Source organism: Mchenga conophoros, linkage group LG2, assembly GCF_057382185.1.
Source record: "Mchenga conophoros isolate Kocher_MC1m ecotype Shallow Benthic linkage group LG2, M_conophoros_male_GT1.1, whole genome shotgun sequence".
Taxonomy (NCBI): domain Eukaryota; kingdom Metazoa; phylum Chordata; class Actinopteri; order Cichliformes; family Cichlidae; genus Mchenga; species Mchenga conophoros.
In genome coordinates, this window is record NC_140527.1 from 12924649 (window position 1) to 12996737 (window position 72089).

General features: G+C 41.0%; 2 protein-coding genes across 4 annotated transcripts; both read right to left on the reverse strand.

Moving 5' to 3' along the window:
* Window positions 1-22020: 22020 nt before the first annotated feature.
* On the reverse strand, window positions 22021-40144 carry pcdh12 (protocadherin 12). 3 transcript variants are annotated; one of them, XM_085286518.1, is made up of 6 exons: window positions 40087-40144; window positions 36858-39808; window positions 32660-32748; window positions 29363-29514; window positions 23862-24026; window positions 22021-23673 (listed from the first exon to the last, which is right to left on the reverse strand). In XM_085286518.1, exons 2-6 carry the CDS (start codon window positions 39708-39710, stop codon window positions 23435-23437), a joined length of 3498 nt encoding a protein of 1165 aa, XP_085142644.1. In that variant the 5' UTR covers window positions 39711-39808; window positions 40087-40144; the 3' UTR covers window positions 22021-23434. The 3 variants fall into 3 exon arrangements, with proteins under 3 accessions (XP_085142644.1, XP_085142626.1, XP_085142635.1); XM_085286500.1 differs by having other exon boundaries at window positions 22023-23673; window positions 32660-32751; XM_085286509.1 differs by having other exon boundaries at window positions 22023-23673; window positions 32660-32751; window positions 40093-40140.
* A 7905-nt stretch (window positions 40145-48049) lies between these two features.
* Window positions 48050-57519, reverse strand: gm2a (ganglioside GM2 activator). Its single transcript, XM_085286528.1, has 4 exons — window positions 57321-57519; window positions 56662-56814; window positions 49639-49821; window positions 48050-49494 (listed from the first exon to the last, which is right to left on the reverse strand). The coding sequence occupies exons 1-4, from the start codon at window positions 57414-57416 to the stop codon at window positions 49339-49341; spliced, it is 588 nt and encodes a 195-aa protein (XP_085142654.1). The 5' UTR covers window positions 57417-57519; the 3' UTR covers window positions 48050-49338.
* Between the last annotated feature and the right edge of the window lie 14570 nt (window positions 57520-72089).

The window sequence follows — 72089 nt, forward strand, 5'->3', positions numbered from 1 at the left end:
CAACATGACAATGATCCAAAACACACCGCCCGGGCAACAAAGGAGTGGCTCCGTAAGAAGCATTTGAAAGTCCTGGAGTGGCCTAGCCAGTCTCCAGACCTCAACCCCATAGAAAATCTGTGGCGGGAGTTGAAAGTCCGTGTTCTTCGGCGACAGCCCCAAAACATCACTGCTCTCGAGAAGATCTGCATGGAGGAATGGGCCAAAATACCAGCTACTGTGTGTGCAAACCTGGTAAAGACCTATAGTAAACGTTTGACCTCTGTCATTGCCAACAAAGGTTATGTTACAAAGTATTGAGTTGTATTTTTGTTATTGACCAAATACTTATTTTCCACCCTGATTTACGAATAAATTCTTTACAAATCCTACCATGTGGATTCATGGATTTTTTTTTCACATTCTGTCTCTCACAGTTGAAGTGTACCTCTGGTGCAAATTACTGACCTCTGTCATCATTTGAGGTGGGGGAACTTGCACAATCGGTGGCTGACTAAATACTTTTTTGCCCCACTGTATGTATCTGGCTCCTGGCTTCTGGTTGGTGTACAAGAGTACTATTGAAAGTTCATTATATCAGTTGCATCAGTTAACTAAAACAATAAATCAAATGTGAAAAGCAAAGATGTTTTGGGTTGGTGAGGCAGTTAGCCTGCTAACCAGATAGCAGCACATTTGACCTCTACATTGCAGCGATCCAACATGAAACAGTGGAGAAGCAGAGCACTCCAGATGTTGCATTTTTCAGTTCTACCATCTTGTAAGTCGTGTTGAATACAAGCAGTTAGTCAATGGAATGGCAACTAGCAATTAGCAATCGTGCTACGAACTGGAGGTCTCTACTCCACAGAAATCTGAGCCAAGTCATGCACAGAAGATATGCTGTACATAACTTTAACTTAGTTTTACCTCGACTTGAGAAAAATAAATAAAATACTTCCATCCTATCCTCCTGTCCTCTCAAAAAATATAAAATTTTTCAAAATAAAACCTAAAGCGAAGATCAAATTTACCATTTTCTAAGTGAATAAAACTGCAGCAATAAGGCTCTTCAAAGTTTGCTGGCTGCCAAAATCAGTGGTTCTTACCTTGTTAACACGTGAATCTGCAGATGTTGCTTTAAGTACATTTTGGATTCAGTGAGCATAGACTGCAATTCAGCATGTGCAGAGAGTTTCAAGGGTAGTCTGTTCGAGAGATGGCGAAAGCATCTGCCGGGTAAAGTTGAGCATGAGGGTCTGTGGCACCGAAGTGAGTGCATACAGCTGCAGTGAGCCCCAAGGGGGGAAAAGATTCAGTGAAAACACAAGCTGCTTAAAGCTAAATGTTGTCACATAAAGCTCAGGTGGGTTAGCAACACTATTTAAGGCTTTCATTTATGTAGCTGGCAGCTCGGTGATATAAAAGCAAAGCAGGTAGAAGAAGGAGGAAGCTTTTCCATGACTGACTTTGTGTGAGTATGCACACCTGGACACCTGGTGTACCTGGACACAAATCAGTACATGAGACCGGACAGATGAGGAATCATGTTAAGAAATGCTGAAAAACTGGAAGTGGATCCGTGTCTATAAATATGAATCAGAAGATTCAGGTTTTCTGAGCTGTCACAGTAACATAATGGAGCATGTCGAGTGTCAGGTGGTGGGGTGGAGAGTGTTGTCTTTGACACCAGAGAATTTTTCTGACAACACCTCAGATAAAGATGTTACTCATCAGCAGTTTGTTTTTTGTAACATTTCTATATCAGATCAGTTGAAAGCATTTCCAGATCATAAAGATATTCACAGCACCGATTAGTCAGGATTGGCATCTCGAGAGACGGTAGTACTGACGTGTGAATCTTATGTCATTCCCTCAGCTGCCTCAACCCAGCTACTGTAAACACACAAGTAATTTGCCAGGACGAACGTACCAAGGCTGGAAAAAGACTGGCCACAACATCCAAAAGCCGAAGGATGATCTGAAGGTCTTTTTTCAGAATTAGAACCACTACAGCTGACAGCACCCACAGCCAGTGTGTATCTGCCATAAATAATCAGGTATTAAATGTGTGTGAGGTATTAAAGTGTCAGCCTTTATAGTTTTTCTACAGAGAATAATACAGAAAAAAGTCTCTATTTAATTCATAAAGAATACTGTCCCATTGTCCAGCAGCTCTTCCTCTATTGTTTGCATGCAGCACAACATGTATCAGTACACACACACACTAACAGCATAAAAATATCAGTCAGTGCATGAACGCTGGAACATTTTACTCCCTAGAAATCGTCATTAGCTGAAAAAGTCTAACAACACTCTAAGCTCAGTGTACGTCCAGCATGAAAGTGAAGATTTAAGAGCGAAAAAGTTCTGTTTCAAATAAACACGGACGAATGAAAATAGACAATTCAAGGAGGGGAAGTGAGCAGAGGATCAGAGAGAGAGAGAGAAGTGAACCTGGAAGATAAACCTCCATCAGCAGCAGCAGCTTAGAGTCTAATAAATGTTTGGTGTGGAGTAAATTGCCTGCTGGCTGCTGGTGTTTGACCACAGTCTGCTCTGTCACAGAGCTTTACAGCCTCTGAACTCGCATCTGAAAAAACCCATATGGGGCTCTTACATACTCTCTCCACTGCTGAGGCCTGGAGAGCAAATAAACATTTATCTGCTCTGTGGACACGGGAATATAGGGAGGAAAAAAGAGCATGTTAATTCAACAAGCTAGACAAGGTGGCCAGGATTTCATCATCTCCTCGTCCTCTCGCTCCTTCTGTGTTTAACTTGAGTTTTATTGTGTGTAATGCTTACATTCTTCTCATTTCTCTGACTCCATCTGGTTTATCTGCAGCTTTAGTTCTCTATTTGCAACCAGCAAAAAGACCACAACGGAGTCCCGAAGCAAGCGCTAAGCCAGCTTTTATGTCGGGAATACAACATATTTCAGATGAAGCTGGATTGGTTCCTCCTCTGATGCCGCATGTGTTTATCACTGAAATCATCTGGTGGAGGATTTGGCAGCAGTAAAAAACCTGTGTGTATGTTTTTGGCTCCATATGGCACATAAAAGCGCAGGAGGGTCTCTGCGATTTTGGTAATAAACGACACATTTTTAGCTCAGGGTTGTGTTCAGTGCCGAAGCTGTTTTTAGCTTATTATTATTTATTTATTTATTTATTTTGTGCTTGAACAAAACAAGTTGCTCTTATAAACAGCAACTGTTACACCGAGTTGGTAAACGATGGCAGCACTAGCAAAAAAACATCTCTATGAACATAAAGACACAATACTGGCACTGACAGCATGCATAAAACATTTTTTCAGGTCAGATGACTATTTAAAAGCTTTTGTTGCAAAAGAAACTGAAACATAAACACTAAAACAAACAGCAACAATAACAGAACACTGTTATGGAAATCAGTAATAAAGATAAAAATGACAGCATGCTTCTGATAAATTTTTCCGATAAATACGCTCGTGCAAATTATTTAAACGTTTTACTCTCAAACTCTGTTGTTAGAGTTGGAGAAATGAGGCTCCACCCCCTCCCTACAATCAACAAGATTTACAACCAAAGACGGAGAAAACCTTCCGTGCAAGAAATATCGGGAAACCAGAAATATCTCCACGATTAACTACTCTAATTACTCTGATTCAGCTCTAAAAACGATGTTCAAAATCCTGAAATGGCGTAAACGGGCATGTAAGAAAGACCAGAATGGATGGTTAAGAAGATGGATGGAAGGCATGGAAGGCACCATGACTGCCTCCAGCTGAAGGGACACTTACGTGCTCATCTCTGAGCAGCTGTTCAGATAAACAGAGAAGCTAACAGCAGATCTGTGGAGCGTAGCAGCCGTTAGCATTAGCGCTGTTCCAGGAACTGAATCATTTGCATCTGTCCCTGCAGTTGGACATTCTCCTCAGCTCCATGTGCGTCTGGCTGTTTGTTTGTTTGCTGTGCGCTGTCCCTCAGCCACCTGTCAAACACGCTGATTTTACCTGGCAGTGAGCGTAACCGCTGGCCGAGCCAACTGACTCCGAGCCTTGTCCTTTTTCTCGCTGCGGAAGGTCATTTACTTTTTTCACTAATAACAACTCAGTGAAGTTTTGTCGTAAAATAATAGAACTACTTGTTTCACTTGTATTTTATAGTTTGTAATGACGTTCCAGAATAAAAATCCAATGTAGACCAGGAGCCGCGTCACCATCTGGGATTCTGGCCCAGTGCCTGATGGTGTTCAAACAGGTGAGTCTCTCCCAGCTGATCACATTAGGATGCTTGTAAAGAACCCCTGGAATCACATTTAATGCAATGTTTAAGTGTCATTTTTGAACATCCAGCATTTTTCTACCACCATTTGACCAAAACCACAAACTTTTGCTCTTCTTCTTCTTCTTTCAACTTGTTACTGTAGTGGATTGTCTGCCTCCATCTCCCTATCCTTACATCCTCTCTGTCACACCAACCGTGTGCGTGTCCTCCTTTACTTCACTTCCTTATTCTTGTTTTTAAACATAACCAGACAGTTTCTAACACAAACACCTTTCCAACTTCCAAATGCAGATAATTCAGCTCCTTTATCAAATGATTTCCAATACTGTGGTGACCGGAGGGTCAAAGCTTCACATCCAAAGGACACCTGGTGTAGACATCTGATACATTAGCACCGTCCAACAGAAGGGAAGCGTGTTAGTCGCTGGGATGAGAACACGCTGGAGGACACTGGAGTACTTTTGCTGCTTTAGCTGAGTCTGCTGTTCTGTAGCTGCTGAACTGATCCAGAGTTTTGAGGTAATTTCATGTTAATCTTTCCAAAAAGATCTTCAGACTCTAACCTCACGCAGCAACAGAATTTCTTCCATTTCACAGTAATTCTGTCATATTGAATTTTTTATGTAACCTCTCCAGTGTTGTTGAGTCCTACACCTTTTGGACCGTGCAGTTTTAGGATATCGTCTTGCTCTGTGCGTTTTTTATCGCTCAGGTCCTGGAGCCGGTTAGTTTCTCCACCAGCTGGATACAAATATACAAACTTAAAATTTGGAGTTGTAGGTTGATGATGATGAAAACTTTGAAGGATTTCTTTTAATCCAATGTGTGCAGTGATATTGCAGTGAAATGTTGAATCTCATAAGTGTGATTGTATTTTGTTTTAGGGATTACTGAGGCCTAAAGTTAGAGGATTGTTGTTGAGAAGCCACATGCATAGTGAGAACGTTCAGACAGTGAGAAACTCTCCTAAAAATGCAGCAGACATGTAAACTGTGACCAATTAATGTTAGAAAATACATTTTTTATCGATACTGGAAAATCCAAGCCAAACCGTGTGTTCGTGTCCAGGCTGGTTCCCATGGTAACAGCTGTAAACAGCCCTGCCCTGTTCAGGCCTCAGCAGGGAGCTGACAGTAACATCTGAGAGGATTGTGTTATTAAAATGCCACCTTTTTTAAAGACTTTGCTGACGGAGTGTGTAGCTGCTGCGTGTAGTTGGTGGTTTATGGTGACAGCTTTGCAGCTGCTGCGTTAACAGAAATACTCCACCCTGTTGTGTCTCTCCAATATGTTATGATATTTTTGGATGCATCTTTATTTTCTGGGTGATTGATTATTGAGCTGTCATGTGTAACTGGGGCCGTTCCCTCTGAAATCCTTCAGTCATTCTGGGAGAATCTGTACATTTTTCACCCGTCTCCTCCAGGTTTGTTCACTCCTGCTCATTCGCAGGCTGCTGCTGCCCTCCAGTGTTTCCTGTAGCCACTGCATCACACTGACCAGCATCTTCCTCCTCTCGCAACGTAGACAGTGTTTTTTTCACTGAACACACACACTCATAGGCTCTTACTGATGATAGCAGCTTGTCATAGGTGAGATGTGTTTCAGAGGGACAGGAAATATAAAACCCTGGTATTTTAAGACTAAACTGATAGATGACTTATTTACTAATACTCTTTGTTTTCAAATCACTTTTTTTTTTTTTTTTATTGTCACATCACATGTGCAGGCACACTGGCACAGCACATGCGAGTGAAATTCTTGTGTGCGAGCCCCACAAGCAACAGAGATGTGCAAACACAACAACACAAACGAGCAAAATACAAGAATGGCCAACCTGAAACTAATAAATATATGTACAATATATAATAGTATATGCATTTCTGGATATGTATACTAAATATTTTCCTACGTGTGTGTGTGTGTGTGTGTGTGTGTGTGTGTGTGTGTGTGTATATACACATTTTTACAAATTAAATAGTAAAAAAATAAAATAAAATAATAATAATAATAATAATAATAAAATATATAAAATATACAGAGTTGAATATGTGCAAAACAAGTGGCATTTATATACAGTGTGGAGTGCATAATGTTGAAGTTCCAGTAGTGAAGCTGAGGTGTCTATGACGTGTTCAGCAGTCTGATGGCCTGATGGAAAAAGCTGTCTCTCAGTCTGCTGGTACGGGACCGGATGCTGCAGAACCTCCTTCCTGATGGAAGCAGTCTGAACAGTTTATGGCTGGGGTGACTGGAGTCCTTGATGATCCTCCCCGCTTTCCTCAGGCACCGCTTCCTGTAGATGTCTTGGAGGGAGGGAAGCTCACCTCCAATTATCCGTTCAGAGCACCGCACTACTCGCTGGAGAGCTTTGCAGTTGTAGGCGGTGCTGTTGCCATACCAGGTGGTGATGCATCCAGTGAGGATGCTCTCAATGGCACAGCGATAGAAGGTCCTGAGGATGCGGGGGCTCATGCCGAATCTTTTCAGTCTCCTGAGAAAGAAGAGGCGCTGCTGCGCCTTCTTCACTGTTTTGTTTGTGTGTACTGACCACGTAAGATCCTCAGCCAGATGTACACCAAGGAACCGGAAGCTGCTCACTCTCTCCACAGCAGCGCCGTTGATGGTGATGGGGGTGTGTACTTCTCTGCACCTCCGGAAGTCCACTATCAACTCCTTTGTCTTTGCGACGTTGAGGGTGAGATGGTTGTCTTGACACCAGTGGGTCAGGGCGCTGACCTCCTCCCTGTAAGCCGTCTCATCACCGTTGGTGATTAGACCCACCACTGTAGTGTCGTCCGCAAACTTCACAATGATGTTGGAGCTGTTAGTGGCTGTGCAGTCGTAGGTGTAGAGTGAGTACAGGAGAGGGCTCAGTACACACCCCTGTGGAGCACCAGTGTTCAGTGTGATGGGGGATGAGGTGATGCTGCCCAGTCTGACTACTTGGCGTCTGTCAGACAGGAAGCTAAGGATCCAGCTGCAGAGGGAGCTGCTCAGTCCTAGATCCTGCAGTTTCCTGTCCAGCTTCGAGGGAACGATGGTATTGAATGCTGAGCTGTAATCTACAAACAGCATCCTCACATACGTGTCTCTCTTCTCCAGGTGTGACAGGGCAGTGTGTAGTGTCAGGGCTATGGCATCATCAGTGGACCTGTTGTGGCGGTATGCAAACTGTAGAGGGTCCAGTGAGTCGGGTAGTGCAGAGCAGATGAAGTCCCTGACCAGCTTCTCGAAGCATTTGCTTACGATGGGGGTCAGGGCTACAGGTCGCCAGTCGTTCAATGAGGAGATGGTGGAGGATTTGGGTACAGGGACGATGGTGGCCATTTTGAAGCAGGCTGGGACTACAGACAGAGAGAGGGAAAGGTTGAAGATGTGCGTGAACACTCCAGCCAGCTGAGCCGCGCATGACCTGAGGACGCGGCCGGGAATCCCGTCCGGACCAGTAGCTTTGCGTGCGTTCACCTTCCTGAAGCACTTCCGCACATCCTCCTCAGACACAGTGTGCGCACTGACGTCATCCGCGGTGCGCACACTGTCCGGTCTCATGGTGTTCGCTGTGTCGAATCTAGCGTAGAATACGTTTAGATCCTCACACAGAGAGGCCGTGGTCTGCGGTGTGCTGGTTTTCCCTCTAAAGTCTGTGATCGTGTTTAGTCCCTGCCACATACTCCGAGGGTTGTCAAACTGTTGTTCCACCCTGTCCCTGTACTCACGTTTGGCTGCTTTGATCGTCTTCCGGAGTTGGTAATGTGCGTGTTTGTAGTCCGATGTGTTCGCGGAGGCAAAGGCGGTGTTCCGTGCCGCGCGAACATCTCCGTTAATCCAGGGTTTTTGATTTGGGAAGGATTTGACTGTTCTGGATGGGACGACATCTTCCACGCATTTCCTGATAAATCCACAGACTGAGTCTGTGTATTCATCAATGTCTCTGGCGGCCACGTGAAACATTTCCCAGTCCGCGTGATCAAAACAGTCCCGCAGCGCAGACTCCGATTGGTCCGTCCAACAGTGCACCGCCCTCCGGGTTGGAGCTTCCTGTTTCAGCTTCTGCCTGTAGGCGGGCAGGAGCAGGATGGAGCGGTGATCTGATTGGCCGAATGGGGCGCGGGGGAGGGCTTTGTACGCATCCCGGAAAGAGGTGTAACAGTGGTCGAGTTGCCGGTTTCCACGTGTGTTGAAAAGGATGTGTTGATGGAGTTTTGGTGAGACTTTCTTCAGGTTTCCCTTATTAAAGTCTCCGGCTGTGATAAACGCTGCCTCTGGGTGTGCGGTTTCCTCGCTGCTGATCGCGCTGTACAGTTCCCTGAGTGCACGGTCAGTGTCGGCTTGTGGGGGAATGTAAACAGCCGTAATAATCACTGCTGTAAATTCCCTCGGTAGCCAGAATGGCCGGCACTTAATCATCAGGTACTCCAGGTCCGGTGAGCAGAAGGATTTGACCGGGTGCACGTTCGCATAATCACACCAGCTGTTGTTGATCATGAAACACACACCACCGCCTCTGCTTTTCCCAGTAAGATCCTGTGACCTGTCCGCGCAGTGCACAGAGAACCCCGGCAGTTGTATTGCGGAGTCCGGTACTTTGTCCGATAGCCAGGTTTCTGTGAGGCAGATCACGCAGCAGTCCCGCATCTCTCGCTGGAATGAGATCCGTGCCCGAAGCTCGCACAGCTTGTTCTCCAGAGACTGCATATTAGCCAGTAATAAACTGGGTAACGGTGGTCTGTAAGTGCGCCATCTCAGTCGAACCAGAACGCCAGATCTTCTCCCTCTGCGTCGGCGTTTGCGGCCTCCAGGGCCAGAGAACAAAGGCGTCTCAGGTGAGATGAATGGGGGGTCTGCAAACGGAGCGTTCGTGTTGCAAAACTTGAACTCCGGAAAGTTATAAGAAAGACCGTCTTTTATGTCCAGTAAGGTTTGTCGGTCGTACACAAGGAGACAAGTGCTGCTCGTGAAAAAATAAAGGAAAAGTAAAATTAAACACAGAAGAAAGCTGTTGCTTGGGGGAGCTCGCGACGAGGCTGCCATACTCGGCGCCATCTTGATCACACTTTTTAGCCTGTTAGAGTGTCCTTGTAATTCTGCCATCATTGTCACTCGAAGAAAAGGCCGCTAACCTCACAAGAATGAAATCATGTTTTGATCCATTTACATTTGTTTGCAGAATTCCCGTTGGGTTCTATGATGCTTTAAAAATATATATGTTTTTTTGTCTTTAATGAAAATAAACAGCTATTATTGTAAACTTGGATAATATACTGTCAAACATTTCAAATGTGGCTGCCATTGGACCACATTACATTTTAGCAGCGTTGTGAGGATGTAAAGCTAAACTGCTTTTTGGGTAGAGTTTTGCGCATTTGCACATAAAGTGTATATTTTTAAAAAAAGATTCCTGATTCAAGCAAAGCTTTACCAGCATCTGTTTGGTTCGTCCTTAGATACAAGATCAAAAATGAGGCTGAGAAATTCTTTGGTCTGTACATAAAAATGAATTAACCTTACTGAACTGTAAACAACCGTTCACCAAACTTAAGATATAAAGTAAAAGGACTCATTAGTCATCCTGCCCTGTCTGAATAAAGAAATGAGAATCTGTAAAAGAAAGCACCATAAATACCCTTTCCTGCAGCTCAAGGTTGTAAACTTAAGGTGAATTACAGCAAGTGAAGAGAACAGCCCAACAAAGGCTTTTTATCTTTTCTTTTTTATTCCACTTTTAGTCCGCTTGGCAGGAGTTTTTGCCAAAATAATCAATAACTCATGCCCAAGCTGCACACAAGTAACCGAGTTTTTTGGAAGACGTGAGCGTGAAGACAAAACAGCAAAAGACAGCTCAAAGCAGCTGCCTACGGCAAGCCTGGAGGCCAAAAGCCCCCGGCAGTTTTAACAGCGTGGAAGAGTTAGATAATACAAAATAGTTTCACTGTGTTATGTAGTATGTTTACAAAAAACGTGTCAGAGCAGCAGATGTTAACGTGTAGCAGAAATATTCATACTCGTAATCATATGCACATTTATAGAAGTATGCTACGCTAACAGCGCCACAGAGCAAAGCACTGCTTGGTTTTAGCGGTTAGAGGGTTGGGTGTGGTTGCTGATGACAAGTTGGTGATAGTTGAAGAGATGAACTTTTTTTTGCCTGTTTTTACTTGTTATTATCAGTTCTGAATCAATGAGTCATAATAATAATATGACTCATTGGTAATAATTAATAAATCTATCACAGCATAAGATCAGGCAGTCACACTCAGCTCAGCTCAAACCCTTCAGCACATCCAACAGGCTGTAGGGCGTGTTGTTAATCCTTCATCCCGCCCACAGTTACCTGCTCTAGCCCAGCCCATGCTGTATCATCATCATGTCAGCTCTGTTCCTCGCCGCTTCCAATGGTCTGTGTGTGAACATGGCCAGGCACCAAGTTTGCAGGTTCTCCTGCAGGTTCTACAGCTGTTCAAAGACATCCATGTTGGGTTAATTGGTGTTTCCAAAATGACTGTAGGTGTAAATGTCTGCCCTTGTCACTGTTTTAATAAATAATAATTAAATTGGCAGCCCACCCTCAATAAGTGGGCAGCCAGTCCAAAGTGTAGCACACCTTTGGCAGCTGGGATAGGCCCCAGCCACACCACGACCCTGAAATGATGGTAAAACAAATGAATCGAATGAAGTCACGATTATGTCACTACCCCGTCTTGTGCATTGTCTTTGCCTGTCTTTATATTTACTTCTTACATCCACACAGCCCCTGTTGGACATTTTGTCCGAATTATATTAATATAAAATTCAATTCAGTTTTATTTATACATAAGAACCAAATCACAACAACAGTCATCTCAAGGTGCTTTATGTTGTAAGGTAGACCCCACTACAATACATGCAGAGAAAAACCCAACAATCATATGACACCCTATGAGCAAGCACTGTGGTGACATTGGGAAGGAAAAACTCCTTTTTAACAGAAAGAACCGGGCTCAGGGAGGGACGGGCTGGGGTGAGAGAACGAAGACGGGAAGTCTATTAGCACATAGTGAGTGAGAAAGGTGACTGAAGAATAAAAGAGATTGCATGTTTTTTTTTGTTATTGTATTAGAAATGGATCTGATACTCATCGTGTTCACATGAGCCTCTCTGGCAGCAATAATTTGAAGTTGGTGTGAAGGTTTTTTTGAACAACAGCTTTTCAAAATTGGCTCAGATACTGACCCTGACCTGGACTGAGACATATCAAGAGCCAGCTCAGACACAAATGAATAAAAGGGCTGCTTTCATACAGATATTTCCTGTTATTGATGAGTATGGTCACAGACAAAGGTTGAAGTGTTCTAATGGTTTCATTGTGAGCAATTTCAATGGAGAAATGAACCATCAGAGGCATGAACAGTAATTGTGTCTTTTCTTCTGTCGATACTGAAACGTGCTGTTTTCATGGAAACATGAGCGGGAGAAGCAAAATGAACATTCAGAGTTTAGATTTAAAGCTCAGATGCTTCGTATTAGCACTTCATTGTTTGAAACCCAAGCTAAAAACAAAACCCGTCACACCTGTGAAACGCTGTAGTCTCACATACTTAATAACAGACTTTTACCTTCCTCTGTAGCTACTCCCACAGTGGATCATCTTTCTCCATCTCCTCCTATCCCACCATCCTCCACTGTCACTCCAACCCTGTGCATGTCTCACTTTACTACATCCGTATACTTTCTCTGAGATCTTCCTCTTTTCCTCCTTAATCGTTTATCCAGTACAGTATATCCCCCCTCCCTCCTCTGCACAGATCCAAACCATCTCTGACTCTGAGCTGTCCCTCTGATGGACTCCCTATGAACATCTGAGCATCTTCAGCTTTGTGTCACAGCCACTGTCTCCAAATCAAACACCATTACCTCAGTGACACAAATCAAGACTGTGAAAAGATTTCTACTAACTGCATTCATCTGGAACTACATGAGACTGAATCATCTCAAAATCAGATCTCTGACTGTTGAGTTTTCTTCTTGCAGTAAAACAAATGTAGCCTTTACCATAAAATCGTCACATCAAAGCGAGGTTAGCTTTTCATTTTTGCTTATCTGCTCCCTCTGACACAGGGTATACAGTATAAGTTGTTTAGTGTTGGAACTGAAGCATGTAGAAAGTGCTCGTTATCTTACCCTTGAAGTGACGGCTGCCGCAACTCCTTCCTCGCCCTGACCGCACTCTTTACATCTTCCATTTACATGTATTCATTTGGCTTTTGTTCACAGTAAATTACAAATGAGATCCAATCAAAGCGACAGTAGCTGACAGAGAAGCCTTTGAAAATAAATGCCTCTACACCCAGCCTCCAAGATCAACATGATACAAGTACCTCAAGGTTGCAAGCAACACGGGAAATTCCTTTTTTTTCCTTTGAAAACACGACTTACCGGTAAAGACACCGTCGCATTCATACATTCAGTACAGCACCTGTTCAGCCACTCGGTGCTGTATGATGATCAGACACCATGCTGACTTCATAAATAAGACTCTAAACACCTAAAGCACCCACAACTTTTGTACAGTCATTCGTGTATGGGAGTAAATAGCATATAAGGGGAGTAACTACTTTGTAGGCGATTCTGCTGACTGTGGAGAATCGGATTGAAACTTCATGCCTCGCACTGACCTCAGGTCATTGTTCTTCAGCAGACTGTAGTGAAAGCTCATAAATCTGAATGAGGTAATTCAGGTAGATGGGTGCTGCGCTAGTGGCCACTTTGTAGGCAAACATTAGTGCCTTGAACTTGATGTGGACAGCTGCAGGGAGCCGGCGAGAGCAATAACAAGTGGAGTGACGAGAGCTGTTGCTGGCTAGTATTAAATTCCAGTTCTTTTGGATTCTTTAGGGCCAAGAAAGACACGGCTCAAAAGTGGTCTTTTTACTTTAAAAAATTATCTTTATTTTGATGCACATGCTGTTTTCTTCGCAAATTTGCATCATAGGATTGTTTTTCGTTTTTCCTGCAGTATATAAAAATTGGTGTATTTCAAAACTATGAACTACTATGAAAACTATGAAGACACTCAAAATAAATTTCCTGTTGTTGTAAACTATTTTTTGCAACTTTTTTGTATTTAAAGTTTTGAGGGATAAACCTCTTAAATTTCTCCAAGTAGAAATATATGTAAAAAAAAAAAAAAAAGATTTTCAATTTTTTTGTAGTTTATTGCACTTTTTTGCAATTTATGTAGTTACTATGGACTTAATGCATACATATTATTAAAATATGGGCTATAACAGTTGTATTGATGTATAGCAACTTGAAATGCTCCCAAAAATGGCACTACAGCATGTAAAAATATAAAGTAAGCTCTGGCGGCCTTGGTAGGTCTTAAAGGGTTAAAAAAAAAACTCTTGCAAGTGCAAAAGTTTCATGTTATCTATATCTAGAAACATTTTGTTTTTACATTGACCCCCCACATTCTACTAAAAAATCAAAGGGAAAACAAACGAGCATTTTCAATCAATTAAGTTTAAGCGTAGAAGCAATTACTTATGAGTAAGTTTTATCATAGCTAAATTATCAAGCTCCCTTGATAAAGCCCCTTATTTCAAATTAAACCCAAAATCACCCCTTCTTGGCACATCTCATGTGTCAAATGCGCTAAAGCCAGCTACTAAAACTGAAAATACTGATACTTATAAAAATGACAGGAAAAGCTTAGTCACATCATTTCTCTAAAACTCTCAGCAATTCTCCTCTAGGGTATATTTGCCCCAGACCTCCAAACCTGTAGGAATAAGATCAGTCTAATCATCATGTTAAACCTTTTACACCACTGGCTCCATTCAAACCTGCCTAGAAACAACACCTGTGTGTTAACACTAACTTCATTTTAAAACTCACATTTCATGTGTTATAACATGTTCTTGATACATCATATTTTGATTTCATTTTGCTCCTCTTAATGTAACGGTACATTCTAATTATACTTTACCAGACTTAACCTAAATATATGTCCTTTCCTTACTTTGCTCCTGTTTTAAAGGAAAAAACCTTGGTCACTTCGTCAAGTGTTTGTTATTCTATAACTGCATTTTATATGAAAAGTCTAGCAATCTCCTATGTGACTCATAAATATTACTTTTGTTTTAGTTATTTTCCTCTATAAACTTTAATTGACTTCTACAGTGGCCTATTTTGTTAATGGCATGAGTTATATCAAAAAGTTTCTCCCCTTTAGCATTTGGCATTTTCCCAACAATATAATCTAGTACCATAATCTAAACCCAGTCAATAAAACAGAATTTTCTTAAGCAAACCTCAGCAACCCAAAATCAGCAGCCAAAACATTAAGTCTGCAAAGCATCCCCTTTCTCTCCCCAACCTAGTCAATTGTTTGTCCCCCTTTATTCATGCTCACCCTCATTCACTCATTCACACACAGTCACTCAAAATAAAAATACTTATCTATCATTTTTGGTCTGGATTGACACGCTGCAATCCTTTTAGACAGGAACTCCCAGGTTCCCACAGGTGGCCTTCTCCTCAGCCAGTTGTAATCTGGAAAAGGTCGCCTTATATTTGCTCTCCCGAAAAAAAGTTTTCAGCGCTGTTAATTCAATCTTGCAGGCCTGCTTACAAAAAATGAGAAAAAAGAGAGCTGATTATTAGCTCATCAAAACACGACACATAATCACCTGACAGGTTTTCTCTAAGTGCACTGTTACAAAAATAATGGGCCCAATTCTAGACATGTCCATGTTTACTAAAACTCCCTCTGTTAAAATAAGAAAACAACCCAAACCTAACTGACACAATCCACCCATCACTCAAACAACAACCCCAAAGATGTTAAACACAAAATTCTTTCTTATTTATCTATCAATATGTTATGGAGGTTAGAACTTCAGGGCCACAAAAGTTTTGCCCTACTCTTGGTTTAACTAATACTTACATAGTCTGAAATCAGACTTAAACTCACTCCCTCTGTTCATTTTCTGACATAATTTCACCTGCTAAATACACAATCCCCTTTAAGCACTTTAACATACTTAGATTTAGCATAACATATAAACCCGTTATAACAATGTGTCATCACTAAATTATAACTTTCTTGTCCAACTCTGCACCTCTGAACAGACCTGACCACCTTATTTAATTATCCTGGTACTTTACCATTATATTATATTTCACCAACTAATTCTTCTCAGTCTCTGCTATGTTTCCTCCATTCAAAGCCTCAGTCACACAGCCACACAGGAAGCTTCTTTCTCACCACTCATTTAAGCTAATTTGCATACTGAGTCATATCACAAGACGTTACCGTGACAAGAGGAAGACATATTTAAATCTTACAACATTATTAAATTATTTTATTTTCTTCCTAGAGTAATCACTTGTTTTGCTCAATCGACACAAGAACACTTCCAATTCACTATTTTAAAACTACTTTAAGCTTTTAATCACTTTTTCATTTTCACCAACGTCACTCTCTTGTCATGAAACTTTCCCGCGTTATTCCTCAACTTCAGGGTTTAAGTGTGTTCACACTATTTTAACACTAATAAACAGACTCCCATGCTCAACATGCTGTCTAATCTTCATGAGCTCTCTTGTATTTGTAAGGTTAATGCATTTTCTGTTTGTGTGTGTGATTTTGTATATGTTTCTTTTTGCGGTGTTTCAGACTCCTTCACAATTTTCCCACTTAAGCAGTCAGTTTTTTCTTTCCCAAGTTTGCTAACCCAAATTTTGATTTCCCACCTTAAATAACAGCATTCCTTATCTTCAGCCAGGAGTTAGAGCTCTCTTGTCAGGTTTAGTGATGCATGGCGCTGTAAACAACCAGGCCTGAATGTTTCCAGTGATGTTAACCAATAACCCACCATCGCATGTAGAAAATTGATCCAAATGGACCTAAAAATGACAAACTTAGACACTTTCATTATTATAATCAGTGCTTAAACAACCCACTTCTCTCTCTCTCTCCGGCCAAAAATACCAATTTATTTCATGTATTCACCTTGATAAATGTAAGCGTGTTCTTCCTTGCGTTCATGTTATGTGATCATGTTAATGGAGTGTAAGCTGCTTCTTCATTGCATATGTATTTTATAATCAGGTTTAACTCATGCCTCTTTGCACTGAGCTGTGGATTCAAACTATCTCAATTCTGCTTCTCCCCAAAACTAATTTCACATGTAACCATTTCTATATGTGTGTTGTCTAGCTTTTTAACCTCATTGTTGTGATGTGGTGAAAATTTCTAAACCTGCATAAGTTCAGCCTTCAATCCAATTTTCCCATATGCATTCACTATATAATGTCCAGGTTCACCGCTCACTGTTCTCACAGTTTCCTGTGGGGCCTTGCCTGCTGTTAATTCTTCAAGTACACTGTGTTCTGTCTGTCTTCTGTCTTCATCAGGAGATTGACTGTCCTTTAAGCTTCTTCTCAGGATAAGGAGACAATGAGAGGTGAAGCTGTCAAATTTTAAGCCAAAGCCTGGCCTGTTTTCATCCCAATTCTGTTAATCTATCATTTTGCCGCTGTACTCACATTTTCAGGTTGAGAAGAGTCCACCTGTATTAACACTAAAACATTCAATTAATATAATTTGATCACTTGTTCTTAATACATCCATTAGCTTCATCTGCCTAGATTTTAACTCGTCTCTCTCTCTCTGGACAGTTCACACACCAGCCAGTTTCTTTTTATGGGCATGCAATGTTCCTATCTCACACACTGCTTCCTGTCACACACACACAGCAACACAGACTCATATTTTTCTGTTTCTCTCTTTCCTGTTTCTACAGGCTAATCGAACTCTTGTTTTTTTTTTTCTTTTTGTATTTACAGTCTATAAACCCTCTGTAATTCTGCTGAGTCTTGATCTAAAAACAATGCACCCTTATTTCACGCACACACACACACTTTTAAATATACTAAGCTCTTTGGTTTTGCAAGCATTCACGTCACAATCTTCAACGTGCTCAGCAAAGCTCTTTCAGACATCAGGACAATTAACAATTTTCCACACATATCACCATTCTTTCAGCTCAGTTTTGAAGCATCATCCACGCAATACTTTCATCAACATTTTACACACTTCCCTGAACTTCGTCATCTCACACACACTTTTCTCTCAAAACAATGTTCACCTTTAATCATTCATTCCAAATGACAATTTTACCCTTCATTTATACATTCACACATTTATATATAACAAAAGACTGCCAGTAACCGCCAAGATAAATTATTTCCATTACCATATTCACATCTTCACTTCATCTTCCTCTAGTACTAGTCATCCTACCGTTTTGACTAATTTAAAAGCATCTAAGCCCAGGTTCGCCCACCTTGCTGGTCAATTGTAGCCGTTATCTGTCCGGGACAGTGGCCTGATTACTAAGTCCTATCTTAATCTATAAGCGCTTCCCGCAGCTTGACAAGAAGCTCCACCTCATGAACACCCAGCGTCCTGCTGGCGCCTGAAGCTTTCCGTAAAGCTTACATGTGAGCCACGTTTAAAATGGTCACACCCAGGGGCCCCGCCCCTGTCGGTCAAACAGTGCAAGAAAAGTGGTGTTTGACCACTAGCTATTAACGAGCGTCCCCAGTGCTCGCAGTTGTCAACTGAATTAACCCTCTCGCCCAAGGACAATGTTCCACGTCCGGAACAGAGTGGAGGCATAGCCCTCAGAACATTTTGCACCCCTAGGAAGTCCAACTTCCCGTCCTAAGTACTTTAAATAATTCTGGAAGCATCACTGTGGACTCTAACCGCCAGTTGACCAAATTTCTTAATCTAATTTCTTTTCTTGGCTGACGTAACACACACATAACACACCAACTTCAAACATACGTCACAACAACTTTCAACTTCACCCTAAAATTAATCACAATAAATTTGATCAAATATCCCCAAACTTTACCTGTATTTATTTCTAATTACTCAAAATTATCATGGACATGTCACCTGAAATCTACTTAACAGATTTTATAATTTAGTTTACTTCACCCGTTGCCTACTGGTGGTGGTCAGAGGGCCCGGTTTCGCCAGTGTCCGGCAGCCTCGCCTCTGTCAGTGCGCCCAAGGGTGGCTGTGGCTACGATGTAGCTTGCCATCACCAGTGTGTGAATGTGTGTGTGAATGTGTGTGTGAATGTGTGCGGATGACTGAACGTATAAAGCGCTTTGGGGTCCTTAGGGACTAGTAAAGCGCTATACAAATACAGGCCATTTACCATTTTTACCATATCGGACCAGCAAGCAGTGATGCTGAAACACTAGTTCATGCATGTGTTGGTTCTGCTGGACTTTGCAATGCATTATTATCAGCTTGTCCTAAAAACTCCTTCGTCAACTCTTCACTGGGTTAAAATCTTAGAGACCTCACAGCATCATTTTGTTCTAACAGAGCACGTCACTCTCATAGTTTCCAAAAGTCAAACTAGATTGAGAGTCTTCAGCTTTCAGGCTCTTCTTCTGTAGAATCAGCTGCCAGTTTAGATTCAGGAGACTGCATTTTTTCTACTTTTATGACTTTAAATGTTACTTTTTGATCAATCTTAATCAATCAATTGATCTTGCTGTGGGCCAAAGAGGCAGAGAAATAAATGAACATGATTGGCAGATATCTGTGAACGATTACGTCCATCAGCTTGAAAATGAATCTCCTTTGTCATTTCCCTTCAGCACAAACAACAGTTCGTTTCTGTAGCTTTAAATGATATTCCGGCTCTTTCATCATCCAAGATGACTGCAGCAAAATTAAACACCTGTTGTTTTAATGCTGTTTCTGCCGCTGCTTTTATTTATCATTTCTTTATATATTTTCACAGAGGACCGGCTGGCTGTGTTTTATTCTGCAGCAGGTGAATCTACTCGTCGTCCTTTTGGGATTCACTCTGCTTCCAAACATGCTCGTATTTCTGCCAGAAATGAGTTTATACTCTGCTCGTATTATTGGAGCTTACAAATAAAGTGTTGTTGTAATCGAGTTTTTATTGGATTTTTGGTTTCTCTCGCATTCAGTAACTCACAGGTGGCACGCTTTAATAGCAAAGTGCGCATTAGCAGCTTCCAGATCTATTTCCTACCACAGGGCCACCGATCCTAATCCTGGTGGTTTGGGGGGAAACTGTTTGCTTTGCTGTTTTTGTTCTTGTTGTTCAGTAAATCTAAACTGAACCAGTTTGTCTTTTAAATTAATATTTCCTTTAAATTCAGATCACTATAAAAGCCTGGAGCGCAATAAAAGTCTCTCCTGAGCCCAGTGAGATTTTGAAGTGGCTACAGAACAAAATGAAGTCCTGCAGACTTTTGCTTACTGCGCGTTACAGCGACATCCAAATACTAAAGAAACTAGTGAACAGAAGTTACTGAGACAAATCAGTGAACACTTTTCAAAGTTTTATAATCATTCACAGAAAAATAGACAAAATGAACCACATTAAAATATCTAACATTTTTAATATCTGAAACTTCTCCTAAAAAAAGAATCATTAGACAAAATTGAATTAAAGAAGAAATTTAAGACCTTTAAGTTTGCATCAAATGTCAGGAGGACACAGAGAACAATTCAGTAAAGACTAAATGATCATCATGAATTGATAATCATGATCATTAGAATTTATTATTGTGTGTGTGTTTATTGAACATGTAAAGAACAGATAGAAATAATTTACATATTAATGTGCATATATGTGTACATCCAGCATTTCTGTCTCTTTTTTTGCTGCTTATTTCTTAGAAATGGTTTCAGCGATTAATTTACTCTTTGGAGGAAGGCAAGAAATCACACCGATGATGTAGAAGTCTCAAAAGCTCACAAAAAATTCATATAGCAAATATAATATTTTAGCCATTAACAGGTTGCAGAAAAATCAAAAAACTGCTTCTTTGTCTTTTGCTGTCACTGTCTACATACAAAATATTCACACTTACAAATATTCTCACTGAAGTTGCACTCTCAGTTGGTCATCGAGCATCTGCAGAAGGAAATAAACTTATTTTTAGGAATAAAACTTACCATCTGTGAGCTGGATGAAATGTCTACATCAGCAGGCTGATCCTGGGCTCAGACGTTCACAGGGTCCTTCTCCGGGAAGTCTGCATGTTTCCCTGTGCTTGTGTGGAACTTCCAGTTTATCCTGGTTTAATGCTGTCTTATGTTTCCTAATTGGACAACTGAACGTGTCCAAACTATCAGGTTTGACTCCATCAGTGTAGGATGGTGTGTTCGTCATTCAACGGAAAGGCCGGGAACAACATCAGCACTGATGGTAACACAGATGCTTACCTACTATAAAAAGCAACAGACGTTCATAATCACTGATGTGTTGGGGTATTTGGGGGGTTTGTTCAGTGATTATGCAAAGTTACACTGTTGACTTTGCTGTAGAGAACTTTAATAATATGAACGTTCAGAGGCATCATAAATATTCAATGTTTGCAAAATGCAGCAGCTGGCACACAGAGCTGTAAATCAGCAATAAGCTAATGAAATTAGCAGTGTATTTGCAAAACTACTAAAGGAAGAATCTGAACTGAGACACAGGAAATACTTTGAATGCTAAGTTGAATTCCTCATGGAGGTTTATGATTAAATCACTGGCACGAACAAGAACAAGTCAAACAGCTCCAAGCAGACTTTAAATCAGGGTTCTGCTGCTAGCTGTTCAGTTTGGGATCATTATTTATCTCTCACTGCATCAATGCTGTTTATTCTGTCAACAGATTGATCCATTTTAGTTTATGTTTTAAACTTTTTATTCTTTTGTGTTCTTCTGCGTGACAATGTAAAGGCCTGTAACTGGCTGACGGTGAACTTTCAGTGTGTGAGTGTTACTTGGTGAAGCAGGACTGTGCTGAAGCATTAGTCTGTTTTGGTTGTTTTTTCACTGACCCTGCTGATCTCAGAACAGGTGCTTCCACCTGCCCTACTTTCTCACGAATTGCATCAGCTGATTCCTCCAGCCTCACCTGCAGCTGCTTCACTTTTTAGCTGCCCCATAAATACAAACTTTACACGTGACCTCGAGGTTGCACATATAGATCAGGATGAGTGTGTTGTTATAACTTTAATGTGTTAATATGCCTTTGTGTTGTATGATTTGGCACCCTCTTGTGGCCACAGTTGGTACTTGGGAGGTTTGTTATGCGCAGCTAATTTCCTACAAGTGCGCAGTGGAGGTGAAACTTTTGCCCACATGCCTGTAAGTTTCCATTACATATTATAACCTTAACTATCTGATCTGTGATGCATGTGTAATGTGAGTATATTGAGTTACTATTTGGCGAGCTCAGCTCACTCCCTGTGAGCCTGAGATCTGTGGACTCGGTGTTCTCTGTCACTCATCTTTTTAAACTTCCGTTACTTTTCCTGTGTTTCTTGCTTTTTCAGGACTAATCACAGCATAGAGTTTGATGCTGTCTCTGAACCAACACAACAGCCTCCTTAACCTTTCTGACATCACTGGTCTGGCCTTGAATTTATTTTTAATGCAGGAACACTGTTTTGATCAGAAAATCATTTCTGTTGCTTTCTGCAGGAGGAGCTGGCATGACTTTTTTTTTTTTTTTTTTACCATCACGCAGTGTAACTGTTTCTTTGAGGCTGCAGAGGGTGCTCTGCACAAAGAAAACATCTGAGCAATCAAAGTCCACACAGACTGTTTGCGTGGTGGCTTTAGTGTGTAGTAATCATCATCGTCTTAAATAAAAAATTAAGAAAATCTGCTTAATGGAAGCAGATGTTTGAACAGCTGGATGAGTGTAAACAATTGTGCAAAGGAACGACCTGAAAATATACAAAGAACAGTGAAGCTCTTAAGTGCACATAGAGGTTGTGTTCATAAAGATCCACAAGTTTAAATATGATGCACATTTTATTGAAAAAGTTCATATTACAAAAGTAAAACTATATACACAGTGCTGGCTGTTAAATGGATAAAATCTGCTACATAGTGAGACAACTTTCAGAAGCGTTTTAAGCCAGAGGTTAAAGGACTGAAGCAGTTTGCTGGCTTACTTTGAGGAGGAAGTTCAGTCTGACATTCAGCGTGATGTTTAGTTCATTCTTGAGGAAAAACAAAAGGACAAAGCGACATTTCCTCCCAGTCACTGGTTCGCCTTCTGCCAGCCAAACCCTGAACAACAACAGGGTTTATTAGGTCCTGACAGAAGGAGGTCATCAGGTTACTGCCTGTGTCCGAGTTAAGGACAATGGAGATGCTGAAGTCTTCAGGTCCACTTTGGCTGTGTTTTCCCTGCACGTATTTTAAAACCTGACATCACAACGCACGGGTGAATTTTTGAAAAAATCTGATACTGTAGCACCAGTTGAACAAAATCTGAGCTGATCTTCAGTCTGTGCACCTGTCTAAACCCTGACCCCAAGCATAACGTCTATATTTTATCTTAAAAACTGCACATCAGCATGATGTTGTGTCCAATAGTGCAGCCTGTAGAGGAAGAATGTGAAGTGGAAACTGGTGACTGGTAAACTGGTGAAAACATAAAGTCCTGAATCCACGTTCATTATAGGGCAGAGAGGACTGAGGCGAAGCTGCACCTATATATGATTTCAAATGTTGGAGGCTCTGTCTTCCTGCTCCTCTTGTCTGTAGTTTGTGGTTGTGTTTAGCATCAGAGAGGTAGTTTATTTCCTGAGTTACATTTCCTAGTATTGTTTTCTTTTAACATCCTGGCAGCTCATTATAGTTGTACTGTACAGAACTGGGAACTAGAATCATGGAGGTTGTCCCACCATATGATGATTTCATTAAAACAAAAAATGTAATATTTATTTCATGTAATTTCTCTGGTCTCTGGCAATGCTTTAAACATGCTTATAGGATAAATGTATTTTACTCTGATTAACGTGTTATCTTTGTGGTGCTGTCTTCAGTCTGGTTTGTAAAATAAATAAGCTCATTTCCAGCCAGTGGGAGATGGTTAAGTGCACAAACTAGTCAAGCAGAGGAAAGGGAAGAGTGCTGCTGGCTGAGGGGAGTGTGAGGGCCGAGTGTATGTTAATTAAATCCATCACAGATCCACTGTGGTGTTATTTACTGTTGCACATGCCTGAATTATGTTTCTGTGACTGAATGCCTCTAAAATCCTCCACAAAAACAGACACCTGAAAAACACTGTCTGTTGCACAGTTGCCAGTCTGTTCCAGTCTTCAGTGAACACATGCTACGGTTATTGACAAAGTCCTGAGGGTGCGGAAGGCCCAGATCTCGCAGAGTTTTTGGCTGCGTTGCCAGCGGCTCCACCGTCCAGGCCCAGAGAGCGACGGTACGCCGCCGACAGCCGGTACAGGACGTCAGGCCGAGGGCCGGGGTGGGCATCGGCCTTCTGCGTCATCAGCATCTCGAACAGCGTGCTCACCTCAGATAGCAGAGCTCCGCCCAGTGGGCCGTCCTTCTCTGGGGTTTTACCTGAGGAGAACACAAAGAGTCAGAAACTCCAGATTTCTGTTCGTCTTTTTATAAATCCCGCTTCTGGTTCAAGTGAACATGATCAACACGATCTTCAATGATAATCAACTATTATCTTTTTATTTTCAGGATAATATTTCAACTTGAGGGAAAAAAAAGAGTAAAATAAATTTAAATGCAAACTTTACCAAACGTGGAGAAGGATGAAGATTCCAGGCCATCCCGAGGAAGGGTCTCACTTTCGGGGGATGGAGGGCTGTTGGGGACAAACACGTTGTCATGGTAATCGCTGGTGAGTGGGAGGGAGAGTCTGGCCATCCAGGAAGGGTCACTGACCTCTGAGAAAACATCATCTGCAGAAAGAGAAGCGATAGCTTTGTCCTCAAACCATCTCAGGTTATTTATAGTGTAATATTATAATATATCTCACAGGTGAGGGCAGACATGAAGGATGCACAAGAAGAAGGAAATGACACAGTGGCTTTATCTGGCGGCTATAAACAAGTTTTTTTTTCTTCTTCCATCAGTTGCATCCTGCATGCTTGGACCGTATGCCGACGATCACGTCCACGCTGACACAAAACTCCTCCCGGCCCTACCGGCTGCCTGGCGGGCGAGTCGATGTCAGAGGCGTAAATGTCGGGTGTGTCTCGGAGCTCTAACCTTGGTTTGTGTGTTTTCACTCAAACATTCAACATGATTACATGTCTGACTTCATTTATTCATCTACTGTAAATACACTGTCTGCTGGACAGAGTGTGAGGGGAAAACACAGAGATATACTCCTCATCCTGTTCCTCACCCTGACAACATCCTGTTGATGTTGTGCGCTTCCTGCTTGTGTTTTTATCAGATGTTGTTGTAAAAACCTGATTTCACACCAGCACTAATAAAGTTTTTCTTGACCCTAATTTAACGTAAAACATAAAAGATCTTTACAGCCAAAACCTGGATAAGCTCAAGTACGAGCAGGATTGTGGAAAACTTTGGCAGAGTGACGGGATGAGCAGAAACACCAGTTTATTTTCTCATTAACAGCATTTGTCAGTGCACATCTGGAGACCTGCTATAGGAAGCTGCTCATTTGTCATATTCCTGATGTTGGATAATGTGCCAGTCAATTCTATAAGAACATACATGTACTCCCAGACTGTATCTGCAGCCGTCGTGGACTGAAAAGCAGAAACTGTGAGAATCAGCCTGCGGACGAGCTTGGTCTCTTTCATCTAACCGCAACCAGATGGAGGATTAAATGTACCACCACAAACACACACTAGTGCTTACATGCAGAATGGTAAAGACCGCCCCCAAATCACCCACCCACCGTCCACCCCCTTTCCTCTCTTTGTTTTAGGAGTATTTCACCACAGAGCACCCAAACTCAAAATCCTCAAAATTACTAAACGTGTCGAGTTTCAGATCATCTTCCTGTTTATCCAAGTGTTCTGCCTGTAATTTGAATCCATCTTTATACTTTATTTAATCTGAACAAGTCTTTCAGGGTTTCTCCTCCAATAGGAAGCTTTAAACACTGAGCTCTCGTCGAAAAACAGCGAGGCCTTCTTAGCCTGTATCTTCTTTACCTGTGAAACAGGAGTCAGCAGTGGAAGTAACAGGTCTCATAGAGACTCGTTTGTGTCCACATACACAAAGAAAAAAAAATTGTTTTCTCTGTTTAACAGGGTAAAAAAGGCCGCAGGGGTTGATAGTTGAGACCAGAGACGTGCATGTCTCAGATTTTCACACTTCTTTTGTATTTTTTAAAATATGTTATGAATTAAATATCCATTACTTGGATAGACGTGCTGCAGCTGAAACTAGTTTTATAACCAAAGTTATTCTCCCCTACTGGCGCTGAATGCATTGCAAGCACACAATATACTTCCTACTGTAATATATTACAATCTGTGCTGGATGTCATGATGTGCCAGTTTGTGTCAGTGGACACAAAAAACTGCAAATCAAAAACTGTTTTTTACAACTGTTTTGTTTGTGCTGTGAGCTCCATAAACTCACAACAATGCTGGCCAGGATGCAAAAGCAGAGCGTTGTAAAATCCATGAACTCATAAATACCAAATACAAAGAAACCAAACACTCAGGGGGGGGGGGGAAGCAGCTGTTCTAACAGAGACAGAAAACAGAGTCAATTCACAAGAGAGGTGGGTGAAACATGAGAGACTCAAGGTGGAGAAACCAATCACCGGAGCAGGAAGCCAAGCAGTGCCTGGCTCATTAGTCATTATATCATTTTTTTTATAATAACCAGAAGGTGCTTTTGACCCCTAAACAGGAGAGCCTAAAGCATGCCTATTCAACTACAAAGTTAGTTGGGCCAGATTTTCAAACCGAGGAATTTATCTGGGCCAGATATTTTTTTTGAAGCCAGTAAGCAGCAGATCATGATCAATTTCAAACCCACACAACTGTACTGAAAAACAAGTATTTTTTTTATTCCTTTTCCCCTATAAATCTGGTGGTGACCTCTCACAAATGCACACCAAAAGGTCCATTTTTTTTAAAAAAAAAAAGGGAGCTATAACTAAACTATTTTTTGCACATTTGAAATAATAATAATAATAATAATAACAAAAAACATTTTGATAATTCCCTTTCAAATTAAAATAAATATTTCGCTGACCACTCACTTTTCCTGCCATGGATGGAGCCCCATCGGTCACAAGTATACAGACACGCTTCATATCCAGACCATTTTCCTCAAAAAGCTTAAATCTTCTCAAACATTATTTCGCCAGCTGTGTGTCCCTCTAACGGTAGTAAACCGAGCAATTTCCCATCCAAAAAACGGACATATGCGCACAACTGTGCATTATCAGTTCTGTCTGTGATCTCCTGCTATAGACATTACATCAGTTTTCTTCAGGTCATCTAACAGCATTTCAAACTCGTCTGACGCCAGAACTTCAATTCTACGAATATTTGAACTGTCCTACAGGGGTACGTTTTTAATAGCAGATGTCACACTTACTTTTCACCGCATCCATCACAGCCAGCATGCAGTATTTCATTGTTTCAGAATCTGTGAAAGGCCTTTTGTTCTTCGCCAAGAAGCAAACACGAAGGGAAGATGCTGCAGCTCTCTCTTGGGCTGTACAGGACCCACCATGGTAGTACAACTCCGGTTGTAAGATTATTAAACTCGGTAAAATGAATAAGTATTTGTCAGTCCAGGCAGGGTTAAACCGACAGTTTTCATTGTCAATTTTGCGCTTTTGGAGTGAGAAAGACATGCTGTTGTCGCATCATATATTATGATGATCGTTTAATATGTTTACATCACGGTGCATTGTGGGTTACATATTGCTAGGCTACTAGGAGTGTTGCATTCACAGTCCACACTACGCTGTAGGAATTTTTAATTTTTTTAAAATTAATTAATGAATTATTTTTTGCGTTTTCTCTGTGTTTCTGCCAGGACCACAGGCAGGGCCACTCGCAGGTTGCTTCTGGGCCGCATTTGGCCCGCGGGCCGCCATTTGAATAGGCTTGGCCTAAAGGAACCGAAGGAAGCCAGTGTTTCCTTTGAATGTGTTTTAATATTAACAGGAGGAAGAAGAAAATCTACCTGATTGAAACTTCAATGAGCTGTGGGCCACTGTTGGTACTGTCATCTCATTGGAGGGACACTTCAGTGTTCAAGCAGTACAACAACAAACAATTTTCAGAAATCTTTGTGGCTGTTTTCTTGTTTGTTTGTTTGTTTAATTTCAAATATTGTATAACAAGACAAAACTACAAACGTGAATGCAGATTTTAACTGACTGACGCCTTTCATTGAACTACCAAATGACCACATTGGTCCTCTTTCTGTCCAAACACATGGCAGCACTTCTGCTATCATTCTGTTCATATTTAACAAAATAAAAGTGCAGACATAAATGTACACATTAGTTTTTAAATGTCTCACTGAACTAACACAGCCAATCCCTCAGCATGTTTGTATTCTCTGCTCATGTTGCCTTCATATTCAATCATTTTGGGCTTTTTAATGAACTTATTTTAACATTGCACTCAAGAACAAACAAATCCTTCCCAACAAAAAAGTCACTTCAAGGGACAAATTGCATTATATTTCTTCATGGCAATATACGGGCCGCATCTAGGGGTGACGTGGACCGCAATTGGCCCCCGGGCCGCGAGTTTGAGACCCCTGCTATGGATACACAAACATAAATTCTGTTCATCATTAAATTATTTTACACTAAAAATGACAATAAGAGCTTTCCTTTTCATATATATTTTCCTCTCAAAGTTATTGTCAGTCCTCAGAGTGGAAACTTTGATAAAGATTCTTTAGTTAAAGCACAGAAGCAGTATGCTCATCTACCATGAGTGCAACCAGTAACTACAAAATACAAGACAAACCAACATAAACGCACAGCTTCTCTCCCCTCAGCAGCCATAACATCATCCTCAGGTATGAACAAAGGGACGTGCATTTATGTGTGTGATTCATAAAGGTGCAGGTCAGGAAAAAGAGGAATGTGCTGCCCTGAAGCTTTCTTCAGAGCTGAGCTGTCTGCAGCACAGTGTGACTTACACTGATGATGGAGCCTGTGGGCTGAAAGGTGAGTCAAGCACATACATAACTCAACAAACTCCCACTCGCTCTTTTGTTTCTCTCCCGCGCTCTCGTCCTATCATAAAGTGACGCTCGTTCTTCCATCATCAGCCGGTAACCCCCTCTGCTCACCTCCAAGCTGTGACCACCACAATGCCAGGAAGAAACTTTTTAACACACCTACGGTACACGCTCAGACACTGGATGAAGCGAGTGTTGGCTTTCATACCGCTGAGGAATTCCCAAGATGTTAGATAAACTTTGGACAATCGACATTTCTTATCCCTCAATCATTACTGCGTTTTGCAAACACGAAGTAATGAAACCAGCTGTTTGTTTACGGGGGAAACAACTGTCTCCTTACGGCAGAAGAATGTAAAAAAGAGTGTATCAGAGATTCAATCTCAAAACACAGCAAGACGTCCTGAGTGGAGTGTGTGTGGGTGGATGTGGATGTAACTTGCCACTGTGTTATTTCCTGCTTTCATCCTGTTTTCTACAGTTGTCTTTGACTGTCCATTGTGAGTGATCAGTCTGTGTGTGTGCTGCAGGGTTAAAGTTTGGCTGCTTTTATCCGACAAATCAAAGAGCTTCACCGGGAGGTTCCAGCTAAATTCACCAGTTTAGTTTCAGTAGATCTTTAAATAGACTAACCATCAGTCAAACAAACCTGAACATCAAATAACCTTCACACAGAGTCAGGACACACTGTTTTATTTTATGGACCTCTATGGTGGGAGGATGCAAACAATGCTTACAGCTACTCATGCTAAACTAAAGAAATCAGCTAAAAAAGAACAAGAATGAGCTTTTGTGGTCAAAAAACCTGGAACCTGAGTTCATTACTAAAAATATCTACAAGTGCTGAAGAGTTAAACATCATTATTTTACTGCAGTTGAGTCGGTGAGGGTTAGCTGGTTGCTTTTGCTTGGACGTCTGTTCATTTCCATGCTACGTGGAAATCTGATTAAGAGTTCTGATGATCCTTTAACGTGTGCTTTCCCATTCAGTGGTGATGACGATATCATTGATTTAAGATAGGATTTCACTTCCAATTTCCAAGAATTATTGCTAACCTCGGGTGTCTGTCAGATGTTGTGTGCTTACCAGGATTGTTGAGGAGGTTGCTGAGTCCTTCCTCCAGCTGTGGGTCTATCGGTGAGTCTCTTCCTGGTTCCCAGTCCACATCTCCAGCCTCGCTCTCGCCATGTCCACTGTCTTTGGTGCTCTGCCAGTCAGAACAGTCCTGACCTCCATACCTGCAGACAAACGTGAACTTGACTCACAAACTCTCCGTTCATGTATCTGTTTAACTTTGGGCAGCGTGTCTGTTTAAGCTGATAGTTTGATGTCACAGAGTTCTTGATAGAAACGTTTCAACTATTAAAGATATTTTTTTTTTAATCTAAAATTGCAATGGGAGCATTCACTTTATACAAAGTTAAACAAGTAGTTGGGTATGCAGTCCAAACTCATTTAAGAACAGAATCTGCCCAATTTACCTTTTCTCTGGTTTGGTTGTTTATTTTTTAAAATAAAACAATTCTTAATGCTTAATAAGAGCCAGAACATGAAATATAAACATATAAAATCTTTGGTGATGAGTCTATACATTAGGGATGATTAGAAGTCCCCAGCTCACAGTAACAGTGAGGCTCATGCTGAGTTGGCAGGAGCACGGCCATGCAAGGCTTAAAAACAAACATCCAATTCAATCCTCAAACTCAGTGAGAGGCATCGCAAACATAATGTGGTTAAAACACTTTAAAGCCGGCAGCACTGTTTTATATCAGTTACAGTCTGACTGCTAATTAAAGTCACATCCAAGCAGCACTGCTCTGCTTTGAGTCCACATGATGTTTGGATGCAAACTATAATGTGATATTTAGGATTCTCATATGTCAGAACCATTTCCTAATTGTTGCCAATACAAAGTTTGACCTTATTTGACCTTGAGGGAAAGTTCAGAGGTCAGTGTAACGTGATATTTAGAATTCCCATATATCATTCCTTATATGGCCATAGCACTATATAGCATTACTATCAGTCTGACCTTCAGATCAATCTATGTGATAGAGAGGTCAGAGGTCAAATGTGACATTATAATATAAATCTGTACTTTCTATTTGTTGACGTCATGAATCATGGTTAAGTTCTAAGACATTCTTTTCCCACCAATAAATCATGAAGTTGACCTTGAGGTGGATGGATGTCAAATTTTAATGATTGTTTAGGTGACCTCACTCTACAGCCCTACAGAGTTTATCAGAATTCACTCCAAACTTTTTCAGTTATCGTGTTTACGACACTCTAACGCTACCAAAACAGAACCTGCTTAGTGGAGGTAATGAGCTGAGTGCTGACTGCAAACTGTCAGCCACAGGTGACCTCACCCTGCGAGTGTCAGAGCTGTGTAGGAAGCAGAAATCAGAAATCTTTGGGAGACAAATGGACAAGTTTGAAAATGTTGCTAGGCGTTAGAATGAGTTTTTGATATCCAGTTAAAAACATATATTCCTTAAAATACAGTGAGTCACAGGAGACAGAACTCCAGAGTACAGCTGAGGTCTGATGTTTTTAAGGGTTTTAAAAAGGTGATAAAATTCCTGAGGTTTCAGGTGACAAGTCCTTTGGTAAGCACATCTCATCAGAGCAGCAGGCTCGGGCAGGAACCAGCGCACAGATAAAGGTGAGCTCACACACAGGATTTATGCACACTCAGGTGTGTTTTGTGAGTGCGATGAAACAGTGCACCGTGTGTATCAAGGTGATGTCAGATCTTATCTGAGCGCAACAGTGATGCTGAAGTCCTGCTTCCTGTCAGAGCCTCTGAATCACTCTGCTGCAGTCTGCTCTGGCGCACACGCTGCGGGGTTATGAGACACTCTTCCTGCGACACTGACTTTGTGTCCTGTTTTTCTGTTGCTGTTATTTCAGTCACAGCAGGTCAGTCGGTCAGAAACACCAGGGAAGACATTTGTCAGCTGCAGCTTTCACGACTTTAAGCAAAAGCAAAAGTTCCAGCTGAACAGTGTGGCGTTACTGTCACTGCTATGAAGGCACAGATGCTGGAATAATGCACTAACCACATTGAGTCAGGAGCTGCCCATATTCCCAAGTGCATTTTATTTATATGAAAGCCAGGAGCGTCCCTCACGGCAGCCACTTTGCTAGACATTGAAACACTAAACTGAGGTGAAAAATCTTCTTTAGTCTAAATCAGGTTGAAGAGATGTATTTTCACTTTTCCATTAAAGAGAGTATTTGAACACAGACAATGCTTAATACGCATTTCATGGTGTTGAAGTAATTTTGTTAGGCTACCTACAAAGATCTGAATTCATTTTAAACTTTTCAAGTTAGATTTAGCTCAGGTGTTTGGTGCACAAAGTAGCGCAGCCATAAAATACTCAGCGTGGTGATCTCTAACCCTCACCACTGGGTTTCACTTAATAAAACCACAGAACAACAACACGTGTTTGTACGTGGATCAGATTGATCATTATAACATATGCAGGTTCTTAAATTTGGTGGGACCCCCCCCCCTCATATTTCTGCAATCAGAAGAAGACTGCATCAGAGCGCGCAACAGTGATCATAGTCTGAAGCCAGCAGCCATCTGGCTCTTAAACAACCCTCTGATTAAAGGAAAAACAAGTTCTGCATCTACATCGGGATCTTTCCTTCAGGATATCAGTCTGTTTTTTTTAAGTCAGTGTGCAAGTGCAGTTCCTATCAGGGCAGCAGGAAGAGACTTGTGGTGACCCGTGTTAGTGTCCGGCCACATTTTTAGCTAGAATAACAAATATTGAAGCCTTAAAGGATGAAATAAAGACACTTTGAAGAAGACAGTGTGCCTGGCATGTCCACTGTGCAGTCACTTCTACTAGAAAACATTACTCATGTTTGAATTTAAATCATGAGCTGAATAGACTACAAAGAGTTAAAACTAAAAACATGCTGGCATCTGATCAGAGTTAAAACTCTTCGGGAGGTGTGTGTGTGTGGAATGTGTGTGTGTGTGGGGGGGGGGGGGGGGGACTGAGTCTTATTTGTTTCTTTTTGATGAAATGATGACCAAATAAACATGAATACTTCATTCGGTCTGAGCACTCTGTGTCACCTTAAAGAGTGGATTCTTCACTAATCTTGTTTCCAGCTGATTGACCCTTTTTTTTTTAATCACACTTCACCCCATCCTAGTTTCGTTCCCATTTTTAAGGCTCCAGAAGTTTAAAAGCAGTTTAAATTCATATAGGTACAGAATGTGAATGTATTTCTATTTGGAGCAAATTTTGAGTATAACGTGGTTTTGTGCCAGATAGAAGCAGGTTTGTGACCTTGCTTTGATTTGCTGCGTCTGTACTCCAGAGGAGGAGGATGGAGAGGAGAAGTCAGACTGACCTGCCATTGCGGTGAGAGTATTTGTTTCCACGGAAGTTCGTTCTGGGCTGCAGCTGACCCTGATGGAGGAGAGAGAGGAGCTGGGAGATCTGCTGTAAGGAGGAAAAGATGGAGGGAGAGGAGAGATGAAGGTGAGAAACAAGAGGAGAAAAAAAGGGTTAAACGCACATTTTCAGACATCACATTTCAGTTTATCCAGCTTCACCTGAGGTTCACCTGACAGCAAACCAGAGTTACTCCTTCACAGTGAGTACTTCTACCAGAAGTCAGGCACTGGCCACATGATATTTCAATACACACATGCTGCACACATATTTGTGCAGGGTCAGACATTAATATTATATATATATATCTCAGAAAGCTGGTGGGTTATTCATCGGGCCTGTTTGGAAGAGCGGGGTGTAATTTGGTTTCTACAGGTAGATGAAACATGTTTGGAGGTGTAGAACCTCAAAACCTCTAAATCAGCGGTCCCCAACCCCCGGGCCACGGACCGGAGTCATTTGGTACCAGGCCGCGAGAGTTGAGGCTCAGGTGTGAAATGTATGGTTTTCAGGGGTTTTATTGGTTTTCAGCGTTATTTTGTTATCGTTTTTATCGTTAACTCGGTTTTCCTGGGCCTTTTCACGTGTGTTATGAATAAATCTTCTTTTTTTCGGTACCGGTACTAGTTTTATTTTGTTGTATTTATCCGCGACACCTTAAAGGCCGGTCCGGGAAAATATTGGCGGGCATAAACTGGTCCGTGGCGCAAAAAAGGTTGGGGACCGCTGCTCTAAATCACCACCCAAGCAAAGCAGTTTCATGGGCAGAAGTCAGCAGGCCAGTGCGGTTATTTTTAATTTATTTTAATTTGCTAAAAAGCCATTTCATTGATTTTTTTTTGGTCACACGTGATGATCCCTCCCACTCTGCGTTTTCTTTGTTTTCTTCCTGGTTTTGTGTAGGAGGTAGACAGAGTGGAGCCACTGAGCTGATTGCTACATAAGCTGGTTTTCATGCATTAAATCTCTTTCTGTCTGCTTTGGCTCACTCTGATTGATTTTTATTTTTTTCAAACATTCGAGCTCATCTGCAGTCACAGCCACACACAGCAAGTTTGTGGTTTATGGCATTCTTGAAGCTGTTTTTTGTTGCACATTTACTGACCACAGAGTTAAAAATCAGTGCCTAACGAGTGATAACAGACCCTTTTCACTGCAGGCATTTTGAACTGATTAACACTCAGAGACCCATGACAGTGAACAAGCATCCACAGAGGATCTCCTGAGCTTTTTTCCTGCTGAAGGTCCACTGAATAATCTCACTCCTAAAGTGAAAAATTTTGTTTGCAAATCAAATCGATATGATTCACAAATTTTCTACAGACTGTGATGTAACTGAGGGGAAAGGAACATGTGCGTGTGGGATTATTTAATAAGTCGCTGTATCTCCATCACATGCAAAACATCACTTTAAGTAAAAGGTTTTTCTTTTGCTTTCAGAGTTGCAGCAGCTCATGTTTAAAGGATTAAACTGACACTCCAGTGTTTTTACTCTTCAGTAGTTTATAAGTAAATGTATGAACAGCTGAACTTTGAAAGAAGTCAATAATAAATCAATGTAACTGCCTTGTTAAGGTGAGTGGGTTTCTCTGCTGGTTGAACAAAAAGTGCACGTGATACGAGCGACATAAGGAAATTAATTCGTGCTCTTTGTGATTTTTGTTTTAGTGTTGCAGTGTGAGAACTGAGCGGCCAAGTCCGTCTCACTGCTCTGAGCTTTCTGCTGACAACTCTGTTATACAGCGGATACACACTGCACACCAGGGAGGAAGCACACACACATGTACAAGGTGAATAATGTGTGTGTGTGCATGCATGCTAATTTATGACTTTGTTTTAGCCGTGACATTTGTGTGTTTTTTCACGTGCACTCTGCTACAGTGACAGGAAATGGTCTCTACGTAAAAGCCTATTCTTCTCTGGCTGGTTTCCTTCCAGGACGAACTCCAAAGTATGCACAGTGATGATCATTTGTGTGTGTGTGTGTGTGTGTGTGTGTGTGTGTGTGTGTGTGTGTGTGTGTGTGTGTGTGTGTGTGTGTGTCTGTCTGTGTCTTTGTGAGGTGGAGGTGAACAGTAAATCCCCCTCCTCCAAGGCGTCGAGCAGGCCTCTTCCTCTGTGACCTCGAGGTGGGAGAGAAATATCTGAAGTCCAAGGAGTGCCAACTGGGCCGGCTGGGAGGGTTAAGGAAAGGAACTGGGCAGAACCCAAAAAGGCCTCTTCCCGTTTCTAATGGGATTCACGTGAGGATGTCGGGCCCGGCCAAGGTCTTTGTTCTCTGTCTGCAGGGCGTTGGCAGCGACTTTTCCCCTCAATAATGCAGATCTGTTTTAACAGTGCAGCATTTCCACAGCTGAAAGTTAAATTCACCATGACTATGACGCTTGTAAAGCATTTCTAAAATATAAACTGGCTTTTCTTTTTATCACCATTAATTGGTGGCATCCTCTCTACAAAATCAAATAAGGACAAATTAAATGAAGCTTTCAAAATGTGCTTGTAACTCCAAATACTGAAGAATTTATCCCCTTGTGGTCACGTGAAGTGTTAAAATGAAACTCCACATTTCCTGAGTAACATTTTAAGCACATATAACTGATGTTTATTTATAATTCCAATTATCATTGCTTGTCTATGTTCACTGATAGGTTCAAGGAACTGCTGAAAGTAAGCTGTAAAAATCCACTGTATGCTATTCACTCAGCACCAAACAACAGACATAACAGGAAACAAAGCTAGTGGCGTATTTAGGAGCCAAGGAACCAGATATTTCCTTTGGGAGATGGTGAAGAAGGAATCCTGAAACTACCCGCCATACAAAGGCCAGTCATCAGGAGAAAGAGTGAACAGTTGGAACTATTTTTCACTGGTGAATTAATGTTCAATTGGTTTCAGGATCACAACCTAGAACATCACAGCATGAGATATAATGGGGGTTTTTTAAATAAGAAAAACTATTGCATGAAATAAATCCTGTTTGTTGAGTTATTTTAGGCCTGTGCAGACAGGCTCTCTGTAAGTTTTTTTTTTTTTTAAGCCATTTGAAAGTGACAAAGCAGCGTGTCAGAGTAGTGTTAGCTTACACTATAAACACATGACAGCTTATTTTAGCCAGCCTCCCTCACACACTCCTCTTCTGGCCCACGTCCTACAGAGCATGGAGCGGCCCTTCCTCCAATATGAATCTGATATGTGAGATTTAGTTTAAAAGTCTGTCGGGGTTTCTCGTGGGGGATTTTTGGCTGTGACACATGAGCACATGAATAAATGTGCTACTTTTTGGTTTCAGAGTGATCCATCAGCGGGTTATTCTCCCCTACACTCACACGTCTCGGCTGACTCCAGCCTTCAGGCAGTCTGAGTAAGTCATCATACAGAAGGCTGAAAAAGCACAAAGACTGCTGGGAAACTGTAAGGGAAGCTGCTCTGTGTATGTGTGCTGCTGTGGTGGTGGTGGTGGTGGTGGAGGAGGTGTGGGGTGCTTTTAATCTCTACTCTCTAATGGACTTCACTTCAGATTAATCTCCAAGCCTCAAAGGAGAACACTTAATTACTCCAACACTAACTGTAAGCACATGTTGAAATAAATGTGATCACACATTTTCGACCTAAGTAAATGGCATTTAGATGAGAGCCAGCAGCAGCACATTATCCTTAATGTTTAAGCTATAGAAGAGAATGTAAATAAGAGCACATTAAAAAATCATCATGCAGATTTAGTGAAATCATTAACACCAGATAAATGGATAAATATGTCAATTCAACCTGCAGGAAAGTTGTGTTTTGGAATGAACGTGGCTTGTTGTAATGAGTTTCATTCTTGCAGCAAATTTAAATAGTTTTAATGTTTGAAATCAGTCATGTGTGACTTCATTTTACTTAGAGATCTCTCCACAAATGAAACCTTAATTCGTCTTTTTATGCAGGTTTAGTTGTATATACTGGTGAGTAAAGGCTTTTTAAACACAAAACAGTTTACTTGATTAAAGACACCCAAACTTATTTTATTTTCAAAGACTTGAATTAATAAATACATTCAAGTGGCCAAAATTGTAGATTAATGCCACTGATCATTACCTTAGAGATAAGAAACAAACAACAATAAGATTAAGTCTTGTTAAATATTATGGAATAAGTAAAAGAAGAAAACTCACCTGCACCTCTGGAGAAGCTGAAGAAAGCTCAATGGAGTCTCCAAAAGCAGCCATGGAAAGACGGACCAGGTTTCGAAGGATCTGCCGGTGAGCTGCATCACGTGCTCCATGTCCATCCGAGGTCTTTGGCCTCCTGAGAGTTGCCACAGATGCTGATGAATATTGTGAAACCGTTTCCTCTCCTTCAGAGTTCTTCGGCCTCTTTAAGGTGCTGGAATGTGAGACTGAGGAAGAGGATGAAGTGTTTCTGGATTTGTGAAGAGTCCGGTATGATGTTGCTGGAGATGAAGGTAAGGTTCCATCAAGTTCAATGTTTCCAGGTTTCCTAAGTGTTCTGCAGTGATGGGTGTTGGGCTGAGTGACATCCTCTTCTAGATAGCCTTGGGAATGGAAGCTTGCATTCATAACTGATGGCATTAAGCTATAGTGACTCTCAATCTGCTGATCATCTGAGGCTAGAGGTGGAGTTAGTGGCTGGGCTTCACCATCGTCCTCAGGGAGGTCTTCCTTTCTTCCTCGGATTACGGGAATTAACTGGATGTCAGATTTTCTGATGTTCTTCTGTGGGCGCCGAGGATGGCGGGTGTAGGTCGATTCAGCCTGTCTGCAATTGTAGGCCCGGTTGTCCCTTTTCTCAGGGCGGCAAAATGTTGTCACCAAAGCGATGGCCAATAGAAGAAGCAGGCATGTAGCACCGAGGCAGATTGCCATCATCATAGTGAAGCTGAGCTGTCCACGGTTTCCAGGTGATGAGTTCTTTAGATGGTCCTTGAGGTTTATGAAAGTCACCTCCAGAGTTGCCTTAGTAGCCAACCTCGGAGTGCCCATGTCAGAAACAGTGATGTCCACCTTAAAGGTTTTCCCAATGAGTTCGGTAGCATTAGTGGTATTAACAAACAGCTGGCCTGAGGTGTTATTCAGCCAAAAGAGCTCAGACGGGTTTCCATCAGTAATGAGGTACTGGAGTTTCCCATTGAGTCCCGTGTCCTGGTCTTCTGCTTTGATTGTTGATGCGAGAAATCCAAGCCCCTCTCTGACTGAGTGATCAGTTGCCACATTGGTGGCTTCCTCTTTGATGGCATTCCCCAACTCTGTCACAATCTCACCTCTGTATGCATCAACGGGTACACTGAGAGATGCTACACCTTTTCTTGGTTTTGGCTCCTTGATGACCGGGAAGTTGTCATTTACATCTTCTATGTCAATATGTACTCTAGCTGTGCTTGTGAGTGGTGGATGTCCATGATCAACGGCTTCCACAATGAAAGAGTAGTTCTTGAATGCCTCGTAGTCTAAAGGTTGCTGGACACTTATGACACCAGTTTTGGGGTGAATTGAGAAAGTCTGCGTTTTAGTTTCCTCAACAATGGAGTAGGAGACTTTTCCGCTGAGCTCCAGGTCCTCATCATGGGCTTCGACTTTGAGAATGTGGTAGCCTGTCATGTTGTTCTCCTTGAACGAAGCTCTGTAGATGGGGATCGAAAATACTGGGGCATTGTCATTCTCATCCAGAACATAGACAGGTAGATGTTCGACATAAGAAAGTAAGGGGTTTCCGCTATCCCGGGCAAAGAGCGTGATATTATACTGCATAACCTTCTCACGATCCAGGGAGCCGCTGGTGACAATCATGTAGTCGTTGCCGTGCATCTTTTTAAGTCGGAAAGGGCCTGAGCCTTGTTGAATCTGTGCAGTCACATTTCCATTTCTTCCTGAATCTGCATCAGAGACCGTCACCACAGCAAGGAGAGTATCCTCTGGAGCTCCTTCCAGCACAGTTATAACCTGCGAGCTGGCTGGGGTCCAGGTCAGGCGTATCCTCGGTGCATTATCATTAATATCTATGAGTTTGACGTGCAATCTGCAGTAAGAGGGGATCGCATTTGGCCCATGATCGCTGGCCTGTACAATTACTTCGTAAGAAGACTGGGCCTCGTAATCCAATGGTGCCCTGATACTCACTTCTCCCGTTTGTGGGTCCACATAGAAGAGCCTTTGAACTTCTGGATGTGTGTGCTTACTAAATGAGTACTCAACCTCCCCATTGGCTCCCTGGTCTGGATCAGTGGCCTTGAGCTTGATCACAGTAGTCCCGAGTGCTGTGTCCTCTGGTAATGACACAGTTGGATTGCTGTCCTCAAATGTGGGGCTGTTATCATTTGAGTCCTGAATACTAACACGGACTAATGTGCTCCCAGATCTGGGTGGATTCCCTTTATCCCACGCCACAAGGGTAAGATCAAAGGAAGCCTGAATTTCCCTGTCTAATTCTTTGACAACCACCAGCTCTGCCTGTTTCGTCCCACCAGGACCAACTGTCACATCGAGATCAAAGTGCTGGTTGACAGACAGTGAGTAGGTCTGGAGGCTGTTGGAACCTGCATCAGGATCCACTGCCCAGTCCAATGGGATTCGCTTCCCAAGGCTAGCAGTTTCTGAGATCTCCACTTCTTGCAAAGTATTGGGGAAGCTGGGACTGTGGTCATTTAAGTCCATTACTTTCACGTGAACCCGCAGGCACTTCACAGCACCTCGTTTCCTGTAGAGGACACTAAACGCCACCTCACACAGGTCAGTCCCTCGGCACAACTCCTCCCTGTCCAATCGGCCCTGGGTGGAGACAACCCCATCTCGAGTGGTGACAGAAAAAGGAAGGGCTTTTCCCTGCTCCACCACCTGGAAATCCTCCAGAGATCCGCCTTCGTCCCTCTGCCGCAGGTCATCCGCCAGACAGCTGACCCGGGTTCCCGCCGGCTGCTCCTCCGAAACCTGGTACTGAATAGTTGTTGATGAGCAATGTGAGGAGAGGGTCTTGGAGCAAAGACTCGCAACGAGAAGCAGAGCGAGCAGCATGATGATATAAAGTAATAGTTAGCTGCTGTCTAAAAAAGGTTTGTTTTTTTCTGTGAAAGACTAATTAAACAGACATCTCTAAGAATCCATGCGCTGACCTGTAAAGAAACAAATAAGAGATATTTTAAAATCGAAAGACTGTTAAGTGAAATTATTTTGTGACTCTCTCTGCTGTCAGATAAAATGATAAAATTCACATTTCTCCCAAACTAACCACCACGACCAAGTCAACAAAGTTAAGAAAAACTGATGGTTTTCAAACACAAATACCTAGAAAAAAAAAATCCAACATGGTCAGGATACAATTATAGAAGCCTACAATTAAGATATCATCCTCTCTTTTCTTCCCTCACGTCTGCCTGCTGTTGTTACTCACACATACAGCTGCTGGCTTCCAGCCTCTCACTTCATCCTCCTTGACTCTGTAAAGTTTGGTTCCAACTGAGAAAGCTTGGAAGTGGGTTTCCACATGCTAGAAGGGCACCAGCCAATCCAAGAGCAGGAGGAGGGTCATATGTAAATGAGTCCAGACTGAACACAAAAGAGACGCTCTCCCCTGTACCGAGCAAACTCAGCTCAACTCTGGAGTTCCTTCAGAGAAATATGACACTGCCTCTCTGTCACTTACCCCCCCCCATTGGTCTGCATTTCATCACAACCTGCAGTGTGGGACCTTAAATCACTTGGAAATTTTGTTGTATACCAGTGGGAAGATAACTGGCTGCAGGATATATACCCGAGCTTCATCACAGTGATCTATATCTGACACAAGAATACAAACACAGATAAACCATAACACACAGGCTTATTGTTCATGCTATTAAAAGTGTATTATTACTGCGCAGTCTGCCTGAACACAGTGATGACTTTCCCCCTCTTTGAACAGTAGTCTTTGTTTTATGTATTTGGAAATATGCAACATTGTTTTATTACCTCCTGGAAAAGCAATCCTTGAAGAGTTCGCCAGCTATGAAGTAAATGCTCAAAATCCAGAAGCCTGTCCTTAATGTGACAAACCCACATTCCAGCCTTCTCCCAAATATAATTACAGAGAGTTTCATCTTCAACCACACTGCCACATGAGGTCAAAACATTTCCAGAAAGCCATGGCAAACACATTTCGCTCATTCCTTTGCACTTAAAGGTTTGTTTATCAGTGAGAGGAGTTGAATGCTTTGAAAAAAAGTCAGTTCATGTCAATTTAGAATTGAATTTTATTTAGTTCAGAATTTAAAGTAAAAAGAGTAGAATAGTCTTGTAGTTTAATGTTTTTCCAGCATGTCCTCAGAATATCCTGCAGACACACAGAATTATGCCAAGGAAGGTTCAAGCATATCGCTTTCCTTTGGCTCAGACAGAGGGGGACTATTCGAAGCCTAAAACCATCAGTGCTGTCACCTGCCAGTGAAAGACTGAGAGGAAGATGGATGACTGATGAAATCAAAGAAATGCAAGACGACAGAGCTGAGAGTCCTGTTCAGAAACATATATCAGAGATAATTTATGGAACTCATAGTCACACATAGGATCCACAGATTAGTTTGCCCGAAATGAAAGCAAAGCACAAAGCAACTGACTTTTTTTTAAATAAAGTTGTAACTAAAGTGTAAAAGCAAAACATGTAATTTGCTGAACAGCCAACAACATGAGTGATTTTAAAAAGCTGAAAGTAATCAGCAGTGATGTGAAATCTCCAAACAACCGTCCAGTTCACTGACATCATAAGGAGATCGTTTCATTTCAGATTCAGTTCTGTTTAATTTATATAGTACCAAATCACAACAAGAGTTATCTCAGGGTGTTTTATTTTGAAAGGTAAAGAAGCTACAATAATTACAAATCATTAGATGCACTTTGGAAAAAAATAGTTCTGTGGTTTAGAGTGTTTACTCAAAGGATCAGATTACTTTCTCCATCAGTTCTTATTGGGGTTAAGAACTCAGGTGAAACTGAATGAAGTGATAGCAGAAACTGCGGGCTCACTTTGAAATGTAAGTATCCTGTGGTCCTTGCTGCAAAATTAAATTAAAAGGCACAAAACTGACTTCAAAATGTGATTTAAAGAAATCATTAGCGATAGTGAAAGGGACACAAACATCAGGTTCCAGAATAGCAAGACAGTACTGGAGAACAAAATATCTGAATTACGCCTAAATATTAAAAAAAAACAGAATAAATCCTAAATAAAACATTTAAGTGTAATTTAACCCTCAGTGATGGAGGTCGTCTGTTCAGGCGACACAAACCTGAGCAGGAGTTCAGCCAGGCAGGGCAGAGGTCAGCTGGTCAGATGTGGTTATCTCCTAAACAAACAGCATCACCCGCCTGTCTGCTATGTGTGTGTGTGAGAGAGTGAGAGAGAGAGAGCAAGACCACATTCCCTCTTGAAGCTGCAGACGAGAATGTTTTCGCAGACACACACAGTCATATGTCTGCTTCCAATTAATCTACCACCTGTATGGAATAATATTTATGTGTGTGTGTGTGAGGAGGGGGTTAAGTAGTTCTATACCATCAGTCTTCCTGTGTATACTCAGTTTTGTACTCGTAGTTGAAGTTGGTTCTTATTAGTGTTTTTCTTTTGGTGTTCCTACGTTCACTTTCATTCATTTTTGATGTTGAAGATGTAGATAAAAATGTCGCTCTTGGGTTGGGTTGAAAATAAAAAAACAAAACCCCAGACCCTCCACTCTAAAGTTTAATGATTGACATTATTTTTAGTCCCAAAGATGAAGCTTGGGGTCCTGAGGATGGCAAAATGAGTTAACAACAAACTAAACTTCAAGAAAGAGGTGCACATCAATGATAGTGTGAGGGTGCTCTCTGAGAAGAGAGACAAAATGAACACAAACAGATTAAAATACATGCAACAGACAGAACAGCTGCTGAGACAAGCAAGAGGGACTTAAAGGTCCATAAATGAGCAAAAAGAGAAGCAAAGCTAGAAGCAGATGCAGGACACACTAAAACAGATGCAAAAGAAAAAAAAAAAACAATTGTAATGATAAGACCAGAACTCATGTAAATCCAAACAGACAGAGGGAAACCAGACAAAAATATACAAAATTAACAAAATTAGATGCAGAAACAGTGGAAACTGAGGAGAAACGACTGATAAGGCACACCATGAATAGCACTGCAAATAACATGTACGGTTAACATTTACACAAAAACGATCCAGAACTAAGATCAGATAGGCTGATGGAGGTCATTCTGTTTTCTTCATTGTTAATCCAGTGCACTGTTGGGTGGGGCTGCCGGAGCCTGGAAAGGTGTGGCAAACCTGGACAGGTCCTCCTGTCCATCACAGACTGAAACGGACTAAAATGAAATGCAAAATGCAAAATGCTCTTCAGTGGGGCAGACAGACACACAATGAACAAAATTTACAGTACAACCACAAAAAAACCGACTGAAACATTCTGTCTTCAGGTAAATTAATTTATTAAGTTTGTTCTTTGAGTAAATTGGCAGAAAATAAACAGAAAACAGAATTTTGTATGAAGCAAAAATGATCACAAAGGCAAAAAAAAACAGCATTCAAGTCTCCAAGTGCAAACTAGCAAATAGATGCAAAATATCCACAGAGAGACTCCAACTGTGCAGAATCCACAAGCAGAACTGATTCTGCTGCAAAAGCTTTGTGGCTGGAAACGGGACAGAGTTGGTCCCCAAACGATATGTAAAGGTAAAAGGCAGAAGGTGAGAGGAAACTCAAGCTCATTGTTGGTTGTCATTAAGTGGTAGAAGCTTCACATGACTGTGTGTGTGTGTGTGTGTGTGTGTGTGTGTGTGTGTGTGTGTGTGTGTGTATTTATCTGTGACCCCATTAACTCCCGTTAGCTTTGAGGTCCCCTGTAAATTCACCTTTTGTTTGGCTTAAACCCTCACTGAAAGCAGCTCAAAAACCCCTCCACAAACAGTGTGTGTGTGTGTGTGTGTGGTTAAAAGCAGGATGTAACTGATCTGCTGACCTGCATGTTGCTAGATAAGGATCAGAGTGGAGGAAGACAAATACCAAACACTCTGGTGAGGACAAACTCTGTGTGTGTGTGTGTGTGTGTGTGTGTGTGTGTGTGTGTGTGTGTGTGTGTGTGTGTGTGTGTGTGTGTGTGTGTGTGTGAATTAAATAAACATTCTTACCAAATTTAATTTACAGCCAAACACAGAAACTATTGTCTGCAGCTGCTGCAACTTCAAGAACATTAAAGTGTGTTTTTTGTTCACTGTCGAATCAGATTCTCTGATTGTGCTAACGACAGCTGCGTGTTTGTCTGCATCACATCGACATGAAGCATCTAAAATTATGAGACTGTTTCAACATGTAAGAGAAAAATCCTTCTCACTCCCAGTTTATCACATACTGGCTCTCATTTAATGAACTGGGTTCTCCTCCGCATCAGCAGGCAGGTGGGATGGCGCTGGCGTAGACCACAGGACAAGTTTGGGCTTTGGCTGTTGGTTTACTTTCGTGAAGAGGTTGTCCTCAGTGATCCTTCTGTGATATTTTTGTGTAGCTCAATCTCCGCCATTCTTTGCGCGCGAGGGGGTGGGGGGGGGGGGTGGGGGGGGGGGGTGGGGGGGAGGGGGTTGGTGCACTGAAACAAACCAAAGAAAAACTTTTAAAATTTAAAAAGCCACCATGGTCACACCAAATTTGGGTTTTACTTTATATTTTTAACCTTTAAGTCTCAGGTGGAGCGGTTAAGCTGCTCCTATTGTCCTATCCTTTTGTTTGTGTCCTGTGGAGGACGGACTAATCATTTCAAGGCTGATGGAAGCCACAGTTCAGACTCTCTATATGTTGCCTTTGTCTTTATTAGTCCGATAACTCTTTTCACCTTCATGTTCTTTTCTTGGAACCTGTCCTGGAAACCAGCCTGCTTGAATGTGGCCATGCCTCCGTAAGCGCCATCAGCCACTCTCTCCTGCCTTGGTCAGCTTCTCTGTTCTCTGCAGAGGAAACGGCTCAGCTGCTTCCCACTCTCCACCTGTGAACTTCTATTCACCTTGGGTTTTTTTTTTTTCGCCAGGTCAGTACTCCTCCTAGACTCCAATCCTCACTCCTGGCAAGTAAGACTTTTGCCTTTGATCACAAACAACATGCAAAAAACCAGCCAACCCCTTCGTGACCATTTGGAAGCTTTTACTCCAGCAGTGCTCCTGGTCCAGCTACTTTGGAGAACTGGTTTTATACAAAGACTTTTGAGTTTCAAACATTTCAAACTGCCGACAGTCTGTTATCTGAGTCTGTGTTTAGCCTAATTATGAAAATTGTAATAGAAGCTGAAATATCCTCACCTAAAGATGATTAGTGTTATTGAACTGCTTTGGTCAGAGTTCCTTATTCTGTCTTTCCATTGAAACAATGTTCAGATGACACTTTAATCAAAGGCTTATCCTAAATCAATCTGCAGCCATTGTTCACCTGTTACACTCATGCCCGTGCCTCAGTAACAGAACATTGCTGACTAAGCAGTCCTGCAATTGTGGCAAACGTGGCATCAGACCAACACGACAGAGTCAGGAGTCAGACTGTTATTCTAATCACAGAGAGGGTTTCTCAGAGTCAGATCATGGCTATACTTATAGCAGAAATCAGAGAAGAGAACTGAGGGATAGGAAAGGAACTTCATCCTAATAACACAGTCTGCTAAAGAAAGGAGCAAAGACTGACTGTTTGCTAGCTGAAGCAGCTTTAAGGTGACGTGGATGTCTTTAGTGAAAAAGCATCATCATGAGTTGATTTTGAAACAAAATCAAATCAAAGAAAAAAATCTTTTAAAAATATGGTTCATGTTCTAGAAACCAGTCTGAGCTTTGAGACACGGAGCTTTGTTATCCTACTGAAGACACTGCACTGAGGTCATAAAAGATGGGCGTGGTCAGCAGCAGCACTCGGGCATGCTGTGGAGCAGCAGCCTGTACACTGACACAGGCATGATGGCTCCATGTTTTAAACGCCGAGCTGACCATCTGAGACTCATTAGACCACAAAACGTTTTTGTGAGTCTGTGTGAGCTGTAGCCTCAGTTTCCTGTTCTTAGCTGACAGCAGTGGCACCCGGTGTGGTCTTCTGCTACTGTTGTCATCAGCTTGAGGGTTCAGAGATGCTCTTCTACAGACCTCGGTTGTAACAAGTGCTATTTGAGTTTCTGTTGCCTTCCTATCAACTTGACACGGTTGGACCTCTGCCATCCACAAAGCATTTGTACTCTGATATTTGTATTAACGAGAAGCCGAACAGGTGTACCTAATGAAGTGGCCATTAAATGCAAACCGTATGACCTCTGATGCCTGGTGTCCACATGCTGTGGTCGGTGTTTAAGTGAAGCCACGTTACCTTTTCTGGTTAAAATGCTGCTGCCAAAGTAAAACACTTCCTGTCTGAGATTAGCCCAGAAACAAGTGGTCTGCAGCTGCATCTCACACACACACACTTTTTTTTTGAAGGTGGTGTGACACTCGACTGCACTCTAAAACATAGATCCTGCTGTGTGTGGCCAACGCGTCAGACTGCAGGGGAAGGCGAGAAGAAACCTCGCTGAGCTTTTTATTCTGTGCTGATCATCTTTCTGATCTGAACCCTGTGTCTCCTTCATCACTGCTGAAACCACAAAAGAAGAACTTCATGAACATTTTCCAGACCATGGAGGCTGATTTTCATCGGTAGCTCACCAGCTTCAAAGACCCAGATGCAGCAGGCAGGCAGGAAACACATGTGGAGACTTCTCTTTTAACCCGTTCTTGCACAGTCTCATGAATCTTTCATTCCATTGGGTTTTTTCTGGATGTAAACTCAGTGGTGTTGGTCCACTCTATGCTGGGCTGTTTGCTTCGTGTGTAATTCCTCACTTTCCTCCTTTTGTTTCCAGTATTCTTTAGCGTTTCCTGTTAACATTCACTGCTGCCGTGACTTCAACACTAAGTGGGTTTGTTTGGGTCAAAATAAAGAAAGCGGGTAATTTCTATTGTTCTGCGTTCTTGAATGTGAGTTACACATTTAGTTTCCTGCAGTGAGAAGCAGATTAAAAATGCCCAAAGCTGACTCTTGGTCTTGACAGTTAAATCAGCAAAATTCAGTCTCAGCAAAAATAACTATGAAGCATTTTTATCATCATCTGTTACTGCTGCAGGTCTACACGTGACTCTTTAATGTGAACGCTCAGGAAATGTTTGGATGTGAAATGCTGCCATCTTGTGGGAAAACACAAAAGCACACATAAAAGCTGCAGTGCCCCGTGTTCAGAGATGATCACATGTCCAAAGCGAGTCCCAAAGAGCTTCTGAACCGGTCAACAACGGTTGACCTGGTGACCCGTAAATGTTTGGTGTGGCAGAGTTCACGAGGTTAGAGGAAGCCCAATGACAGTCAGTGCGTGCTGTTCATCTAATAGATCTTTGCCGCTTTGAGGTGTGTCTCCTGCTGCAGTCTTAATTCTTCTCCACAATGATGCAAAGCAGAGGCCGAATGGCGGCCTGCGTCTCCCTCATCTGGGAGGAGCCAATTCACTGTAGAGGACCAACTCCTGTAGCAACCTTACCTCTACCTAACAGAAACATCCTCTGAACTTTGTTTTAGTCATCGTGAACTAGGGCTGTGCGATATGACCAAAATCTCATATCCCGATATAAAACACCTATCGTCCGATAACGATATAAATCACAAAAATTTAACATTATCTGTAAATTCTGTGAATCTCGGGCAGCTGAAGTGTTTCCAGCTGGGCATCGTGTGTCTGGTGTCGAGTGTTTTACTGATGCATGAAACTACACATTTTTAGACATAAGTGGTAATGGCTGCCGTTTTCTTTGCGAGTATTTATTACACAGCGTGTTGCGGGGAAAAGCCTGTTCTAACGTTTGAGTCTAAGGTTTATTTTTTAGCACCTGACAGCTCTTTTTTGCTTGTCATCGGTAAATACTCTGCATACTCTTTCACGTGATTCAGTTTATTTTGAAAAGTCTCAAAGATCTTGAGCTTTATTGTGAAAGGTTTATGTGGAAAATAAACAAGCGGACACGTGATGGTTTTACCATCTTGTTGCTAACAACAATGCATAAAAACAGGCGCTTGTCCATCCATAGTATGGTTATATTAAATATAAGAGAAAGAGAGAACTTTAAGAAATTAATATAGCCACTACAGTGACCATCAAAACGATGAAAAAAATATTGCCATAAACAGTTTATTTTGCAACACCACGAAACAAACGATAGCATTAAATGAAACATTAGTCGTTTTTATCATCATCCGATATATATCGTTATATCGAACAGCCCTATCGTTAACCTTTTTTTCTGAGGTAATTGATTTTACTGCACCAGAAAAGCATGAATAGCTTATGTGATAAAGTTTATTTAAAGCTGTGTTGAATCAGTCAAATGTATAACAGCAACATTTCTCTGTGATCATCACACAAGAAAAATTTGAACTCTGATTTACATGAATCAAAGAAAGAATGAATCAGGCACTTAGCAACAACAAAGAGTTTAAAAAAAAAAAAACCAAAAAAAAAAAAAACCCATAGTGATAACAACAATAATAATACTAATAATAAGGTCATTCACAATAACTGAACAGTCAAAACTGGCTCCCAGTTAAAATAACACATGTGACATTATCCCAAAAAAGAAAAAAAAAAAAAAAAAAAAAAAAAAAAAAAGCACAGAATGTTTAAAAATAAGAAATAAATTAGACAAATGTTAGCAGGTTTTTAGACAGTAGCACTAAAATTCAGTGAGCTGCAACATCATTTTGTTCCAAGTTTTGTCATGAGGACCGCTGACGGCTGAATTATGAAGAAATCATAAACAGACAGCCATCCCCTCCATCTTACAGTCTTTATTATTACAGGAGCAAGAGCTCCAGTGGTTATTCTTTATGTTAATGGTGACAGGTTTAGTTCCTCAGGACACATGAAACCAGTCAGACCTTTGGGGACTGACTGAGGTGCAGGACTGGTTGAATAACTGAAGGTTGAGATTTAGTTTTGCTTTAAGCTCCACTTGAGTCTAAAGAGATTGGTTTCTATTATTTCATTAAGAGTATTCATGTGATTTATTTCAGCATATTTATGCATCTCTGTCATCCATGTTTTAATCTATTTTCCTTCATATGAGCAGATCATTTCATACCTGTGATAATAATAACGTCATATTTCGACATAAAGGCTTCGCTTTTTCCTAATTAGTTTTTCTGTTACTGCAGGAGATGAAAACTATAAAAAGTTGATGAACAACAGGAACTTCAGTAGCTTTTCCAGCAATTAAAAGTAGTTTTAATAAAATTTCAGCTCCTGTAAAATCGTTCTCAATGGTTAAAAAGCACGATAAGAGGTCCAGCAGATACAGTGACGCAGTTTGTGTTCATACAGAGTGAAAGAAGAGCAGCTTGGATGCATCTTAACGTGGAGAAAACCTGTAATTTCACTAAAGAGAATGTTTCAGTGCATCACTGCGCCTGGTTTCGTACATTGCTGCAGGAGCTCATGTTCTGTGCGTTTCATCCCATAAAACCTGTTTTTGTTGTCTTTTCTTCTGATTATTATCCCACATCTCCCCTCCCTCATTGGTGAAAACTTTTTTCATTTCCCAGTTTTAAAACCATGAGGCTCCGGCTGACGGCTCAGTCTGAGTGGATGGAGAGCGTGACTTTGAGGCAGCCCAGCTCTTTGCCCTGACTGCCGAAGACCCCCTGAACCCGGTAGTCCCCGTTAGTCAGCCAGTAGGGCAGATCGATGTTGGGCAGGTAGAAGATTGACTGTGGCAACGTGTATGAACCCTGAGAACAGAGAGGGAGAGTCATGGTGTTTCATCATGTTTAAAGGTCACAGAGCTCAGGGCTCATGTTTCATCCCTAAATGGTTTTCTACACGTTTCAATCTCAGCTACTGAGAAGTGATCTGATTTGAAATCAAAGACTTACAGCTTTGAAGGGGCAGTGGCAGGGTAGGCCGTAGGTGTGAAGCGGTTCGGGACAGTCCTGACCGGGCGGGATCAGCTGGCTCAGGATATCGCAGGCATCCTTATAGTGACAACTGCCCACCTCATCCAGACAGGGCACCTTCACCCAGAAACCTGCCACCTCCTTCTCCAGAGTTACATTTAGCTAAAGATTGAGAGGAGACAGAGAAACAGCAGCACATGTGTTAAAAATGCTGCAGCGTCACCAGCGCCGTGCCGCAACCTTAATCCTGTTGAGAGGAAACGGTGATACCCGACATACTTCCATATACCTTTATCATAGCTAACGTGCAAGTGCTAGGTATTTGGTTTTTAACTTAAATCTACAAATCTGCAGGAAGCTTCAGTTTATTGCCTCAGTATGTGCAGAGTTTTGAAACTCCAGTTTCCTCAGCTCTCCACATAGCAGGTTCCTTCATCAGCGTGAACAAGACGCAACAACAGCCACATAAGCATGTCAGAATTATTTTCAATTTTACAAAAAGCATCATAAAAATAAGATAAAATAAAGAAAAACATCAGCAGGTTGAAGCAAACGTAAAAACTAAAAGTGGCCAAACATGATGCAGTGACCTTTGATTTGGTGAAGGTAGAATAGAACTCCTCGTCACCACAATCGCCTCAGGTTAATTACCCACTGCAGCAAATCCAAGAACTCTAAAAGAAATTCTAGGAGACCTCGAAGAGGATCATAATCAGAGTTTTACAGTTCATGCTTATCACTGCACATGTGACAAAGAACAAGTTCTGCTGAGTGATAAAGTTTCTTTTCCCGTTTCAGACGCATGATTGCCGCTTTACAGCTGGAAAGGAAAAAAACAAAAAACAAAAAAAAAAAAAAAAAAAAAAAAAAAAACACAAAACCTCCAAGTGCCTCTCACATCCTTAAACACACCATCACCACTACATCATGTTACACTACTCATTATATTACCTTCTAGCTGCTCTGTAATAAACTGTGACATAATCACCAAAAAAACAATAAAAACCTGAGGCCCCACACGACACAAATTCCCATCCTAATAAGGACACACACACCATCTTAGTTTTCAAATATGAACATGGAGCAAAGATGAAAAACAGCAGGCTTCAAAGCAATCGTCATGGCGATTCTACTTTAGAAACAGACTGCTCACACTGTAACAGGATCACTGTTATCTGCTGAAGATCAGGTGTAGCTGTGGGTTGTCTTTGTGTTAGAACGGTGTGTGTCTGCGTCAGCAGTATAATCCAGATAATTCACAGTTTGAATTTTACCGTCACGCTCTTGTCCTTTCATGTGATAAAAATAAAAGTAATGTCCACCATCGTCGTCCTCCCTGCACACAAACTGAAATCAGCTGATCGTAGCGACGTATGCATGAAGAAAACAACGTGGTTGGTGGTGTTTTGTCTCTCTCTTGGTTCGCAGTGCAGGTAAAGAACTTTGGTCACACAAGTAACCACATAATTGTAACTGTGTGATGTGATTACTGACTTTAGTCCAGTAGCTCATTATATTACTGTGATCCTGAAGAATGTAATGTGTCACTGTGTATCAATCATACACTGCAGTTTTTAATATTGCTGTTAAACATTAGAATATGGCTGTGTCTAGTTTGCAGAATGATTTAAATTTAAAAATCTTAAACCTGTAAAAATAAATGACAGCCCTGATCCGGGGGGTGTCCGTGTGTAGGCCTCACAGGAGGCAACTGGTTGTCTATTTAGTTATTTATTTGGTTAATATGTGTACAAATAAACCGATTGAGGAATGAAAGAAAAGAAAACTGAATAAAATCCAATAAAACCTGACTGCTCTGTGCCATCAGGTGTTTCTTCTAAATGCTTTATATATCTTGGCAAACCGGACAGTATTTTTATTCCTCTGTATCAAACACAGATTGGAAACAGGAAGTGGTTTTCATGCGTGCTTCTAAGTAAAGTTGAAATATATAAAGTAATAATACCTTTCTAATATTTCTGTCTCCTCATTCTGATGATATTAGCTCATTCATCTCTTTATTTGGCGCATGTGACCATGCTTCACAGACAAGCTTCTGTTTTCAGTGTACCATGTAACCCAAACAACATTCTTTGTTTAATTTCATTTTCCAAGATTAAAGACTAATCAACGGCTTCAAGTCTACACCACAAGTTGCACACACATTCTGTAGATATAGATATATACATGAAAACTTGATGTTTTTTAATTTTGTTTAAAAGTTTCTTATTTCTCTTGTTATTTTTGAATGTTCAAAATAAATTCTATCTATCTATCTATCTATCTATCTATCTATCTATCTCACAAATAGGGATGGGTATCGTCTAGGTTTTATCCAATACCAGTACCAAACCGGTACTTTTGAAATGGTGCTTAAATGAAGAACACAAACTTCGTCCAAAAACCTCTCATGTTTAGCTGGGTTTTTTTGTAAAAAGATAACAATCTTAGCCTTTTCTGCAGCTACAGTGGGGCAAAAAAGTATTTAGTCAGCCACCGATTGTGCAAGTTCCCCCACCTAAAATGATGACAGAGGTCAGTAATTTGCACCAGAGGTACACTTCAACTGTGAGAGACAGAATGTGAGGAGAGGAAAAAAAAAAAAAAAAAAAAAAAAAAAAAAAAAAATCCATGAATCCACATGGTAGGATTTGTAAAGAATTTATTCGTAAATCAGGGTGGAAAATAAGTATTTGGTCAATGACAAAAATACAACTCAATACTTTGTAACATAACCTTTGTTGGCAATAACAGAGGTCAAATGTTTACTATAGGTCTTTACCAGGTTTGCACACACAGTAGCTGGTATTTTGGCCCATTCCTCCATGCAGATCTTCTCGAGAGCAGTGATGTTTTGGGGCTGTCGCCGAGCAACACGGACTTTCAACTCCCGCCACAGATTTTCTATGGGGTTGAGGTCTGGAGACTGGCTAGGCCACTCCAGGACTTTCAAATGCTTTTTACGGAGCCACTCCTTTGTTGCCCGGGCGGTGTGTTTTGGATCATTGTCATGTTGGAAGACCCAGCCTCGTTTCAGCTTCAAAGTTCTCACTGATGGAAGGAGGTTTTGGCTCAAAATCTCACGATACATGGCCCCATTCATTCTGTCCTTAACACGGATCAGTCGTCCTGTCCCCTTGGCAGAAAAACAGCCCCATAGCATGATGTTTCCACCCCCATGCTTCACAGTAGGTATGGTGTTCTTGGGATGCAACTCAGTATTCTTCTTCCTCCAAACACAACGAGTTGAGTTTATACCAAAAAGTTCTACTTTGGTTTCATCTGACCACATGACATTCTCCCAATCCTCTGCTGTATCATCCATGTGCTCTCTGGCAAACTTCAGACGGGCCTGGACATGCACTGGCTTCAGCAGCGGAACACGTCTGGCACTGCGGGATTTGATTCCCTGCCGTTGTAGTGTGTTACTGATGGTGACCTTTGTTACTTTGGTCCCAGCTCTCTGCAGGTCATTCACCAGGTCCCCCCGTGTGGTTCTGGGATCTTTGCTCACCGTTCTCATGATCATTTTGACCCCACGGGATGAGATCTTGCGTGGAGCCCCAGATCAAGGGAGGTTATCAGTGGTCTTGTATGTCTTCCATTTTCTGATGATTGCTCCCACAGTTGATTTTTTTCACACCAAGCTGCTTGCCTATTGTAGATTCACTCTTCCCAGTCTGGTGCAGGTCTACAATACTTTTCCTGGTGTCCTTCGAAAGCTCTTTGGTCTTGGCCATGGCGGAGTTTGGAGTCTGACTGTTTGAGGCTGTGGACAGGTGTCTTTTATACAGATGATGAGTTCAAACAGGTGCCATTCATACAGGTAACGAGTGGGGACAGAAAAGCTTCTTACAGAAGACGTTACAGGTCTGTGAGAGCCAGAGATTTTCCTTGTTTGAGGTGACCAAATACTTATTTTCCACCCTAATTTACGAATAAATTCTTTACAAATCCTACCATGTGGATTCATGGATTTTTTTTTTTCACATTCTGTCTCTCACAGTTGAAGTGTACCTCTGGTGCAAATTACTGACCTCTGTCATCATTTTAAGTGGGGGAACTTGCACAATCGGTGGCTGACTAAATACTTTTTTGCCCCACTGTATAGGGGATTTATGGTATCACTCTTGGCTGGAAGCAGTGCTTAATCAATGGGGGGAAAAAAAAAAAAAAAAAAAAAAAAACAAAAAAAAAAAACCACCAACTTTGTCCAAAAACCTCTCATGTTTAGCCATTTCCACTTTTTCTTTGGTCATTTTAGCCTTTTTGGCCAGTTTGAAGGGAGTATCTGCCATCAAACAAGAAGACAGCCGCATGTAACTACGACAGTGTTTGCTAGTTCACCTTACGTGCATTAATTTAATAACGTGGTGAGCCTACTCAACGTAAATTACACACAAACAACATTAAGCTACTGACCCAGAGAAGAATGGCTGCTGCTGCTGCCATCATCATCAGTCATCATTTCTGCTACACTGTTAGGGCTAGGGGCCAGGACTCTCCTCTTCGAGTTTTTGGGGGATGTTGCTAACTCTGGGTCCGATAACAGGCACCACACCCACAATAGATGTGCTCGATGTGAGCTCTTGCAGCAAGCTATCAAATACGGTGCATTTCTCGGCTTTTAAAAAAAAAAAAACAAAAAAAAAAAAAAACGCTATGCGTCGCCAGGTGTTTCATCAGATTCAAGGTGTTACCTCCTTTGCACAGTATCACCTTAAAACACTTGTTGCAGGCTGCTGAGTTTGCATCTTTTGCTATGAAGTACAGCCAGACTTTGACCGCTTCGCTTTGGGCGTTTTTAATCTGTAGCTCTGCTCTAAAAGAACATATGTACCTGGGCCCGCCTACTACGCTTGCAAAGGTAAAATGATTGGCTAGAATCCAAAGTGTGTGACATCTCAGGAAAAAAAAAGCACCGAAATAAAGCACCGAAATGTGCGCTGCTTTTCGGTCTGGTTACTACCGTTTATGTCAGAACCAGTGCCATACCGGTACCCATCCCTACTCACAAGTGACTAAAACCAAGACCCTTTCACTCCACATAAACTTTAACTGTCAAAGTGAAAGTACACGTGGGCAATGAAACAATAAAACGAGGAGCTGTTTCCTCAGGGCCGAGGTCTAACTAAACTCAATAACTGTTCAAAAAATACTCAATAACTGTACTCGATTTAGGGATAGGCACACTTCATTGGGACTTTGTAGGATTCTGACAGAGAGTCAGACGACTTTTTGCTTTGCCAAATAATAAGAATATTATACCAGACAGTTAAACCACTGTTGAGTAACCTTGTGCCTGTTACTTAAGTTAACCCTGTGGAGGATGGCACTGCTATAAACTAGTCAGGTTTTTCCTAACATTTCAATACTTAACTAAAGGAATAAAGAGAAAGAATTTTGTCCGTTTCCATCAGCTCTAAGTTATTCAACCCACTCATTAATTAAAATCCATCAAGTTATTCACCTCAGTCAAGCATCAACAAAATATCCTCTATTTTGCCTGCAAAATACAAAGAGTTATAAGTAGAGCTGGGCGATAGAACGATAACGATATGTATTGCGATATAACTTTTTCTCGATCAAAAAATTAAACTATTGCGATAGACCTCGCCGCTCTTGTCCTCTTTAAAAAAAAAAAAAAAAGAACAGCCAATCCAAATTAAGTAGCGCAGAGCCGAACCAATCACAGCCGCAGCGTCGCGTCACGTGACTTGTTACGTACAGCACAAGTGCCAAGCCACACATGTGTATTTGTTTGGGAAGCAGCCAGCCGCCGTGCCGCCCGGGTAATGGAGGAAATGAGTGTGCCGACTAGAGAAAAATCAACCGAGAGCGTGACCGAAGGTTACCGAAAAGAAAATCGATGATGGTTCCAATGCCGGAGAGATTGTCGAACGGGAGAGCCATAGAAGTTCCTAGTGTGAAGGTATTTCGGCTATTTCAAGTCTGACAAAAAACAGTAGCGCGCACTATAAATTGTGCCGAAAGAAAGTCTGGAAATACAATAAACCGGTGCATGCTCAATCTCTGACTGGAAGCGCTAATTCGTCATTCGGCTTTTGTCAGACTAAAGTAACTGCTAAAACTGTTTGAAAAGCTAAGCTATACAACAAGGAGAGATTGAGAATTTCCTTTTAGTTCTCAGTTTATTTGATATTGACAAAAGTTAGTCAGTTTTGTCTGTTCTTCTGTAAAACAAACTAAGATTTATTTTTAGAATTAATATTTTGTTTCTAAGTGGAATTGACAATTTAGTCTGTTTTGTTTGTTCTATTTTGAAACTTAAACGCTTTAGCGGCAGCCTTTTGTGTAGTTTGCAATATTTGCCTTTATTTATCTGAAAAAGTCTCATGTTCCTTAAGTACATCTACCCTGTTGAACTTATTATGGGAAATAAATATTTAAGTCAAAACAAGCTGCTGATTATTTCACATTTTACTTGTGAGCAACGGCACATTAAAATCTTACAAATATAGTTATTTGGCTTATATCGTGATAGATATCGTTATCGCCTGAAATGGAAAAAACCTTATATCGCCCAGCTCTAGTTATAAGCAATATTAGGCACAGTTTTCTGATGAGTAGGAGACTCACAGTGCACATTTTAACCTTGAGATACTCGTTTGTGTTTGACCACCTGCCCAGGGTGTAGCCCACCTCTTGCCTGATGACAGCTGACAAAGGCTCCATCTCAGCTCAACCGGTTGATCCGGTTAATTTGCCTGTGTGTGTTTGGAACTTGTGAGTTTGTGAAGTGTGCTGAATGCAGCTCCCTCTAATGAAAAAAATTAAACAAAAACCATTTCAAACTGGGAGACATTTAAGCCCTTTGTTCACTGTGGCTGCGCTGAAAGGGAAGTGCTAAAACTAACAAAGTACCCTACTGCTTCCTTTAAAATCTGCTCCTTTTGATGTTAGTCATAAGTGAAAAATTATTTGTGAAACTCGACTGAAAGCATCCTCATGTCACTGCCATCCATAGATAAGCGTACTCACAGACAGAGGAGTGCCGAGTTCAACGGCCGTGGACCCAGAAGCGGAGGCTGTCAGATCACCTGGGATGGAGATTGGGTCTGGAGACATGGTGAGGGTCTTCAGCACAGCTGGAGCATCAGGCGGTCCGCAGTTCTTCCAGTCGAAACCCAAAACCTGCAAAATGCATAAAACTATGTTTAAACCTCAGATATTTCCCATCACGGTCAGAGCGTTCCCGCATTTCCGTACTCCAGGAAAATCAACTTGTCCAGACGTGAAAGCTGAGTGACGCAGTCCAAACAGACAGCAATCAAGGAATCATTGGATTCACGACTTTCATGTTTGTTTCTTGGATACTGCAGTGTTTTTCCTTTTCGTTTATTTATTTATTTATTTATCTCTCTCTAATGTTTCCATTGTGGATCCACTCTCTTCAGCTCAGTTTGTGTTTCCGGGTTTAGTTTAGAAGAGCTGTTACAGCTCGGTAGTCTCAACCCTGGACCTCGCCGAGCCCCCACACGCACGTGCAGTTTTAAGGCTCTACGACGACTCCGGCAGGTTTCACGGATGAACCGTCCACATTTAGTACGTGAGGTCCCCTAAAACAGCACGGTGGGAGCTTCGGTGTGGATAAATAAAACCCGTACAGAGGCTTTGGTACCCGGCGGAATTTGGCTCACCTGTACGTTCCTGACGTTCTTCCACCCGAAGGAGCCGCAGCTCACCTGAGCTAAAGCGGCAGCTACGAGCACCGTTACCGCCACACGTTTGTCCATCCTCACGTTTGTGGCACAGTTCCACAGTGCCTTTAAACAGAGCGTCGACGGCTTATACCTTGCAGCACTTCCGTATTTACGATCGCGCTGACTGTAGTCACGTGACGAAACAGCACGTCTTCTTCTTTATATTGTTTATTGGCGGTTGCCAAACAGCAAAATGGTGTATTACCGCCACCAACTGGTGTGGAGTGTGAACAGAAATGAAAAATAAATAAATAAATACAAAATTCAAATCCTAGCAAACAAATCGGTCTGCCTTAAAAATTAAATAAGGCCTGATAACTTTCACTTCTCGAGTTCTTACGAAATAAATCAACCAAGTCCAGTTTCACTTTCATATCAGCAAGCTTTTCGATCAGTTGTCTTCTTTCAGCATCATATTTCTGACAGTGCACTGAAACATGCTCTATTATTTCTTCTTCTCTATTGCAGTCACACTTACTGTACGATGTTTTCCTATTAAAAACAACATACTATTCAAACCAGTGTGCCCAAATCTGAGTCAGGATATAATCGTTTACTCTCTCCTGTTCCTTCCTGTGCTTCTCATTTCGCCTGTTTTCCTTTGGATTTTTCGCCTTTTCCTGTCTTCTTCCCATTGCTTTTGCGACCTTTCTTTCATTTTGTGCTGTATTTTGCTCTTAATCTCTGTCCTACTGCCCTTATCATTTCCCTTAACTCCATGATGCAGTGGTACCCATAAGACAGTGACCATAAACCCCACCATAGTAACTCTTTATAACTGTTTGGTGAATCTCCATCAGAACATCAGGTCTGCAATCTGAGTGACTGTCTAGCAAACTAGCCAATGATGAGCTAGGATCTGAGTGTATCACAGATCTCAGTGGTCTTGGATCTTCAATCCACTGGACAGCTAACAGTATTGAAACCATTCATCACATCCAACCTTTGTGGGGGGTTTAAACCAGGAATTAAACACTGCTGTGGAAATTCAATGGTGCTCAGATGTCAGAGTGAAATTTGGATAAAAAAAATTTAAAAAAAGATTTTTTTAAAGTTGTGTTTGTTCTCTGTGCAGTGAAATACATCCAAATGAACAAGTTGACTATTTTCTCAGTGAAGTAAGTATTTTTGACAAAGTCTGTTCAAAAGCAGCAGAAAAGATTTTTATTTTACATATAAAAACATCCGAACACAGAGAGACAATGCAGAAACAGGAGGGGAGAGCAGAGGTGGAGTCTCACACTCATGTACCTGACCTGGTCATGTGTGTCTCAGTTGATTGACTCTGAGCACAGTGTTTAAAGAACGTATTACCGTGGAAAATAAATAAATGATAATCAGCAGAAGCTTTTTCAATGCAAAAACAAAAACACTACAATATTCTTTCTGTGGTAACAGCAAAATCATTTTTCTACAGCATGGAATTAAATTACGTCCTGTATCTGCACCATAACGCCTGTAGATGTCGCTGTAGGACAGAATAGAAATTATCTAAAGTTTTTTTTTTCATTCAAACCTTTATTTAAACCTCAGTACAATACAAAATAGAATTAAACAGTACCGTATTAATGGTGTTGTACTTACAAAAAAATTGGATACTATAGACAACCAAATAAAAGAACAATTTTCAGAACCTACAATATAAATATGCTAGGAGGAAAGTAACCAATCAAGCCAAAGAATAAAGTGATTGAAAGATCTTGATTTTTTCACAAACACCAATAGTTTTTATAGCTTTTGGGTTAGTGGAGTTCTTAATTGAATTAAGATACTGTACAAGTTCAAAGGAGAATACATAAAAAGAGGGATGTCTTCCTAAACATTTGGACTTGTGAATATGAAATTTAGCCATTAAAATTAACAAGTTAATCATATATCTGTTATCAAAGTTGAATTGTCTTTGGTTTGTGTTGGTTTGTGTTTTGTGTCAGTTGAAGGGCTATGTCTGATGTTAATGTATCTGGTTTTGCTTCCCCTTGTCTCGCCTGATTTGCCCCAGCTGTGTTTCCCTCCTGTTACCCATTCCCTGATTGCTCCCTCTGTGTATTTAAGCCCTGTGTTTCTTTATGTCTGTGTCGTTATCTACCCTCATTTATGCTGTGTGGCCTGCCTGCTCGCTCATGTAAGTTTATTTGGATTGTTTTGTTACGTTTTGCCATCCAGCAATAAAAGCTGAGTTTTGAAATACACTTTTGCCTGCCGTGAGTCTGCACTTTGGGTCCTATTCCTAGTGATGGGCAGATGAAGCCCCATGAAGCACTGAAGCTTTTCATCCAATTGGTTCACCCCAACGCGAAGCTTCATGAAGCTTCATTTGCTCTAGCAGGACACCTACTGGACGTAAAAATAATAGCTGGCATGAATTTGAAGAGTGTGGCATTTTGCACACAGCCTGTAAATGTCAACAACAAAAGGAGTGTGTAAAACATGTATATTGTAGTGATGCAGTATACTGTGTATATTTATAGTGGCAGTATGGAAAATGATCATTTGGAAATGCTTGAAATGGAAATGATCATTTACTGTGAGGTGAGGTGTGGTTGGGGTGTGGACAGTGGTTGTGCTTTTGTAACGTTGAGGTATGGACAGCTACACACTGAGGCTTTGAGCCTCAGTCCTGCCTGTTCACATTTTATTCTGTAAAAACTAAATTTTCACTGCTTTTATAACCTTTAGTGGGGAGAACATAGCTAGGATTTAATGATTTAACAAATCTTTTGAATCCTTTGTCCTCCACAATGCTAAATGGCTGGGAGTCCTCAATCACCATGCTGACCAGGTCTTCATCTATTTGAGATTCTTCTCCTGAGGAAAGACAACAAAAACAAAGCACAAATATAAATATCACACACGTAACTTATAACAGTTGTATAATATTGTTATATCATTTAGTAACATTACTGCATCCTATATTATCATTGCATTTGATGGCTCACCTGGTCTTGCTCCACAATCGGTGTTCCCCTTATTCTCATGCAAAGCTCTGTAGTGCCTAAGCATGGATGAGGTGTTGTTGTTATATCCCAGCTCCCTGGCACATAGCAAACACTTCACCTTGTACAAAAGTACAGACAGCTTAACATAGGTTTTATTGCACCATCAGTATCATGACAATACATCTTCTGTAGAAATTTACATACCTTGTTGGGAGGAATAAGATCAAAATGTTCCCACACAGGGGAGGACATCCTCCTCTTCTTAGCCGGCTCCATTCTCTCCTGACTTTCTCTCCTCACTCTCATAAACCTCCAAACTGTCTCCAAACTCTCACTAAACGCAACTCTCCATCAAACACCCACATTTTGAATGAAGTCTGAGGGGTTTATATTGCTGTCATATCTCGCGACAAAGTTCAAACCACTTCATGAACCAGTCACGTGGTACAGCCGGGCAGCGAGGCTTCGGACGTCATCATTTTCAGCTCCTCCCATAAATGAAGCAAGCCTCGATACGCGCTTCGCGGAAACGCCCCCTCCAGTACTCGACACACGCTCCGAAGCCTCGATACAGAACGTCCCATCACTACCTATTCCTGCCTGCACACAGCGACTCCTGACAGTATCAATGTCTAAATTGAATTTGCTTTGAAGATAATCTTTAGAATGATAAATTCTGTGTATTAATTTATAAGAACTATCTTTAATTTTGTTGGTAATTAAAAACTGATTAGGGAGTCTCCAAACTTCGTTCCACATAATACCATCTGACAACCGGTTCCAGAAAAAAAATTACATATGGTACCGTGGTTATACTACTCTGAAATAAAGATCTGATAGATTTATTGTTTTAGATTGCTTAGAAAACCAAATCTTGCCAACAAAAGTTTGTATAGGAGATGCCAACAGCCTGTGGAATGAAGTGATATTAGGTTGATTCATAAACTGCATACAAACCCCTGATGGTATTGAGCCAAATACTTTTGTATAATAATGACGATTTATAGCTAAATTGAAACGTAAACAAAATTCTTCATAGGAGAAGCATACCATTTGAATCAAATAATTGGTTGACTAAAACAATGTTATTCCTAAACCAACTAAGAAGAAAGATTTTCTTTTAAATAAAATATCCTTGTTATTTGAGATATAATAATTGTGTGGACTAAAGTTATGCTTGTAAATAAGAGTCCATGCTAAAAAAGCTTGATGATGAAAAGCAGAGATTTTTATAGAGATTTTATCAATATCAAAATTACAGTTAAGGAAAAATTCAGTGCCACCTAACTTAGAAAACATGAACACGGGTATAGTATTCCAATTTGAAGTAGGATTAGTAATTATCTAAAATTCTTCATCAAATACCTAAAAACACAACGTGCAGAAGAAGTTGAGCTCGCAGCAGGAAGCATTAATTTTGTAAAACTGATGTGATTCAGCTTCAGTGGACACATGACACTCTGATAGTTACACTCATTGACTGTAGAAAACAATGGTTACACTGACGTGTTAATGTGGTTCTGTGGTTATTATTCAAATCATGTTTTTAATGTAAACCAGAAGTAAAATGATAGTTATGGTGTGTTAATACGACCATAACACACCACTTTAAATTTAAACACATCGATTTGAAGTTGTCCTTCACATGAATCTGATTTTTTTTTTTCTCCCATTAGAAACTGAACTATAAACAGCTGTAATGGGGGGAAAAAAAATACTTATGAATATTATTAGGGCAGTACTCAAGCCCAGACATTTTATAATCAAATAATAATCATGACCACAATAATAAAGAAGTGAAGAAAAGAACACAAAATAAAGAAAAAAAGCTTTAAACTTCAAAGCAGATGATGTCACACCAGAGTTTATTTAGAGGCATGTGTACTCAGCCCAACACTTATATCTATGAACGGTTTTCAAACGCTTTCTTTAACAAAGAGAGTAAATTCTCAGGAAACAAATACATATTCAAACACAACGGGCAATAACACAGCTAATCCAGACAGTGTCAGGAGTCATGTCTCAGCAAATGATGTGAGGCCACTCCTGGACCAATTGCTAAACACAGGAGCAGCGGCAGCACTTCCGGTCTGATAACGCAGAATACGCCACCACAAAGGATTTGTAATTTTGTAGAGAAAATCATCAACCTTTACTCGGTGTAGAACTGAGGTTTTGCCAGGACACTCCTGTCACTAGCAGAAAAACAAACTGAAAATGTCGCAAGAAATGTCACTGTCAATACTAATGTCGATAATGTTCACTTTAACAACTGGCAGTTAACCATCCCATTGTTTCAGGAGTAATGTATATCGATAACCTTGCATCGTTTTAAAACAAAGAAAAATACAGATACTTCAAGTTGACATCAAAAGTTTTTACGTTTTACACCCTAATTTCTATTTGTTTTCACTGTAAGTTGAATAAATACATGTTAGTTGTTATTCAGTTCAAACTGTGGGTAGAAAATGCTGTGTGACCTGTTCTCTAATGTTTGCCCCTTTTTGTTTTGTATAAGTTTCTCCTTTTTGTTATTTATTCCTGTAGCTGGTGTGGAATTCACTTTTTCACAAAATTATTTTAGCCCTCTATAGTGTTGATTTTAGTTTTTCACAGAAAAAACTTGTTTTAGATTTCAATTAATAACTTATCATTTTAACAAACAAGCCCTGCGACAGACTGGCGACCTGTCCAGGGTATACAGAATGTATTTTTAGTGACACAGGACACAAACAAGGAAGCAAGATGTATAATTAGGATTATTTATAATAAATATGAATTTATTACTGCAATTTCTTTAACCACAGAGAATAACTAAATCCTTCAGGATAATGTCACATCAATGCACTGAACTCACTATGTTATCCCTCTAACAGAGCCTCCAGATGTTCTCACTGTAATTTCCCCTCATGAATGAATTTATGCTTGCACTAATCTGAATGTTCGGGGGGAATCAAACGCATTTTACTCACAGTACTCAAGCTGACTTACCTTTGTTTGAATGACGGCGTACTCACAACGCGGAGGCTTAAAAACAGCCAAATCTTGTACCCAGTCCTATATAAATACATTTTAAAACTTATTTTAGCGCATATATTTTTTGTATATTTTGAAATACATTTCAAAATATCTATAGATATCTCTATCTCTCGCCCTATGACAGCTGGGATAGGCTCCAGCACCCCCCGCGACCCTGAAAAGGATAAGCGGATACATGAATGTGAGTCCCACAGCCTAAGTAAACTATCTATACACATAATGCTTACATAGCAAATGCTGGCAGTTGAAAAAGATAAATAAATGGTATAGAAGTCAAATGTGATTCCATGCACTAGTGACGTGGAATAAAAATTTGACCTTTGACCTTTAACTCGGGCTCGAATCATTTCCAGTCAGCTTTGATGGGATTCTGCAGCCACACACTGATCTATTTCCCACAAACACAGACTTCTGTCAACAATGAGCTTAAAGTGTCACATATTGCAGTTACTCTGCATCATGCATTGCTGATGATGTACTTTTTGAATACCACACAATCTTACAAGCAGGTGGGGCTGTCTCCATACATATAAGATCAAGATTACTTTGTGCCAAGAAGACAGGATGGATCCATGCTTTCATGTTGTTTATGTCAAATTCTGACCCCATCAATCTAACATCAGAGCTAAAATTGAGACTAATCAGATTAGATAACAGTTTTTCATTTCAAATATCTTTTATTAGAAGCAAGTATCTAGCTATATAGATAACAGTTTTTCAATCTTCTATTATCTAATATTGATAGACCTGCAGAATCTTACTCTTCTTTGGTGACAGAAGTGGCGCCCGGTGTGGTCTTCTGCAGCTGTAGCCGATCTGCTTCAAAGCTTGATGTGTTATACATTCTGAGATGCTCTTCTGCATTGATTGTAACAAGCTATGTTTTCTTCCCATCAGCTTGAAGCAATCAAATTGTTCTTATTTTACACAGAAAACTGCCACTGGATGTTGTCTCTTTTTCTAGTCTCTGTAAACTAGTGATGGTTATGTGGGAAAATCCCAGTATCAGCAGTTTCTGAAATACCTTAATCTTACAGAGAATATGATGATTTTATGGATAATTAAAGTCAGTCATATATCCACAAACACAACAAGCTGAAAGTCAGTGATGCTGCTCGGTTTGCAGTCCTGAATATCACGGCACAAGCAGGATTCACTGCACTGTTAATGTTAGCTATGTTATATCGTTGCCTCTGTTCGGTGGGGTCGAGCCAAACAGACTTTAACGTGTGTTTGAATGAGCTGACGGTTCACTCGTTAAGCTGAAAGAAAGATGCTTTAATCACAGGAGTCACACATGTGTCCACTCTACCATCTGGGAACTCTTCTTGTTTAGCACTCGTAATAACACAAACACTAAATCCTGCTTCTCTTGTGCTGTTTTGTAGCAGTGTATACACCTGAGACTGCCACCTGTCTGTTTGTCCTGCACTCTCTCTCTTTTTCTTTCTCTCTGTAATAAATGTATGAACATGTATTTATAAGTTACACTTGTGTTTGAATCCTGCAGCTTATCACACATTTGATTTCCATGTGTGACAACTGCAGGTGTCCAGAGTGAGGACAGACTGAGGGACCCACTGCTGCACATCACCTGTGAGGCTTTGCACCCCTGATGATCCACCAGGACAAACTCAGCAGTGTGTGAGGAAGAGGAGGAGGAAGAGCCAGCAGCAGCTGACAGATGGAGAGAATAGACAGACTGTTCCCTGTTTGTGAAGGACTGCTAGAAAAGTTTAAAATAACTAATTGTCTGTCCTGAATCAGTCTTATTAGGTAATGTTCAAATATTTTTACCATTCCAGTGTTTTCAGTGTGGGAGAAAGTACTCAGGGCCTTCAAGTTGAACACTATGAAAGGCAGCAACAAGTGTAATATTCAGAAACCTAAAGTATGTATCAGCAGCAGAATGGACCTAAAAAAAATGTTTGTTTCAGTTCTATGAAGCTTTGAGTATTTTGGATTAGTAGTACTGCTGTGTTTGTTGCATCATATTGCTGTAATTGTTTATATGCTTTATATATTCTGAGGTAAGTTGATCTATAGTGTTACATCATATTCTATAAGGATGTTATGTGTTTCTGCCCAGTTTGACCCATTTAGCAGAAGTCAGCCTGTTTAAGGCTCTGATATCTATTCTGTATGACTTAAAGCAGTTATGACATGGTCTGATTTTCTCACCCAATAAAGGACTATCTAATATATCAGTCTACTCTTCATTCTATCAGACACAGTTATCACAGCTTGTACATTTTGTTTTTACACATATGTAAGCATTGAGCCAAATTTAGTAATGCCAACATATTAAAAGAACAATATTTGTCTCTTATATATAACACATCTATATATACACTGTAAAATATGTTTGTCTTTGAGTGAAGATTTAAGGTAAAGGAAATTTTAATAAACACAACTTGAATCTCAGTATTTGACACAGAGTTAAAGTTCACTGCTGGTATAACTAAAAATGATTAATAGAATAACTTTAATATTGAAAATCTTTTGTTCATTTGTTTTTGTTTCTACATGAGCTTTGATCATTCTCTGTAAGATTAAGGTCAGCTATTGAACGGCGTATATTTTAAAGTAAAGGCTTTAAAACCAAATTAGTACAAACGTCACTAATGTCACATAACTTTGCCGACATGTGGCCAGCAGTAATGTTTTAATGTTCTTCGTTATTAAACATTTGCACATAAATAAGTGACATAATATTCAGTACTTAAAGTTTACTCTTCGGGAGCCCCTCATCCGCCGTGTTTTTTTTTTTTTTTTTTTTTCGGCAAAATTATCCACACCCAACGCCGCGCTATGAATTCTGGGATATGTTGGGCCACGAAGTCTACACCGCCACAGCCTTAAAATTCAGGGAAATGAAGTACGCATTTGAGGGCCGCATTTCGAGCAGCCTTCGAATTGGGACAGCCTTCGTCGCATCGCTGTGACGTAATCGGCCTTAAAATGCGGCCTTTAAGGCTGCAGACCCTGAATTGGGATACAGCCCCTAGGTACAAAATCTTTAGGAGCGCAAACAAGGACTTCAGTTTTTACCTCATTAAGTTGAAAGTTATCAGCAATCCAACCTCTAAACATCCAAACATCCTCTAAAAATCCAGCTATGCAAAACCTTGGAAACATCTTAGGGCTTAAAAAGGAGATATATAACTGAATATCATCTTAATATCAGTGATAAGAAATGTCGTTAAAAGTGCTCAATAAGAGCTGAAGAGGGAGTATATAGAATAGAAACAATAAAGGCCCCAAAACAGAACCTTGTGGCACACCATGGGCAAAAAAAAAAAAGGTAGAAGAGGACCTATACTTAGAAGTAGCCACAGAAAAGAATTGTTCACGCAAGTTAGATGCGAACCAGTCCAAAGCAGACCCTGATATACCCACCCAGTGTCTCAGCCTATCTAGCAGAATATGATGGTCAACAGTATCACAGTATCAAAGTAAGGTCCAACATCAGCAAAACAAAGCTTTCTCCTGGATGTTACTGGAGACTCATAAGAAATGCAGTTTCAGTAGAGTGAGCTCTACGAAAGCCAGATTGAGTCTCTGAGTCTCAGCTAATGATTGGTCCTGCGGTGGTTTCACATTGATTACAAATTGTTCTGGTCTATGTTCATGTTATTGTGACAGCTAAACTGGATTCCTGTGCCAGAGTTACAGGCTAGCAATAGTATATGTTCATTCACCCTGTTGCTGTAGTGTTGTATATGGATGGGGGCATCCTGGTACACGGAGAAGTTGGATCCGTTCTTCAGCTTCTCTGAGGTTAACCGGCGATTCACCATGTGGTAATAAAGAGCATTCAACAGATCTCCAGGAGAGTGACAACAAACACACAATCGCTCATGGCTCCTCACATAAGGAGCATGAAGTTGCAGTGAGTGGGTCATTTTATTTTATATGCTGGAAAAGTGCAGAAAATAGATTTCTTCAAGTCAAAGACTGTGGCATATAATTTCATTTTTGCTTGATGCAATGTGCCTACAATTAAAAGATTAAAACTAAAAAAAAATTTTTGAAAAGAGACTTTCTCCATTTGATTATGATTCCTATGATTCCATAGAAATGCTTTATTTATGCACATCTGTACCTAATCAAATGACTTGTCTTTAAATGAAACTAAATAATTTAAGATTGTCGACTTTTTTGTAACATTATGTTTAATTTTTAAAAAGACTTGATTAATTTAACAGATTTACCATCAATGTGCGACACCATGAGCATCTGCGCCTGGGTTAGCCCCTCCTGGAGATTGTAAAAGTGGATGGTGCTTTCAAAGGTTAGGAAGCCCACGTGAGTCCCCAGGCAACCTGCAGCAGAAAACATTCTGTCAACCTGGTTTCTGCCTGTGACACCTGTTAACTCATTCACTGCCAGCCATTGGCAGTGAATGAGTTAAACCCATTGACTCATTCACTGCAATTGACGGCTATAGACGTCAATGGCAGTGAATGAGTTAATAATCAGCTTGATTAACTGACAAACTCATGAAGCCGCAACATCAGGACTCACCAATCCCGGTTCTGACAGTTTTTCTCAGTCGCTTTGGTGCGTTTCTCAGATCAGAATTGAAATTCTCATAACTATTAGTTCAACCTCCACAACACTCAGTCATTTGTGCACATCATAGTAGCAATTTCTCCTCTCTCTGAACAAACTGCAAATGATTTTGGACTTGAATCAGTTGCTTCCATACATTTCCCTGCTGCTTTCTGACATTTCCATTTGCTTATGTCATGTCAGTCAAAAGTAATCATACCTATGGATGCTGAATAGTCGTTCCCAATAAAACTAATAGTCATACATCCATTGCTTGAGTCATCACACACAAAATTGTTGAACTAGTTATCACATGCCAAATATTGGCCATCTGTCAAGCAAATCCTATACCTTTCTGTATCATTTTTCCTGGAAATGTCTCCGAAATTGAACAATTGATCTCAGGTGAATTACAGCTGTCACTCATGAGGAGGCGTGTGAAAGTTTAGTTGTAACCAATGACAAACAACTTGTTCACTGTCAATTATGGATGAATCCTGTGAATCCCCAATTGGCAAGCATATATAAACTGCGCAGGAGCTAGTGTGTACCATTTCTACACTTCTGTGACACAAAATGGAAGGTCAGCACCGTGGAAGAGGGGTGAGGATGCGGGGAGGAAGGGAAAGAGGGAGAAGAGGCAGATATAGGCGGATTCCTAATGAAATAAGGGCTACAATTGTGGACCATGTTGTCAATCACGGCCTCACCATGGAGGAGGCTGGTCGAAGGGTGCAACCCAATATTGGAAGAACTACTGTCAGTTCAATCATTCAAACATTCCGTAGGGAAAACAGGTATGCAAACAGTAATACACTGTACTGTACTGTGCCATCTCAGACACATCACATGTTACTGTACTGTATTTGCAATTTCACAAAAAGTTCACTCTGCACCACATAGGATTGTAAGACAACCTCGCGGAGGCGGAAGAGGGCCCCTTTTTACCCCACAGCAAGAAGAAGCCATTTATGCAATGGTCATTGCAAACAATGCAATAAAGCTGAGAGAAATACAAAGCGCTGTCATAGAGAATTACACGGTATTTGGCAATATTGAATCTGTTTCAATTTCAACAATTGACAGAGTACTCAAGAAAAATGAAATCCACATGAAGCAATTGTATAAAGTGCCATTTGAACGAAACAGTGACAGGGTGAAGGAGATCCGTCACCAGTATGTGCAGGTAAAGCTGGTCTTCTATGTTCTGCACTGCAAACTGTTTTACAGTACTTCGTAGTTTCATGCAGTACACTTGCAATTCCACAGCACATACTCTACAATGTGTTTTACCAAATGCATGCATTACTGTTTGTTACTGTACACAGGCATATTGTGACATTGCATTTCTGTCTCTCTCTAAAGCGTGTACTGGAGCTGGAAGCCAGGGAAACACTGCACACATTCATATATGTTGATGAGGCAGGTTTCAATCTGGCCAAAGGCAGAAGGCGTGGAAGAAATCGCATTGGACAGAGGGCAACCACTGAAGTCCCTGGTCAGCGCGGAGGGAATATTACCATGTGTGCAGCCATCTCAGACAACGGCGTCTTCACCCATATCCCCCTTCTTGGTCCATACAATACCCAACATCTCCTGACATTTTTAGACACTCTTTACAGGGACCTAGTCCCTGAGAATGAGAGAGGTGGAGGCCAACTCAGCAAGTATGTTGTTGTCTGGGATAATGTCCGTTTTCACCACTCCCATCAGGTCAGAGAGTGGTTTGCAGCACATGATTCAATTCAATTCAATTCAATTTTATTTATATAGCGCCAAATCACAACAAAAGTCGCCTCAAGGCGCTTCGTGATGACATGACAGAATTCTGGTTGAATATCTCCCTCCATATCCCTCCATCCTTAATCCAATAGAGGAGTTTTTCTCTGTCTGGAGGTGGAAAGTTTATGACCGGCATCCACATGAGCAAATGGCCCTGCTAGCAGCCATGGATGCAGCATGTGACGACATCACAGCAGGGTCCTGCAGAGGATGGATTCGCCACTCCAGGAGATACTTTCCTCGCTGCATTGCGAGGGATAACATCTGTTGTGATGTAGATGAAAATATGTGGCCAGACAGACAGGAACGTCTGGATGTGCCAGAATGATTTACTGTACTGTTACATGTGCTGTTTATTGTTCACATTAGTGCACAGCTCTACCAAATGGGTGATTTTATGTTTACATGTATTCTACAGTGCACAAGTGACTGTAGCATATTTTTCTTTTGCACAATTCTGTAGGATTACAAACACTTCTACACAATGGAAATGTGAAACGTACGTATTCAGTGTCTCAGTTACTCCCAAGACTCCCATAACATCTACAGTGACTTTACTGCACATTTCAGATGGCTGTACAGGTAGGCCATAGTGCTGTCGCCAGCATTTTCAGGTGTCACCAATTGTTTTTGCAATGGGAAACACTGAAATTATAAACTGTCATAGTGGAAACATGACAATGCCATTTGACTATCTTGTTCATAAAGATGGTGTCAAGACTTTTCAATTTGATGGCACTGACAGTTTCATTGACATGGATACTTGCTTTTGAGGTATGGATAATCAATTCTGTGCATGTGATGTGCTTTTGCAGGCTATCCACTAGGTTTTGCAGTTTGCACTAATTGTTTTGGGAAATGCACTAACTGCTGTGCAAATGTTAATGGTGTTCTGAGGAATGCACCAAAGCGACTGAGAAAAACTGTAAGAAGTGATTCAGAGAAGTACTTCAGGTATCCCACTTCCACAGCATTGTGAGGCACATCGAGCACAAACAGGTGGACCACCAGCTGAGGAGGTTGCAACTGAAAAAGATCAACAAAACCAAGAGGAGTTGTGATCATAGATCCCTGAAGAATTAAAAAAATAATAATAAATCCAAATCTTTCTTTATATGAACTTTGCAAGTGTTACTTAAGGGATTACACATGAGCTCACCTATTACTGAACAAGAATTTAAAAAGGCATACAACATTAAGGCCGCAAAACATGATACAACAGTTAAGAGACTGCAGGGAAAATAAACAACAGTGACTGGACTTGTACCATCATTGGCCCGGTAACACAGATTGCTCTTCCACCTGCACTGGTCCAGAAAGGTGATGAACGGATTGATGTAGGTGTGGCAGGAGCGACAGCACACGATCATGTTTCATGTGATCACTGGTGACTGCTGCAGAGAGGCATAAGGGGGGGAAAGCTCAGAGAAAGCAGGACTAACTTCCAAGAAAAAAAACTCAAACTTTTCATGTGTCATGCCTCCCTTTTTTGGCTTCCACTTTCTTTACTTCCATATCAGGATCCATCCAGAGATGCTCAAACCATCCCCTTTCCTCCCACTAGGTGGTGCTTTTCAAAAAAGGTAACGTTAACTCTGTGTTTTGACTTTAACATTACCACAAAGTTTAGTTCCTCTGGATGTTTCCATGGAAAATTGTTTTATCAGGTACTCATCCAAGTGCTTTCTACAGTGTCACAGATGAGTGATGAATGTATCTCCCACTGAAAACCATTGTGTCCAGTTGAAATCAATCAACTTTTTTAAGGAGAGTGTTAGATGCTGTGCTCATGAGGACAATGGGTTTTAACTTGCAGCACCGCACAAAGATGCCATATTTGATCAATGATCAAAACACTTAATTGAGCAGAATTAAGTGAAAATGGAATCAGCAATCCTCAGCTTGCAGGTTAGGAAAAGTGGAACCAGAAGATATTCAAATACATCTCTTCACAGCTGCTGATGAATTCTACAAAAAACAAAGTTTGTTAAAAACACTTGCAGGTGAATCACCACTGATTTATCAGTGATATCCATTTACTCAAAAATTACTGATAAGTGGATGACTGGAATATATAGTTTATAATTTTAACAATGTTCTGTACAAAATGGGATTTTATATGCCAGATGTGGTATGATGCTTGTGTGATTTTTAACATGACCCTACAAAACTTTACAGTACTCATGCTACTTTACCAAACTTTTGATTACTAGGTGTGCATTTCCTGCTTTAAATGCATTCACTCTTTAGATTCAGAAATCTAAGTGATAAGAGGCCAGAAATGTTTGCACTCGCTTATGAACCCCAATCAATCAATGTCTTGATGCACGCTCAATCATCTAGGTAAGGAAATCTTAAAAAGCTGATTCTGTTTATCTGGATGTACCCTTTTTTG

Bases quoted from the DNA above. Each gene is read 5' to 3' on its own strand.
- pcdh12 (XM_085286500.1), bottom strand. From the start codon at position 39,710: ATGCTGCTCGCTCTGCTTCTCGTTGCGAGTCTTTGCTCCAAGACCCTC. The intron at 32,752-36,857 runs GTGAGTTTTCTT...TCCTCCTTACAG, and splicing joins CAGCTTCTCCAGAGGTGCAG to CAGATCTCCCAGCTCCTCTC. The intron at 24,027-29,362 runs GTAAGCACACAA...CTCTTTCTGCAG, and splicing joins CAACCTCCTCAACAATCCTG to ATGATGTTTTCTCAGAGGTC.
- gm2a (XM_085286528.1), bottom strand. From the start codon at position 57,416: ATGGACAAACGTGTGGCGGTAACGGTGCTCGTAGCTGCCGCTTTAGCT. The intron at 56,815-57,320 runs GTGAGCCAAATT...TGCATTTTGCAG, and splicing joins AGAACGTCAGGAACGTACAG to GTTTTGGGTTTCGACTGGAA. The intron at 49,495-49,638 runs GTAAGTCTTTGA...CTCTGTTCTCAG, and splicing joins GCCACTGCCCCTTCAAAGCT to GGTTCATACACGTTGCCACA.